Raw genomic sequence first — 72089 nt, forward strand, 5'->3', positions numbered from 1 at the left:
CCTAAGCCTAGAGCGGTGTCGTACCCTCGCCTTCCCTTCATTCTAATTGTTGTGCGCAGCAGAAATCAGGGTGCAAGCTTCTCTACTGCAGAAAGTGCGTAGTCTACAGTAGTGATTTACAGGAAAGACGTGAGTCATGCTGCATTTTGATATGTCACAAGAGACTTGTAAATTTCTTGGTTATCAACAACAGAGCATTAGAATCACAGGCATTTAAGTAGGCTATGCTAACCATGAAGTAAAAAAAGTATTGCGTAAAAAAAATGCAGGGTGGTCTCTTCGAACAGGGGCTGCCTGGCCGAGGCGGTAAAGGCGTGCTCAGTTCGCCAGGTTAATTCCTGGGGGCAAAGGTGGCCGGGCGTAGAGCTAACCACTCTACCCCCATCACGCGCCGCGGCTAACAAAGGTGGAAGCCTTTACCTTCCACTCCTCCAAGGGCCTTCATGGCCTGTACGGAGATGGCTTTGTCTTTGTCTTTGGTTTCTTCGAACGATCAGTGAATAAAATAAAATACGCATTCACCAGTGGTTCGCCTATGCTCAAAGTGGCATGAATTTACCTGTTTTTAAAACCGCAAATTAGTATAGATGTTTACTGCAAATCTTAACAATTCAATCCTGAAAATAAAATATGTGCAGTGCTTTACCTGCATTATAAAACTTGCAACACTGACTTCCAGTGCTTGCAGACCGAGGTGGGTTTCTTAGATTGTTAGCTATCTGACATTACCTTTGGCTTCAACGCCGTATACATGACAATGAGCATGTTGAGAAATGTATACGCCTAAACGAACCTACTAATGTAAAGAAGTGAAGATAACCTTCAGAGGTTATCTCATGCTGCTATACAAATGAGTACTACGCGTCCAAAACCTGAACACTACAGTAGACAATTTAAGAATGTCCTCCATTCACATTAATTAAAATGTACTACTTGATACACTGAAATTAATTTTTAAAGAGCATGTTCCCTACGTAACACTTTTCTCTATGAAAATTGAGTCATAACCTCCAATTTATTTAATATTCCAGTCATTCTAAGGTCTGTATATGGAAACAATGAAGCGTCATATGGATAACAGGGAACTACTCTCTTATCTCAGATTCTGCAAAGATAGATAGGTTTATCATCTGGTTATTATCAGATAGTTCAACTTCAATAGAGCTGTTGACTGGTTAGGCGAGATAAAACTTCCATTATCGTGTCAAAAGAACATGCTTCTATGGATACGATTTCTATTTTGCGGGTACAATTCATTCAGTGATAGCATGAGTCCCGTTGTTTTAGCCCACCTTACACCACTAAAAGTCCCACAACTACTTATCTTTCAGAATTGCATTGCATGATAATATATCAGACTCCCAATATTAGTCGACAGCTATAAGTATGCTTGCTACTTGTTATTTGTCTCTTCAGCTACTACAGCCGGAGTGCCAGACGTTTGCCCTGACAGGACCGAACAAATGTAAATTTGTTTAGGAGACAGGTACGAAAATTCCGTGCACTCTTCCCTACGAGCACTTTATTTAGGGCCCTACCTAAGTGGAAACAGAATACCGATACCTTTAACGATTTAGGAGATATTCAACTTTAACACCTTAGGTGAATCACCCGATATGTACTCTAAGTTTATGCCTATGTATATTGAGTAGTCAGCTCGAAGGCTGTGTGGATCCTCAATATCAGCTGCTATAGATGGCCTACACATCACTGAAGAGGTGTACCAGGGAAATCAGGAGTGAAATCATTTCCCGTTGCTTTTCTCGCCGAACCGGATGTAGCTGTTACATTATATCAGTTTGCCAATCCCGCTGAAATGCATGAACCAATCAATCCCTCCGCTACATTTTCACACCAAGCATCACTGAAATTGAGTGCAAAACAAGTGGTTCTCCTAGCATCGCTCACGGCGAACGAGTTGGCTATTGGCCATGTTACTCACACCTTTCATTTGGAAAGTAATTGGTTCAAACCCCGCTGTCGGTAGTCCTGAAGATGGCTTCCCATGTTCACACCAGTAAAATGCCATTGCAGTACCTTAATTAACGGGATGGCCTCTTTCTTCCCATTCCTAGCCCTTTCCTATACCATTCTCACGATAAGACCTGTTTGTTTCATTGCGACGTAAAGCAAATAAAATCATTGCATGAGTGCGAAACATGGGTCTGAGAAATACAGAATATAAAACGCTTGGAAACAATGGAAAATATAGATATGGAGGAAGATACTGAATATAAGCTGGACAGAGAAAAGGTCAAACGAAAAGTGTCCTTAAGGAAACAGATGAAACAAGGGAGTAGATCGCTACTACAGAAAAGAGGAAAACCAAATTCCTTGACCACATACTAGGTCATAACAAATTCACCAACACGAACGAAGATGTTCTGGGGAAGAAGAAAACGGGAAGAACGAGGAATAAGTATCTGGATTCCGTAATGGACAGAGTGAACTTCAAGAAATATGCTGACTTGAAACGCTCGGCAAAGGAGAGGCAAGTGCGGTATGAATGAACTCATACCTCGGTCACTTTCATATTGTTGAAGCCAAGGATGAGACTGAGTCAGACGGGTCAATGAAAGTAAAATACAGTAAGTTACTTGTTCTAGCTCATATTAGAAGACATGTTGCAATATGCCTCGCTACCAAAATCAGAAGTTACTGCAGGTGATGGATTTTTTTTTTTTTTTTTGTAATAATTCGCTTTACGTCGCACCGACACAAATAGGTCTTGGGATGGGATAGGAAAGGGCTAGTAGTAGCAAGGAAGCGGCCGTTGTCTTAATTAAGGTACAGCCCAAGCATTTGCCTGGTGTGAGAATAGTAAACCACGGAAAACCATCTTCAGGGCTGCCGACTCTGTGGTTCGAATCCACTGTCGCCCGAATGCAAACTCACAGCTGCGCACCCCTAACCGCACGGTCAACTCGCTCAGTGGTGATGGATTTACGACTCACACCGTAGAGTATATCAAATGTTCATTCACTGGTGTCCACTCTGAGAACTATTCCGGACACGTCTATCGTGTTCCAGAAGCCATCATTACGGAACTGCCCCCTATGAATTTTTAAATGCAGTTACTTCACATGATAGCCAAGAGATGGATCACGTGACATTTCGCATTTACTACCGTCAGTTAAAGAAAACTTCCAAACTGGGAAACACCCCTTCGAGTTGAAAAAATCTATTTAGGAAGTGAAATAAGATCATAACCCGTCAGTTTGTAAACAAACGTGACGGATAGTAATTTTAATCGTTAATATGAAATTAATGCATTGTCCGACTCGTTGGCTGAATGGTCAGCGTACAGCCCTTCAGTTCAGAGGGTCCCGAGTTCGATTCCCGACCGGGTCGGGGATTTTACTCGCTTCTGATTCATTCTTCAGGCTCGGGGACTGGGTGTTTGTGTTTATCCCAACACTCTTCTCTTCATATTCACAATACATTGCACTAACAACCATCACAGAAACACGCAATAGAGATTACATCCCTGTATACAGGGTTGGAGTCAGAATGTGTATCTGGCCGTGAAACAGGGCCAAATCCACATGTGCGACGGAGTTCGCACCCGGGACCACACAGGTGTGGGAAAAGCGGTAGGAGGATATAAAATTAATACATTCTAATTAATTACAAAAATATTATAAAAATGATTATTCTCAGAAAGGATAATGATTTTCTGTTTTCAGAAATAGTTAATCGTATTAATCACACTTAATAGTACATCAGATCACTTTTCCTTTTCCATTATGTCTAACGCTAATAGGGGGTATCGGAATGACCAATAGGCACTTCAGAGCTAAGTAAAACAAGACAATTAACAGGTAACAGCCTTGACCAATTTGTCGCTATCGTTGAGCTCGCCCGGGGATCACCCGGTTGTCCTGGTAACGGGAGTGTGGCCACAGAATACTTGATCCACCGTCCCATTTGTTCAGCTTCGTTGGCTTCCTCCGAGCGTGAGCCTTGCTCGAAGTCTTCAATGACGTTCAATTAGTACAAGAACACTGAGACTTGTGTAAGAATTCGCCGACGGTTTAGTTGACATAGAAGAGAAGAAAAAAGAGAGAAGGGAAAAGAGTAGTGAAGAAAGGATCCAATAGATTGAAAGGAGAGATACCATTTGATTCTAACACGTATCGTAAGGAAACTGAGACAACTACTGTCGTAGAAATCATAGTATCTTCATGCCCTATAGTTACACTATGTAAATAACAGGTTTTGTAACTGGTGTGAGTAAAAGAGGAAGATCATTCCTTCCGGTTCGCCACGAACCTACTACGCTGGCGTAGCAGGGGGAAAGGTGATACTCCCACGTGGCGCGTTCCAGGTGGCGGATAGTGGGGTCCTAACCGGCTTGCCGGCGGACTTGAGGGAAATAAAATACCTCCCGCGGACTAAACACACTACCCCCTGTGGGTGGGGGACGCAGATGAAGAATACACCCACGGTATCCCCTGCCTGACGTAAGAGGCGACTAAAAGGGGCCTAAAGGACTCTCAACTTGGGAGTGTGGATTGGCGACCACGGGGCCTTTAACTGAGTCTTGGCATTGCTTCCACTAACTTGTGCTAGGCTCCTCACTTTCGTCTATCCTGTCCGACCTCCCTTGGTCAACTCTTGTTCTTTTCCGACCCCGACGGTATTAGAGCATTCGAGGCCTAGGGAGTCTTTCATTTTCACGCCCTTCGCGGCCCTTGCCTTTCTTCGTACGTTACTCCATCTTTCGAAGTGAGGGATCCCTTCTTTCTTCTTCTTTTCTCTCTCTCTTTACCCTCTGTGGGTGGGGGACTCAAACGAATAATACACCCACGGTATCCCCGGCCTGTCGTGAGAGGCGACTGAAAGGGGCGACCAAGGGATGATTGAATTAGAACCATGAAACTACTTTTGATTCGCACCATCACGCGGGGAACACCATGGGTTGCCTGTACTTGCGAGTAGTACCACTATATTAGGTACGAAATAGGTTTGTGATTAGTAGCAGCAAGAGGAGGTTCTCCTGTGGGTTTCCAGTACCCGTGCGTCGTACCCATGTGAGCAACACCGCAGGTCTGGGCGTTGCCTGTGAGTTGTACCACTATATGAGCGACACCGTGGGTCTGCGTTGCCTGTGATTAGTACCCACTATGTGAGGAACACCACGGGAATACCGGCACCCGTGACTAGTACACCTAAGTGAGAAACCTCATCGTTTTGCGTTGACTATGAGTGGCACCATTGTGTGAGAAACACCATAGGTTTGCGTTACTTGTGAGTAGTACCATCTTGTATGGAACACCGTGAGTCTTCGCTACTTTTGATTAGTACCCCAACATGACAAATACCATGGTTCTACTTTACTCGCGACATGTACCATTCGGAGGGGCCTTAGACATCGATTTTTTACCCCTTTGGACATCAAGCATACTCAATTCAGAATTGTTCTTTATATGTGGTCCCTTGGTCAGTCATACTATTAATTATGATATTTTTTCAGTCGAATCCACTGTTTTTCACAGCTGCGCGCTATTAACCGAACGGTCAACTCGCCCGGCATTTGCATTTGCATTAGCATTTGTATAACATTTGCGCGCAGCGCGATCACGAAGACGTTTTACTAACAATAGTTCTCCCGGTGTGGTTTCAGTCTAGAATTCTAAATTGGCCATCAGTTTGTCTAGCTGCATTGTTGCCTCTCCATGTGTCATTGTTTCTTCTGATGGAGCGCCGGTTTAATTTTCGAATTCACCATCAGTGAATTAGTATTGCGTTGCATTCAGAAGAGCGTGGGTTCGAATCCCAACTCGGCCCTCCTGGGAATGGTTTTCCACAGTTTCCCATTCTCAATTCCAGGCGAATGCCGGGGCAGTACCTTTGATAGACCGTGGCCGAGTTGACCCGGGAAAAGAAATACTGTGCAAGTAAAATTACATTCGTATTATTTTCGATTCGGACAAACCGGAGATCCAGATTATTGAGGGCCGGATAAACGAGGTTCTCGTCTACAACATTTCGACTGTAGCCTTGTGTCGCTAGTACGACTTTGTTAAATAGATGTCTTTTATATACTTCAATGCAATGCCGGGTCGATGGATTAATGCAGGGCCTCTCAGGGTGCATACACCAGTGCATTGCACGTTGCACGGTGCAAAAGATGACTTCGCTTGGTTGACCAGAGTGCAGACCCCCGCTCCTCGATTTCGAGCAATAGCGCTGTCTCTCTCTTTCCCCACGCCTGTCTCACTCGCTCCGCCTGTCTCCCTCTTCCTCACTTGATCCGTAACGCTCCAAATCCGAGCCGAGTTGAGCAAAGCTTAGCCGAGTAGCCCAGAGACGAAGGGTTGGTCCGAGCCGAGCCAAGTGAGACCGATGCACTGTGTGCAGGACCTCTGCGCCTCGGTGTGCACGCGTGAGATTTTGGGCGTTTCAGAGGCTCTGCATTCATCCATTGTAACGGACGGAATTTTGAACCTTTAATGTAAGAAAGAGTTGCATGTGGTATGCGAGTACATTCTTTTCTTGTGCTTTTCACATTAGTAGTGAATTATATAGAGTTGTAGAAAATGAATAACGAGGAAATAAAGTGTTTTAGTACCCATGTCAGTATTATATATTTTCTTCTTCGTGTAAGAAATATGTCCCTAAACTTGGTCGTTCCTTATTATTACGTACTGTATATGGATCTCAAATACCGAGAAAATCAGTAATCACTTGGGAAGATAGTCTTACGCTAGTGAAAGTCAATCGTTCTTAGTAGGATTTAAGGAATAATGAAGATGATATCAATAACACTTAGGAGAAAATTGAATTGTTGTTGTTTCTGTTTGAATCATCAGTCCATAGACTGGTTTGATGCAGCGTCCCATGTCACCCTACTCTGTGCTAACCGTTTCATTTCTACATAACTTCTGCATCCTACATCTGCTCTAGTCTGCCTGTCATATTCATACCTTGGTCTACCCGCATCGTTCTTACCACCTACACTTCCTTCAAAAACCCACTGCACCAGTCCTGGGTGTTTTAAAATGTATTCTATCATTCTATCCCTTCTATCCCATGTCGATCTCCTCTCACCAATTCGATTCAGTATCTCTTCATTCGTGATTCGATCTCTCCATCTCACCTTGAGCATTCTTCTGTAACACCACATTTCGAAAGATTCTATTCTCTTTCTTTCTGAGCTAGTTATAGTCCATTTTTCACTTCCATACAATGCCACGCTTCAGAGAAAGTCTTCAAAAACGTCTTTCTAATTCCTATATCAATGTTCGATGTCAGTAAATTTCTTTTCTTAAGAAAGGCCTTCTTTGCTTGTGCTAGTCTGCATTTTATGTCGCCTCCTCCTTACTTCTGCCATCGTTAGGTATTTTACTACCCACGTAACAGTATTCACCTACTTCCTTTAATACTTCATTCCCTAATTTGATATTTCCTTCATCACCTAACTTCGTTCGACTGCACTTATTTATTTTCATCTTGTACTCATTATCCAAGCATACCATCCAGCAGTTTCTACAGATCTTCTGCAGTCTCAGATGAAATAACGAATGTATCAGCAAATCTCAGGGTTTTAATTTCATCTCCTTGGGTTGTAAATCCCTTCCAAAATTCCTCTTTGATTTCCTTTACTGCCTGTTCTACATAAACATTGAGAAGTAGGGGGGACAAAGTGCAACGTTGCCTCACTCCTTTCTGGATTGCTGCTTCTATTTCAAAGCCCTCGATTTCTATCACTGCAGACTGATTTTTATACAGATTGTAGATAATTCTTCGTTCTCGGTATTTGATCCCGATCACCTTCAGAATCTCATTATGTTATCATTATTTTCCTTCAAGCATAATTTTGTCAATTTAATCATACTTCGAAAATACGCTAAATATTAGATTAGGAATGTGTTCACCATTAAGCGTATCTTTGGTGATTGGTAGTGTATTGTGCTCTATGTAAATGGGAGACGTGTATTAAGACAAACAATTAGTTTCTGGCTCCACAGTCTAGGAGTAAGGTGTCTGCCTCTCACACGGAGGTACCGGGTTCGATCCCAGACAGGGCAGAAAATTTTAACTGGATCTGAGTGCACTTCTGAGCTCCATTCAGCCTAAGTGCTTATAATTTAGGAGTTATATGACAGTGAGCTGGCGGCTCCGGTCCAGAAGGCCAAGAATAAGGGCCAAGAGGTTTCGTCATGTTGACCACCGACACCCCGTAATCTGCAGGCTTTCGGGCTTATCAGCGGTCACATAGTAGTTCAAGGTCCATCAGGGCTGCTGTGCCATGGGGTTCGTTTGGTTTGGTTTGTTCAAACACCCTCTCCCTGGGCCATAGGAAGTAAAGCAGGCGTGGCTAAAATAACTGATCCGAACTGGAATCGAACCCAGGATTCTTTGAGCTAAAAGCCGTTACACTGACGATTCATAAAGGAGCCGCATGAATCTTTTTTCTCAATAAATAGGTATATTTACAAATTCTATTTCTTTCCCGATAAGCAGTTCAAAACTTACCTTGTCCTGTTTTGAAGATTTCCTGCCCATAAAATACAAACCTTGGAATGTTTACCGCAGAGGCCTACCGTTGCGATCAATCCCAAGTAAGGATGTTGATTTACATCCTGCGTGTTCCACAGAGTTGTAATAAATAATAGAATTCTATTCTCTGTGAGTTAGGAGGAGTGAATCGCTATTTAATCAATGTTTCATAATTTCCACTGTGATTTACGGATCATTTTACTCCATACACAGTAATTCAATTTACGTGATTGGTTGGACCCGGTAAGTAATTGAACACACGCCCACTTTTCACTCTCCTATTCAATTATGTTATAGCTTCACCAAAGTCACTTAATGACGCCAGAATCAATTGAAGCCAAGGGAATGTTTGACTTGTTTTAGAACTGGTTGGTTCAAAATTAATTATTTGAAAATCGCCAACATATGTGACAGTTGTAAAGGCCGACACCAAGTTACCGTGCCATCGCAACAAAGTGTATGTCTATTTTCTTAAATATCTTTATTTCTAACGGCAACAAATATCCTGGAGAGTTCGCTAGGATACCGACGTTACCCCTACAAACTAACCTGTCTACTTTCTCTTACGGATTGTTGCGAATGACACTGGTTCAATGGACGTGGCGTTTACATCTCAACTGCTATTTGATTCTTAGCAGTAAGAAAGAGTGTTCCAACCCAGACCTACCCAAAACCCTTTACTGTTTCCTAGCCCCAAAATAAGCTTTACTTTATCTTGGCACTCCTTACAGTCGTTGATGCTGTGTTCACTCATTTACAACGAAACAAATAATCGCACGACGTAGCATGTTAAAGGGGTTGGATTTCCATAACAACTGCCGACCAGCGATATAGCCTGCAGAAATTTAATGACGTTTAGTCGGCGTGATGACGCTGTCAACTATTTTCCTTGGCTTCCTTCAGGGGGTTTCACTGTCTCTAATTTTAGACTGTTTCCCCGTTGGACTAACGAGGCTGCGCGATATTCGTTCCAGCCAATATTTGAGGATTAAAATACACGAAGTGGCCGGGATTCGAAAGGTAAAAGGGAAAAACCTTCACAACGGTGGTCGCCACTATCTATGCAACACGTAAATTAAATCAACAATAATTCGAATAATTATTTTTAAAAAACATATAGAAAACCAACCAATATTTTACATATTTAATGGGATATCTAAAGCAAACTTGAAGTAGTTTATTTATTTATTTATTTATTTATTTATTTATTTATTTATTTATTTATTTATTTATTTATTTATTTATTTATTTATTTATTTATTTATTTATTTATTTATTTATTTATTTATTTATTTATTTATTTGTGGCGAAATTAGGGATCATGGCCCTTTCTTGCACGGAAATACTTTAAATAATAACATGTAAAAATATAAATATAAAAATAAAAGTACGACAGAGTAATTCTACAAACACTAAATAGTAACGAAAAATATGGAATGCTGTCGATAGAAGATAAAAACAATTAAAATTTAATGCTTAATAATTAATAATTATAATATACATTTAATGTTATCTAAATACCAAAATACACTTCCACATTGTCAAAGCCAAATACGGAATGAGACATAAACGTGAAAGTAACAAAGTTGTTCTAGACAATAGTCGACACAGTGAATTCTGCACACAGTATCACACAGGGTATGTTATCACGTTTAGGACCAAACCCATTTTATTCAACCAATTGTCTCGAAATATTTACGATCAAGCACTTTAATTTAAGCAAAATATTTACACTATAAAGCTTTTACACATAGTCTACTGTTAAATAATAATAATAATCAGTAATAATAATTTATTAAAATTTCAAAATTTCGAAAAACCATAATTATCTCGAGAATATTTTAGTTCCAATTATTTTTGCACAGAATTGATTCTAATAATCTTGAAAATCGGCAGAAATGAACAAAATATAAGAATTATCTGACGTGATTATTTTTGGATATATTTTCTATGAATATCAACATTTTAGAATTTTTAGAATCGTTATCTCTTATGTACCTTTTTATTTTAGTATTATTTATTCATATGTTTACTTCAGATCATTCTATATTTAATAGGCTTTAATGCGACATACGAATGGATTGTATTGCTTAAAATCTGATTTTGTTTGAGTTTTGTGATTTGCGGAGAAATTCACTGTGTGAAAAATTGAGTTTTGACTACGCCCCGGAACGTAGTGGTCCATTTAAATGCTATTTACGGCCTTTCTACACGTTTCACACAACACATGTTTTTACGTTTCGAACCAAAGTCCATACTATTCAACCAACTGGATTGAAATATTTACAATGTAACACTTGCATTAAGGCAAGATATTTAGACTATGAAATGCTCACACAAGTTCTACTGTCAATAATAATAATAATAATAATTATTATTATTATCATTATTATTATTATTATTATTATTATTATTATTATTATTATTATTATTATTATTATACCAAACTCGATAGCTGCAGTCGCTTAAGTGCGGCCAGTATCCAGTATTCGGGAGATAGTAGGTTCGAACCCCACTGTCGGCAGCCCTGAAATTGGTTTTCCGTGGTTTCCCATTTTCACACCAGGCAAATGCTGGGGCTGTACCTTAATTAAGGCCACGGCCGCTTCCTTCCCACTCCTAGCCCTTCTCTGTCCCATCGTCGCCATAAGACCTATCTGTGTCGGTGCGACGTAAAGCAACTAGCAAAAAAAATATTATTATTATTATTATTATTATTATTATTATTATTATTATTATTATTATTATTATTATTATTATTATTATTATTATTATTATTATTATAGAAACGTCAGGCTTTCATATGATAGCAAAAACCAACTATTGAACATTGAAGTCACTATTTCAAACGTGATTACGTAAGTTACCTCCGATGGATTTCTGAATCCTTCCCCTGGTACTATCTACTCATAAAGGATTCGTAACTATCATGGAGTAACGTTCTTCCAACTTTACATTTTTGGCATCAGAGTTGCCGTATCGCAGATGTCGGAGGTTACGAGCCTAGAATAAACTTCTCCATGTTTCCCTTTTATCTTTCCTTTCGTGATCATTTTGATAATAATAATAATAATAATAATAATAATAATAATAATAATAATAATAATAATAATAATAATAATAATAATAATAATAATAATAATAATAATAATAATGGCTTTACGTGCCGATAGTTCTACCGAGACGAAGCTGAAGTATTTAAGCACCTCCGGACTGAGCCAGGATCGAACCAGCGAATTTGGAATCAGAAGGCCGGCGCCTCAACCGTCTGACACACTTAGCCCGGCTGTGTTCGTTTTATGGGGCTATATTTCTTATTCAGGAAGATAAGACCAAAGAAGGCTGCTTTCAATCACCACCAATAAATTAGGAAGTCAGTCACCACTGATCTGCATTTAGGGCAGTCGCCCAGGTGGGAGATTTCCTAGCTGTTGTTTTCCTAGTCTTTTTTAAGTAATTGCAAAGAATTCGGAAATGTATTGAACGTCTACCTTGGTAAATTATTCCAATCCCTAACTCCCCTTCCTGTAACCGAATGTTTTCCCCAATTTTTCCTCTTGAATTCCAACTTTATCTTCATGTTGTGATCTTTCCTACTTTTAGAAACACCACTCAAACTTCCACGCCATATCTCTGCTCACAGCTAGGAACATACCGCTTAGTCGAGCAGATCGTCTCCTTTCTCCCAATTCTCCCCAGTCCAAAATTTTTAACATTTTTAACGCTACTCTTTTGTCGGAAATCACCAACAACAAATCGAGCCGCTTTTCTTTGGATTTTTTTCCAGTTCTCGAATCAAGTAATACTGATGAGGATCCCATACACTGGAAGCATAGTCTAGTTGCGGTCTTGCGGGAAACTCATGTGCGGTCTTCCTTATATCCTTACTACAACCCCTAAATCACCATGTGCATAAATCTATACCCCTTATTTGCAATACCGTTTATGTGATTACCCCAATTTCTGCGCTTTGGATCTGTTAACACTGATTCCCACTGATTTTTATTCCTTTATCAACTATATCAAGGGCAGAATTTTTTAGTATTTGCTTTACGTCGCACCGACACAGAGAGGTCTTATGGTGACGATGGGATAAGAAAGGGCTAGGAATGAGAAGGAAACGGTCGTGGCCGTAATTAAGGTAGGGTTCGAACCCACTATCTCCCGCATGCAAGCTCACAGCTGCGCACTCTTAATCACACGACCAACTCGCCCGGTGTATCAAGGGCAATTCGAAAAATCGGTAAATGAATAATATTAATTTATCATTATATTTATAATCATTACTGTCATTGCTAACACATTTCTGCATTAAATGCGTAAAAATTGGACCACCACACTACCCTACTTAGCAGATTTTCACCAATTGTCCACCTCACAGCAAATATTTAATATTACTTCTGTGGTATTTTTGACATCATACTTCATTATTGAAGGCCGAGGGAGAAAACTAAGATAAATTGATTGCTTCAACAAGACCGCAAATAAATGTGAGGAGACCCAATGGCTGGCGATGCATTAATCACACAGAAGTCGAGCTGGGTCTCCACCAAGAGGCTCTTGAGAAGAGACAGTGAGGACAGGGAGAGTGACCAAGTCAACAGATGGTGACTTATTTATTACTGATTTCACACTTGGATGCTGAACTTCTAGGCTTTTATACTGGGCATCATGATTGTAAAATTCCACAGGTTTTCTCACTCTTGTTCGTGAACGTTGCTGCAGAAGGACTTTCTTTCAAGGCCTTGATCGAATTTACTTTCAGAAAGCATGCTACCAAAATGAATGATTTGAAATTCAAACTGTGCTGAGTACCATATTGTGGCTGATCATCAGACTTCGTAAAACTAAAACGACTAAATTTACTAAACTGCTATTTGCAGTTATTTAGAAATTCATTTGAGTCTGAGTTTTCTATTCGACACTACAGTTTACTCACGAACGAAATCAAAACCCTCGACACTCCGGCGCGTCCAATTCCTGCTCTCCAACAGACCTCTCGCAGCGCTGCCTCATTCAGAAAGCATTTCACTACAGCTCGCCGAACTTGTTATAAATTCAAGACCATCTTACGCACTACTGACGCACTAGCAAGTGACTTGTAATTGACTCGCGACCGTTCCGTATTTACATGTAGCTGACTCAACGTATACTTTACTCAACACTGACTCTCATTTGCCGGTTCCGTTCTATAAATAGGCTTGAGGGAGATCCTTATAGTTTCCACTTCCTGATCATTCTGGGCGCATTTCTTACCGTTAACCAGTTTTCAGCTTCTTCTAAGAAGTTTCCTTATAGTGATCCTCAACAGTTGATTCAAGGTATTGTTTTACTAATTTCTGGCCTGCACAGATTATCGCTTGTCGCCGGCGTTGTAGACATTCAACGACTCCCGCACTATCGGCCTTCATTGTCATAATATTTTATTAAAATATGTATTTTCACGTCTATAGGAGGTAAGTACCAAAGCTAATGCCTTACAAGAAGAGCCCCATGGAAAGAGGAAGGTCCAAAGAGTCTATCCAAATAGCTTTCAAGGTCACAAGGCGTAATAGTGAGCGGCGAACGTATCCACCATGGTGAAATCGAAGCTGGGAGAGTTCGATAATATTACTATAACTCGGGACAATGACGTGGTAGTACATACCGCGAGGTGCCATTCCTTTTATCTACGTGAAATCCATCGATATCTATCATAATATTTGACTAGGTGAACAAAAAAGGGAAAGTAACAAGAATTTTGTGAATAGTTCCCAAATGTATTAGTGTCATAATTTTAAAAAGGTCTAATCGTATCGCAAATGAAAACAAGTACCAAATCAATCAAAGGGAAGCGAACAAGAACAAGATGTCGAGACTAGTCTTAAGAGAGGCGTTAGGAAACGAAGGAAATCAAACAGGGGCGAGCACCACAAGGCGCGACCGAGTGCTCCCTTCTAGCCTATGGATACAAGATAAGCTCGAAGGCAGTCAGAAAATGTAATAGAGGTGGTGATTATTTTAAGAGGAAGTACAATCAGGCAACCATCTTCTATAAACACTAATCGAAGGGAAAATGGAAGAAGTCCTACACTTCAAAGAATGTGTGTGTGTGTGTGTGTGTGTGTGTGTGTGTGTGTGTGTGTGTGTGTGTGTGTGTGTGTGTGTGTGTGTGTGTGTGTGTGTGTGTGTGTGTGTGTGTGTGTGTGTGTGTGTGTGTGTGTGCTAGGGGCTTTACGTCGCACCGACACAGTTGGGTCTTATGGCGACGATGGGATAGGAAAGGCTTACGAGTTGGAAGGAAGCGGCCGTGGCCTTAATTAAGGTACAGCCACAGCATTTACCTGGTGTGAAAATGGGAAACCACGGAAAACCATCTTCAGGGCTGCCGATAGTGGGATTCGAACCTACTATCTTCCGGATGCAAACTCACAGCCGGGCGCCTCTACGCGCACGGCCAACTCGGCCGGTTTTCAAAGAATGAAGGTATCGTCAAAAGAAAGACAAGGGCCATGAAGGCCATGAAAATGAAATCCTCCCTAGGCTTCGAAAACTTACACCTTAGGTGAGCAATGGGAGATTCTATGCCTTATACCGTCGGGGTCGTAAAAGAACAAGTGTTGACCGGTGGAGAAAGAATAGGTTAGGATGGATGAAAGTAAGGCGCCTGACATAAGTAAGTGGAAGCAATGCGAGAACTCAGCTATAGACCCCGTGGTCAACAACTCATGCTCCCAAGTTAAAAGCCCCTAGGGCGGTGTTATTCCTCCGCTCCTACCCTCAGGGGTATATGGAAGAAGTCTGACACTTCGAAGTGCGAAGGTACCGGCAAAAGGAAGACAAGGGCCATGAAAGGCCTGTAAATGGAAGCTTCCCTAGCCGACGGAACCTAATACCGACGGGGTCGGAAAAGAACTAGAGTTAACCAAGGGAGGTCGAATTGGACAGATGAAAGTCAGGAGCCTGGCGCAAGTGGAAGCAGTGCCACGACTCAGGTAAGGATCCCGTGGTAGCCAACCCGAGATCCCAAGTAAAGAGCCCCTGGGACCACTTTTAGTCACCTCTTACAACAGGTAGGTGATATCGTGGAAACAGTGTGGTTCTGTAACACATACGTGAAGTATTCTAGCTCAAAATGCTTACGACTGTGTTTTCGACATAACTCCCGCAAATTTTTATCCTACGTCTTTGTTCTTCAAGGAGTTGAAATGTTTCACCCCCCTGCGATAAAATTTACAGTGAATTGACAAAACGGTTTTGACCTTAATGTGTCATTCACAGTCATGTTACCACCAGTATTTATCATTTTACTTCTTCTGACATAACTGTTTCAAAACATGCCTTAAGTACAGTACAATGTGGTCCTCAGTACCACGTTCAGTGGCTTAGAAGGTAGAGCGTCCAGCAAACTTCTTAAACGATTTTCGGAGTCTCCGAGGTGTCTGAATTTTGCCTCGTAGGAGATATTTTACGTGTTCATAAATCTATCGACATCACTCTGGTATATTCCGTAACGAAAAAGTGTAAGCACTGTGAATAAGAAGAAGAACAAGAAGAAGAAGAAGAATGAAGCAGTACTGGTCCAGAAGAAAGCTGCTAGAGATAAGAACCACGTTGTTCATAGCAGGCCCAAACGGAACTAAATAATAATAATAATAATAATAATAATAATAATAATAATAATAATAATAATAATAATAATAATAATAATAATAATAATAATAATAATAATAATAATAATAACAATAATAATAATAATAATAATGTTATTGTATTTACGCCCTACTCACTGTTATTTTTCGTTTCCGGAGACGCTGAGGTGCCGGAATTTTGTTGCAGGAGTTCTTTTACGTGCAAGTAAAGCTATCGACACACGAGGCTGACGTATTTGAGCACCTTCAAATACCACCGGACTGAGCCAGGATCGAACCTGTTAAATTGGGGTCAGAAGACCAGCGCCCAAGCCACTCAGCCCGTAAGCACTGTGGCTTACGACTGAAAATTAATTTTGGCGTAAATCTGCTTGTCTGAGGCAGTAAATGCATGCTCGGTTAACACAAAAGTACGCGAGTTCGATTCCCCGTCTGGAAGTCAAAAAATTTAAGGAACGAGATTTCCACTTCCGGAGGTGCACACGATGCTGAGGCTCACTCAGCTTACACCAAAGATGAAACAGGTTAATTCCTGTGGGCAAAAGTGGTAGGGCGTGAGCTAACCTCTGTATTCCACAATGTGCCTCCCAAGGTTGCAGAGAGTGGAAGCCTTTACCTTCGACCCCTCCAAGGGCCTTCATATCCTGTACATAGATGATATTGCTTGTGCTTTTTATGTAAAACTGTAGACCTATCATTGATGACTTGCACGTAAACTGTAAGCCCACATACTTTATTAATATAAAATTGAAGCTCGGTTTCCACCTATGTGTACCGAACTGAACTGAAGTTATTTCATTCCTGTCCTGTTTTAGGACAGGTAGCTCTTAGGCCTTTGAATGGAAGTATTGAGTTTTGTTTGACTAACAGGTAGGTGTTAATTTAATTATGGTATTATTATGGTTCTGGCGCAACCCTCATGGGACACCCCGAGGACAGACCCGCACCGCACTTCCCCATACTCTTCTCCCTATATCCCCCGTTTATTGAATTATTTATGTGTACGTAATTTGCATAGTATTTCAGATACATTTGTACACAATTATAAGTTACTTGATTTGATTTCTTGAGGTGTTTATTTTGTGTATTATTTAAAGATAATTGTGAAAAAGAAAATCCACAGCCTGTTTCCAGTCATTCGACCGGGTCACGGATGGTATGAATGAAGCCCCCATCTAGCGGCGAGGATGGGAATTGTGCCGGCTGCCGAAGCCTGTCGCACTTCTCTGGGGCAATGATTAATGAATGACAGATGAAATGAAATGATATTGGAGAGTGTTTCTGGAATGAAATGACGACAGGGAAAACCGGAGTAGCCGAAGGAAAACCTGTCCCACCTCCGACTTGTCCAGCACAAATCTCACATCGAGTGACCGGGATTTGAACCACGGTGCCCAGCGGTGAGAGGCCGGCGCGCTGCCGCCTGAGCCACGGAGGCTATTTAATGACAATTTATTGTAATTGTAGTAGTTTAACATATGGTTTCTTAGGTATTCCACTAATAAGTCGTACTGGTCACTGTTAGAGAGGGCGTCAGTGTTGTCAACAATGCGGTAATAGTAAACATCTGGTCATTGATTATTTGAAATCTCGTATTGAGAGCGATTTACCAGCAACTGCAGTATTTAGAGATGTAATGACATACCGTATATCAATATCAAATAATGATACTACTACTACTACTACTACTACTACTACTACTAATAATAATAATAATAATAATAATAATAATAATAATAATAATAATAATAATAATAATAATATCCGCATCTGTGGTGTAGTGATTATTGTGATTAGCTGCCACCCCCTGAGGCCCGGGTTCGATTCCCGGCTCTGCCACGAAATTTGAAAAGTGGTGCGAGGGCTGGAACGGGGCCCACTCGGCCTCGGGAGGTCAGCTGAGTAGAGGTGGGTTCGATTCCCACCTTACCCATCCTGGAAGTGTTTTTCCGTGGTTTTCCATTTCTCCTTCAGGCAAATGGCGGTATGGTACCTAACTTAAGGCCACGGCCGCTTCCTTCTCTCTTCCTTGTCCATCCCTTCCAATCTTCCCATCCCCCACCAAGGCCCCTGTTTAGCATAGCAGGTGAGGCAGCCTGGGTAAGGTACTGGTCATCCTACGCAGTTGTATCCCGGACCCAATGTCTCACGCTCCAGGACACTGCCCTTGAGGTGGTAGAGGTGGGATCCCTCGCTGAGTCCGAGGGAAAAACCAACCCTAGGGGGTAAGCTTAAGAAAGAAATAATAATAAAAACATTTTGTGACCGTTCACGGTACTGTAGATAGCATATCGTGACACCCTGTAACAATAATATGCCGTTTTCCGCGTCATTCTGTGAATATTAGTCGCATAACTAGCAGACTCTAGCACTACACGGGACACGAACGACGCGCCACTGCTTCAGGGGACGAAAGTCTCTTTGCGCGTAATGATGAAAGTGAGTCATACGCTAGTCAGCAATTAGAATGTTTCTCTCCCTTGTGGGAGTGAGTTGGAAGAGGCAAAAATCACGTGACAGTCAGTGGGCCGTACTTAATTAAGTCGGGTTAACCTAGGGATATGTAATTACCTAAATATTTGTTGGCGTATTCAGTGATGCCAGCCCAAAACCTTCACTTGTTTCAAAATTTTCGACGTAAGAATAATAATATTAATCACGTGACTCCTGACATACGCATCCAATATTCATAGACAAGAGCTCGTTATAATCAGAGATTTTTTTAGCTAATTATGACAGCAAAACATATTCCAATTACTTAACGTATCATTAATTACGCGATGTCTGTGCGTAAGTAGAATTACGAAAAGTCGTCATGACTCTGTCGAGGTGAGCCTATGTTTAGTTTTGCCAACGCGTAGTGTCAACCATTGCAAAACTGCTAGGTGACGCTTTGATGATTATGATCAAACCTACGATCCTACGAGAATAAGATTCGATCAGTAAGATATAGAAGGTCAGAGCTATCTTTTGATATGCAAATCAATTCCGACAAACGGTTATTACCGGAACGACATCCGACAAGTAGGCGTGGTTACCTCCCACCCTCGATTTTTACCCTCTTCAGCATAAAAGAAGTTGGATCAACGACTATCTAGCTATTATTTACTGTGTTCTCGGACCACTCAGACGTGTCGTTGTTCGCGCGGTCAGCGAAGTGGTACAACATTTTCATTTGTGGTGCAGTGCCACGTTTGTAATATATAAGTGGTAAAAATCCATGTAAATTGTTATTTTGAGTACATTAATTACTCACATGCCACAGATTGTGAAGAATTTGTATGTTGACGATATTCTGTACTATGGTGTAATCATCGAAGTTAGTGAACGAGAATAATCCACCTACAGTGTGCTGCGTGGTATCTCAGCTACTTTTATTATAAATGAATATGTATGTGGCGCAATTGAAGTACGATTAGTCAAATACAGTGAATGCCGTGAGGTCTTCGGTTCGTCCCTAAGATGAGGGCCTCTATGTTGTAGATTTTGACCAGGAGTTGAATGGTCTTGAAGACACCAGATACACTAAGATGTAGAATAGGTAGGCAACCCGTAGATTCCCCCTCAAGGTCGCCAATTGATAGTTTGGAGCAAAAATGGATATGTGTCAGAGATAATTTATGTAAAGTGTGAGGAATCATGCCACACTAATGACGACAAATGAGGTTGAATAAAACCATATGGGAACAAAATATGTTAGATTTGTACTCTAAGGGGCTCCATTGGCCCGAATTTTAATATCGAGGCAGCTGAGGAAAGAGAGATATCCTTCCTTGACTGAGTTGAAAGGGAGACAGTGCAGATTACCGTTACGTTGAGTGAAGTTACCAGCTGAATGAACCTGGAAGATTTACAATAGGGGTCTGAGGAGAACGACCAGACCGCAGGCTTTACAACTTTTAGGAGTGGTGACTGATTGTTCGTTTCTGGTAATATACGACAAACACCCACAACAGAATAGTTAATTGTCATCGTTTAATTAACATATTAGGAAACGGAAGAATTCCTCCCAACTTTTATTTCATTTATTTGATGCGACCTAGGGATTTAAAAACATGCATCCAGCTGCAAGAAGACCACGGGTTCGATCCCATCTGAGGACGACGAATGTCAGCACCGTCATTTTGTTGATGGAAGGACCACTCCTTCCATATACTTCTGTATATATTAAAGGGTGTTGTTATATGTGTTTAATTTTAGATAAGTGTATTATTGCATGTGAGATATTGTATTATCGTTAATGTGTTATCCATAAGCTCAGAGTTGTTTCTGTATTGTATTATTCAATGGTATTATTTATAATCCCGGCGAAATATGCCTATGCGATTATTTACATCATTGTAAATAATAATGAGGTTAGTTAGTAGGAGTTAAAATATGACTTTCAGATATTTTGGGATGTGCTTGTCATAGTTACATTGCCTTAATCACATGATCATGTAATGACATGATCACAGGAGATCATGATACAGCGGACTTCAACTCATAAATATGAAGTCATGATGATTACCTACCACGTAATTATAACTGTGCCTTTTATTGTATATAATTACCGAGCTCGATAGCTGCAGTCGCTTAAGTGCGGCCAGTATCCACTAATCGGGAGATAGTTGGTTCGAGCCCCATTGTCGGCAGCCCTGAAGATGGTTTTCCGTTGTTTCCCATTTTCACACCAGGCAAATGCCGGGGCTGTACCTTAATTAAGGCCACGGCTGCTTCCTTCCAATTCCTAGGCCTTTCCTATCCCATCGTCGCCGTAAGACATATCTGTGTCGGTGCGACGTAAAGCAAATAGTAGTATTGTATATAATAAATTCACCAATCAATTAATGAGTGTTTCTAACAATGTGTGTGAATAGTTGAAATAATAATGGGGGAAATGCTTCTCAAATATTATAGAATTAGTAGGTGCGGAATGCAAATTCTAAAGGGTAAATGAATATTAATTTCACCGATGTAAATCTCTCATATCTCTTATTTTATTTTTATTTTTATTTTTTTTGCTAGTTGCTTTACGTCGCACTGACACAGATATGTCTTATGGCGACGATGGGACAGGAAAGGGCTAGAAGAGGGAAGGAAGAGGCCGTGGCCTTAACTAAGGTACAGCCCCAGCATTCGCCTGGTATGAAAATGGGAAACCACGGAGAACCATATTCAGGGCTGCCGATAGTGTGGTTCGAACCTACTATCTCCCGAATACTGTATACCGGCCACACTTAAGCGACTGCAGCTATCGAGCTCGGTCCTCATATCTTTGATTAATGTTAAATCTTATGGCAGATTTTATATTAGTATTTGTAAATGTTATTTTCTCAGTTTAATACATTTATATTAGTAAAATTTTAAAAATATCATTCTTCTAATTTAGTAGTCACGTTGTATCATTCGTCTTATATTTGAAACTTCTACTTATAAATGCTTCATTTAATGCCCATTAATACGGACGCACCATCGGCCCGTTTTGCTCCAAAGTCTAGTCGCGGTTACTGTGAAGTAGGGCTGATGAGACTTCGATTCTAGGGTTGTTCTTCGAAGATCTCATCATGCAATTTCCATTCAGTTAATGCACTTACGAATTAGTATCATTATTATGCACTGAAGCCCTGGACAGGAGCAATTTGTATATGTTGAAATGGTACTGCAATACTGAGTACTCAAAGGAGAATTCTTGGTAGCCTGTCTGCACCCTTGTGAAGGTGAGGTGTGGATTATTATGCCTTACACAACGAGATTCTGGTGGGTGTAATCGAAACTGCGAGTTTAATCACCGCAGGCGGTCTGAACTAACTCTCTGTGAACACAGTGGTTAGTTCTGTAACTAGAGAATCATAACCATTTACAGTGAATAGAATATTTATTGCAGTTGGCCACTGATGAGTGGCGCTCCCTGGTGGAAATTGCTCCCCAGAGAACTCGAACGTAAATCATGTCACCTCCGAGGTTTGCGAATCGAAACGTTCACACTTGACGGTAATTAGTTGTGGACGAACTGCAGCACATAATAGCATATATTTTAAGCATTATACTGCGAAACCCTTCCCCCTCTCAGCTGTTATTCTCCATCAGCTCGAATTGCTTCAGCTCACTTCACGGCTGAACACTATTAAATATTAATCACGTCAATACAGAGAAATACCGAAACGTTAACACTTCTCGGACGCATTGTAAACGTAATTATGTAGACAACCGAATTATCATCTATATATTATTTCCCTTGAATACAAAATCTATACAATTAATAAATTATCAGTGGTTAGGATTATTTATTTCATTTTTTATTATTTGTTTTACGTCGTACAGACACAGATAGGTCTTATGCGACGATGGGATAGGAAAGGCCTACAAGAGGGAAGGAAGTGTCCGTGGCCTTATTAAAGTGTTTATTGAGGTGTTTATTTTTAGTATAATTTACAGCCAATTGTAATAGTAGTAATTTAACATATGGTTTCTTAGGAATTCCCATTCATAAGTCGCAGTGGTCACTGTTAGAAAGTTGTCAACAATATTCCTGCTGGGGCTGTACCTTAATTAAGGCCACGGCCACTTCCTTCCCACTCCTAGGCCTTTCCTATCCCATCGTCGCATAAGACCTATCTGTGCCTATGCGACGTAAAACAAATAATAAAAAATGAAATAAATAACCCTAACCATTGATAATTAAAGTACAGCCCCAGCAGGATTATTTCATGGACTTCTGAAATAGCATACTCATATTGTGATAAAAACACATTGTTTGTTCAAAATTTAAGTTTCATTTCATTTCATTATCCGTTAGTTCTTCCCTCGGAATCAGCGAGGGTTCCCACCTCTATCGCCTCAATTGCAGGGTCGTGGAGTGTGATACTTCGGGTCGGGGATACAACTGGGGACGAGGACCAACCCTCGCCCAGGCGGCCTCACTTGCTATGCTGAACAGGGTTCTTGTGGAGGGAAAGAAAGATTGAAAGGGATAGACAAGGAAGAGATAAGGAAGCTGATGTGGCTTTAAGTTAGGTAATCACGAAAAACCACTTCATGGATCACTGAGGTGGGAATCGAACCGCCCCCTCTCTACTCGGTTGATCTCCCGAGGTCCAGTGGACCTCTTTCCAGTCCTATTACCACTTTTCAAATTTCGTTGCAAGCCGAGAATCGAACCCGTGCCTCCGGGAGTGGCACCTAATCATACTAACCACTACGTCACACAGGTGGGTTTGTAGAATTACTGTATCTTAATTTTATGATTACATTTTTAAATTTTATTATTGAAAGTGGTTAAGTGTAAGTGAGGCCCGTGAGCCTTAACTTCGCCACAAATGTAAGTCAGGAATGAATAAATAAATAAATAAATAAATAAATAAATTAATAAATAAATAAATAAATAAACATAGTGAGCTAGTATTACTGAAAGAGGGAGTTAAGAAAGATGAAAGTATAAACACATGATTTATCAGTTACTGCGATAGCAGACAAGTCGGCCCGGGTTGCATTTAAATTGCACGCATTTTTAGTAATGGTGCGCGCGCTGTTATATTCTCAAAACTAGGTCAAACGAACTCGTGTGCGTTTTACTTCCGAGCCATTTCCTTTAAGAGGTGGGTGTGTTTCTCTGTCGGGAGCACGATCTTGTAAATAGGCAGCATGTACTAGCTCCTGTTTATCCTTGCATTTCCTAAGAAATGTTGTATCATCGTTTGTCAAAAACTAAGTAGGTCACTGATGAAACTTACATGTGATGATATTGCGTTGGTTTAAAATAATAATAGTAATAATGTCCGCCTCATTGGCCAGTGGTTAGTGTGATTAGCTACCACCCCCGGGGGCTCGGGTTCGATTCACGGCTCTGCCACGAAGTTCGAAAAGTGGTACGAGGGGTGGAACAGGGTCCACTCAGCCTCTGGAGTTCAACTGAGTAGAGGGGCTTCTATTCCTATCTCAGTCATCCTCAAAGTGCTTTTCCGTGGTTTCCCAATTTTCTTCCAGGGGAATGCCGGGATGGTACATCGCTTAAGGCTGCGGCCGCTTCAATGTCTCTTCCTTACCTATCCATTTCAATCTTCCCATCCCCCACACGGCCCCTGTTCACCATAGCATGTGAGGCCACCTGAATGACGTACTGGTCCTCCACTCCAGTTGTATCCCCAACCAAATGTCTCACGCTTCAGGACACTGCCCTTGAGGCGATATAGGTGGGATCCCTCGCTGAGCCCGGAGGGTAAAACCAACCGTGGAGGGTAAACGGATTAAAATAATGAAATATAGTAATAATAATAATAATAATAATAATAATAATAATAATAATAATAATAATAATCGTATGGCCTCAGCTACCGTGTGCTATCATTTAATTTGACGTCATTTAGTAGGATGTCTGTATGTCAATTTCAACGTTCCGTTTCACTCCAGCAGATGACAGAGTAAAGTGTATCTCTCATGGGTGAACTATGGCTGAATGTAATTAATGCGTCACCTGAGATCTTTTACATACTGACATCGTTCGATATGGAGTGCCGAATGGACAGCTTACCCCCTTAAAAAATCTGTCTACCTCTGGCTGGTTAGAAACCCGCGATCTTGGGATCCGCAGGCCGACAGTCTACCACTGATCCACGGGGCAGGTTAATGGGTCGTGAAGTTTGTGGTATGTTGTGAAGGGTATTTAGTGCGTGGTGAGTACGTCGAATGGTGAGAGGGATGGAAGGTAAAGGCTTCCACTGTCCGTTACCTTAGCACGTCATGGGTTAGAGTGGTTAGCTCTACGCACGGTCGCCTTTGCCCCCAGGCATTAACCTGGTACTCATTTTTGGTGTAGGCTGAGTGAAAGGAAAACTACTACCAATAATAATAAAATTAATAGTAAATATAAGAAGAGGAATTGGTCTGTATCTTTACATCCCGCTATCTACTTTGACAGTTCTCAGAGACGGTGAGGTGCTGGAAGCGTGTCCAGCAGGAGTTCTTTTACGTGCCACTAAATCTACTGACACGACGTTCCAGTATTTATTTATTCACTGTTGCGTGTCTCCATGGTGGTTGGTATTGTGATACGGCTAAAATGCCGACCGGGAAGCGAACCTGAGACTCTCTGAACCAACGGCTGCTAAGCTGACCATTCATCCAAGGAGTCGGACTCTTTCCTAGCACAACAGTGAATTAAGCGGGAATAGAATGCGCTATTGTGGCCTCAGAAGGTGAGATGTTCTACCATCTGATCCAGTCAACCAGGCAGGAAAAATACTTTCTAAATATTTCTCATAAATAGAAATAAAAACTGTATTCTAACATGAATTAAGTTCTTAGTTTCGTTCTGTCACAAAATTCGCCACGGAATATCAACGGATATATATAGTATAGCTATTTCTGCCACGACATACTCTGGAAACACTGTGTGTTTCGTTTCATAGTAATTTCACTTCCCATTTTCGCGTGTAATCCCGCAGCAGTATTTATAGGATGTCTCTTCAAACCCACAAATTGGAACAAACTTCTTTGTTGGCGATATTGCAGACTGATGGGAGCAGAGTTACAGGGGAAATTCCTATAATTATCACTCACTTCCAATACAGAAGTGTTCATCGGAGAAAATGAGAGTAGAGTACAAAACATACGAACACAGCTAGTGCATGCATTCCACAAGAAAGCAAATACGTCACATATGCAGAATAAATAGAAACCATACGTAACACACACAGCAGCCGGAAGCAGTGCTCCAGGATCTCAGCTTATTGACGTGAACGTTCGCTCGTTATTTGCTGGTTTGAGGAGTTCTGTTACTGATAGGTAGAAAATGTTCATGAATTATTTACATGCTGAAATTTTCGGCTGGTAATAGACGACGATAACTTTTACAATAATAAGAATCAGAGCATCGTATTGTCTGAGTCTCTAAAATGCAATTCTGTTGAGTTGACACTACCAGATCAGGACTTTGTGATGTTGGAGAATACAACTGCTTGATCACCAGATACTATGGGAAAGATTTCCAGCAATCGATCATTGACATGGTGGTTTTAAACATGATAATAATCTTTTGTACTTTTGCCGTGTCAAGAAAATCTCGTCTGTTTACGAGCAAGACTTCAACAGACGATATTTCCTTCTGAAGACCCGGCGTGAAGTTCTCTGCGAAATGTAAAGAATTTCAACTTGTTTCCTGTACACGGAAAAAGCCTCAAAAGCTTATCATCACATCTACAATTACGAGCCTTGAAAGCATCAATCTGGACATGATGGTTGCTTATCACGTTCTGGACCATTTATCTTCCAGGATGATAGCTTACTTCCTCGATGTTCATTTCCAATGTAAATGACTCTGAATTAATCCATAATGTGAGCACATTATCTCTTAATCGGGGAGCGTGGGTTAGCGATCACGGGTCCCTTAGCTGATCTTGGCGATGTTTCCACTTCCTTGTGCCAGACTCCTTGCTTTCATCTATCCTATCCAACTTCCTTGGTCAACTCTTGTTCGTTTTCGACACCGCTGGCATTAGAGCATTCGAGACCTAGCGAGCCTTTCATTTTCACACCCTTCCTCGCCCTTCGATTTCAACTTCTTTTACTTTCCACTGATCAAGGAGTGTGGACATTCTCTTATAGATGTCTCTACAAGAAAACTATGATCATGCACCCTGGTGTGAAGTGAAGGAACTTTTTTGAAGAAATTTTGGATTCATAAGTTTTCTCTTTACTAAATTTCGTTCATTCATTTGTGGGTTGGCAATATTAATCTTTCCTTTCCGCCATTTCTGAATTCAGCCAATCCAGTATTTCTGTAATTAATTTTTGACCAAGCGTGTCTTTCGTCTTCGATTTTGATGTGTAACTGTACGCTACCCAATAAACGCCTGTGGGTGTGTCTTAATTACTCATGAAAGGTCTCGAATCTTCCCCGAGGGTATAAAAACTGCTGATTTTCCTGTCTCTCGGCCACATCATCAACATTTAACTTAGTGTATGGACATGTAGCAGGAGGCGGGAAGCGCCTCTTTCTTCAGGCAGCAGTTCTTCAGTAAGGTAATGGCCGCTTAACATCTTTATTTCTTGCTAGCTCAGCAGTTTAACCCTCGGGGAAGGTCCGAAACCTTTACTATATAACCTATCTGTTTATGTAAAAACTTCATTTATCTTTAACTGTAAATCGGGGATAGAGAGTGCTTTACCCTCTCGAGCTCCCCTTCATTTTGATTTGAGGTGAATACGTTTTCGTAACCGATTTTCTACTCTTCCTTAATGTGTTAAATTTATTCTGTATACGAGTCACCTCCATAGTTTGGGAATAGCCCCTGTTTCATCGGCCTAGTGCCTCTTAGGTTTTAAGAAGTTTCATGTAGGAGTACAAGTTCATGCCTCCATTCATTTTGCATTTTGGGCCATTTACTTAACCTATTATTTTTCTGCTAAGGCCCAGTAGGTTGGGTACAAGATACCCCTGTTTCCTTGTAAGTTGTGCCTTGAGGGCAGTTAATGGTAAAGTCTGTTATGGCCTTTAATAGGCTCAGAAAATTGAGAGCGGGTCAGCTCTTTTATTTGTGCTAAACGTGCCTCAGAGAGGCTTGATATTAAAAGTTGGGAGTAAGTGCTGCTTGTATGGAGGGGATTTCTGCCCTTTGGTAAATATGTGGTTGTGAGCTGAGAGCTCAGAAATTGGAAAACTTGGGGCTTGAAGACCAAATTGTTAAATTATCTCTAAATCTTGGCTTTTCCTAGTCTTGTACCTCATTGTCGGTTATTTGTTGACTTTGTTGTTATTTGTTAAACTTTGAAATTCTATGTGAAAATTGTTAAGTTTTGCTATTTTCGAAAATATAACTTTTAATGCAATTTTAATTCATATCTCGGCCTTGTAGTTAGACCCATTCACCCCGGCACCTTCTTTCACCTCTGCAAATCCACCAAACCATGGTAACAATAACCATCATTTTTGTTATTATATGTATTTTAATGCTATAATTATTCCTGCAACATTGTCTTTGTCTGGTATACATATGTTTTAAGCATCACATAATCTGTATATTTTTTATTTGGTAGAAAATGGCCACGAAGTGGCTAAAACTAGTCCCAAGACTGATATAATATCATTTAATTGATATATTGTATTGAAAAGTTGGACCATCTTTTCAATTTATTTCCTATCTACGAGTAAACTAAACTTTTCAATTTAGTGGCTGTTGCGAACAATATTTTATTTTATACAATAGTAAATGTATTTATTTCATATTAAATGTTTAATTACAAGTAATTTTAACACATCGCCATGCAAATCATCTACGTTTGACACATACAGTGATATTTTTGTATTTTTTTGTATGTGTTGCTGTGAAATACAGAGTGAGGAAAATAAAACTGGTCCGGAAGATATTTATAAGACTGCCGCGGAATTTACCTTCGTTAATGGACAAGAGAACTGCCCATCACAGGAAATGTTGGAAACCGTGATTTCGATGCACCAGTTGGTTGCTGTTACATGTCTGTGCGTGCACATCTCCCACATCTCCCGCATGTTCTGTCCCGAGAACGTTACCATGTCATTGCGTGTGAGTAAGTGAGTGAGAGGAACAGACGTGTTTAGTGACCAATTGAATGCAACACAAAACTGTGCTCACGATAAAACAGCGCGTGTTCATTGTCAAGTGTTATGCGAAGCACGATTTATGGAAGACCTGTGCGGAACTGCTTGCGCAAGAGTTTAAGACTGAAAGTTGTTTGGCAAAACATCTAGCAAAGTCTGCAATGAAAAGCATAGTGGCAAAATGGCGTGAAACGGGCTCTGTAGCGAATTAAATCCTTAACTCTCCGAAAAGAGTTCGAAAACCAGAAAACAATGTTCGAGTGAAGCAAAGCCTGGAATGAAGTCCGACGAAATCTCAACGCCGTTTACCTGTGAAAGTAGGAAGTAAGAGATCTTCGTGTCAAAACATTACCAAAAACGATCAGCATCTGTATCCTTACAAATTAACTGTTGTGCATACGTTAAAGCGTCCAGAAGAACCTTCACGTGTTGACTTCTGCCGGTGGTTTCTGAATAAAGTGGAGTCTGGACTTCTGGATCCTCAGTTTTTCATTTCCTCGGATGAGGCCATATCCAGCATCACGCGTTAGTCGTCAGCCAGTTTTATTTCGTCCAAAGGGTATACGGAGTTACGTGGCAATAAATCATCAAAATTAATGTTATTTGAAACAGTGAATACTCAACTAAGCTACCAGAGTCATAAACGAAATCCTCCGGTCCTGGATTAATGAAAGTAATACAAACTTTACGATATAATTTTATATATATGCGATATTTATCTGTCAGAAACGGATTAACCTGAATAATAGATCGGAATGCAGAGGTGACATTTTCTGTAGATGGGTACGAAAGCACAGCGCTACAATTACGTGGAGATTTTTTTTATTTATAAAAATTTGGCTTTCGGACTGAAACACAATTTAGTCAGCTACATTTTTGTATATTTTTCTGATTATTAATTATGAACTGACAATTTTGTATGTTTCTGATTATTAATTATAAATTGAACTTACACATTTAAGACGAATACAAACACCCAGCCCCCGGTCCGGAGAAATTAACCAGACGTTAAAATCCCCGAACCGGTCGGTAATCGAACTCGAAACCCCAGTGGCCAAATTCCAGCACGCTAACCATTTAGCCATGGAGCCGGGCTTACGTAGAGAATCGGTGCAACAAGGTTAAGTTTGGTGTTTGCTGATTCGTAATCTCTCTTATTAGCTGTGTTTACATTAATGTGAAACGGCGTTCAACCAATCAGAGACTATTTCTACTAAAATTTTCCGAAAAGTATATATTGTACCGAAAAGTGTTGTCCTCCGGAGGGGAGTCAATTTCATCATAGTAAGAAATAAACGTATTTTATCGCATTAAAATGAGCTCTCAGAAAGACAATACATAGTTCCCCTCAAATATTACTAATTACTATTGTTAATCACTTTTTAAAGTCTTCCTTATCGAGCAAGTGGCTGTGTGGTTTGGGTTGTGGTTTCGAACCCCACCGTCGGCAGTCCTGAAGAAGGTTTTCCTTGGCTTCACACCAGCCGAATTCTGAGGCTGTACCTTAATTAAGGTCACGATGGTTTCCTTCCTATTCATAAATCACTGCATTTTTTTAACTTTATCCCTTTAAGATTCTTGAGAGAAATAATTATCACGAATTATTAGTAGAGATTTTGCCATAGAACACCATACATTAACACACAAGAATTGCATAAGTACAAACTAGCTGATTAGTGTTCTAGTGAAGATCAATATCGATTTGCTGTAGTGCTCAGGAAGATACTGAACATCGCCCGTGTTCAATCCAGTTAATGGATCCCGTGTTTAGCGCTAGTCAATAGGTCGTAATTAGTGTGCACGCATTTAATTACCACACACACATGCACACTAAAACCACAAATCTGAATATGAAGTGAATAGGTATAGTACCGCGAGATACCACAAATTTTGAGTAATAAAAGGTACTATTCATGCTATCCACTTTCATCCCACCACAAATGTTCACAAAGCTGATGGAAATTTTGTGAGAGAACTTCGTAAGAGGCTTTTTGTGCTATTCCAAAAGGATATTTACCCCACACAAAGGATCTTTGAATGGAATCAATATCCAAAGAAGCAAACCTAACGTGAAATTAAACCTGCGCTGCTTTAGAAAAGAGATCAAATCACGTTTCCAGTTCTGTTGTTCATATTCGTACACATACCATCCCAATAAATAAAATGTACGTTTTATCTCTACATTATAACTAGGGCTCAGATGTTTAGGAATAGTCATATTTTTTCTTTGTCTCTATTTTCTTGCTTGATTGGATTTTGGTACAAATCAGGTGATTATAGTCACAATTAAGTGATTTTTATTTTTCATATAAATTCATATTTTCGCTATCTTTGGTCATAAGATCATATTTTGTGTTATTTTCATAGAGACGTCATATATCTGTCATATTTCGACGGTTTGACGACAACTAAAGCTGTGCAAAATAATCTTCAACTTACCGAATCCAAACTACTGTTCACATTATATTTGCAGTCAATACAAGTGGAATACCCTTTGTTTAAAATTAAGGTCATAGACCTCACTGCATCTTTTACTCCACCCGCTATACTGGGCAACGCGATCTCCTAAATATAGACAGAAATAATCCTGAGAAACCCATCCCAGCAGTGAGCTAATTATTTCTGGCAATCGTTCACTTGTCTTTGTTCAGATATTAGAAACTCAACCTCCTTTCACTTAAGTATATAAAATGGATTGATTTCTAGTTTTCTCGTATTTCAAACCACCAATGCAGAGTGCAAACATGTTTTAACTTTTCAAATGTTGTGTGATCTGATAATCTAAGTGAACATAGTACTTTACAGGTATGTATTTCCACATGTTTGATAAGTGATTCAAGGACAATAGACTGTGAATAACTGCTAAACATGTATATTCAGAAAATTAATATGAAAGGTTTTTTTTTTTTTTGCTATTGGCTTTACGTCGCACAGACACAGATAGGTCTTATGGCGACGATGGGACAGGGAAGGGCTAGGAGTGGGAAGGAAGCGGCCGTGGCCTTAATTAAGGTACAGCCCCAGCATTTGCCTGGCGTGAAAATGGGAAACCACGGAAAACCATTTTCAGGGCTGCCGACAGTGGGGTTCGAACCTACTGTCTCCCGAATACTGGATACTGGCCGCACTTAAGCGACTGCAGCTATCGAGCTCGGTAACGAAAGTAAGAATAAAGAATTTAATTAACAAATATGTATCAAAGGAATTTCCATTTAGATATATAATTTATTTTAAAATGCCATAATTAGATTAATCATTTTCTGGGCCTATTTTGTAAATTTTACGTCATACCTCGTCACCTCTGAGGTCGTATTTCGTCACTTTTGAGGTCATATTTGCTTGCTTATTTGGGCTACTTTTTGATCTTAAACATCCGAGCCCTAAATATGACCATCGGTTAAATATTTCTGTATGTATGTATCCGAGCGAGTTGGTCACAAGGCTTAGGCTGTGCAGCAGTGAGCTTGCATTCAGAAGATGGTGGGTTCGAAGTCTACTGTCAGAAGCCCTGAATATAGTTTTCCGTGGTTTCCCGTTTTCAAACCAGATAAATGCACGGACTGCACCTTAATTAAGGCCACTGTCACTTCCATCACAGTCTTATCCTTCTCCTGTCTCATTTTTGTCATAAGGTCTGTCTGTGCCTGTGCGGCATAAAATCAACAGCAAGGAAAGGTGAATGTATGTAGAGAAAGATTACCTAAACTTTACCATTTTTCAAATTTGATCTTATTACATTTTAATAATAAGTTACGGAGATATTTTCAAAGCAAAACATTAATTTTCGAGAAATATTAAATAAAGAAAAATGACAAGGTAGCTACCAGAAGACCTGCAAGACCTGTCTTCTGGAAGCCTACCATCGGAACAAATTAGGTAGTTGGTTTGCAAACATTGCTGGTGAGTTCCTAAATTGGACCACAAATACTCTCTTAGACATTACACCTAACAAGCAAAACTGCGGAACAAGTGACTGTACGGTTTGGGTCACGTAGCTATCAGCCCACATTCGGGTGGTAGTGGATTCAAACCCCACTGTCAGCAGCCCTGAAGATGGTTTTTAATGGTTTCCCATTTTCATACCAGCCAAATTCTGGGGCTGTATTTCAGTTAAGGCCACGGTCACTCCCTTCACACTCCTAGCTCTTTCCTATCCCGTCGTCGCCATTAGACCTATCTGTACCGAGCTCTATAGCTGCAGTCGCTTAAGTGCGGCCAGTATCCAGTATTCGGGAGATAGTGGGTTCGAACCCCACTGTCGGCCGTCTTGAAGATTGTTTTCCGTTGTAAGTGCGGCCAGTATTCAGTATTCGGGAGATAGTAGGTTCGAACCCCACTGTCAGCAGCACTGAAAATGTTTTTCCGTGGTTTCCCATTTTCACACCAGGCAAATGCTGGGGCTGTACCTTAATGAATGTCACGGCCACTTCCTTCCCAGTCCTAGCCCTTTCCTGTTCTATCGTCGCCATAAGACCTATCTCTGTCAGTGCGACATAAAGCAACTAGCAAAAATAAGCAAAAAGTTTTTCCGTTGTTTCCCATTTTCACGCCAGGCAAATGCTGCGGCTGTACCCCAATGCGGTTGCTCCTTTCACACTCCTAGCTCCTTCCTATCCCATAGTCGCCATAAGACGTAAAGCAGCTTGTAATTTATTGAAAAGTAAAAATTAACACTAATACCCGTATTTTTTGTTATTAGGAATATCCAATACAAATGAACCCTATTTTACAAAATATTTTAGGGTTATAGTTGAAACATACAATTATAAATTAAACATAATGATAGTGATTTACAGAACCAGTTTACGAAAGATGCGATGAATAAAAATTAGGAAATTAGCATTTCTGTATGAAAATGTGGTATAGTGGTTGTGAAAGCTGTATATTACAGCAGTTCAAATTAGATTCCAAATCAAATCTTTCTCTTGTAAACACAGCACAATCAAATATTAAATGATCAACTGTTTGAATAGACCCACAAAAGCAAGAATAGTCACCTGTCGAAATAATTTTAAAACTTTCGACATGTGATTTGAAATATCCATGGCCTGACATAAATTGTGTTAACTCAAAATTTGGCACCAACATTTTGCATTGAAGTCGGTTGTAAAGTGTGAGAAAATATATTCTTCTAGTAACGGATCCATTTGGAGCAGAGGTCCAAAGAGGGTTTCATTGATTCAAGATATTTTGGGCGAATATTGAAAATTAAACGTTCTTGCCATTTCAGAAAATATTCTAAAATTTATATTTCCTAGTTCGGATTTTGTCACCATGCTGCTCTTTGGAACACCAATAGAGAGGTCATTAGCATCCTCAGCCTCTGGAAAATGATCATTGGTGAAATTTGCTGAACAGAGGCAATGCCACAGCATACCCTTGATGCGTCACCTCCACACTTTCCGTTACAAATGATACAAACTTGTCTTTTACCCTTTGAAGCAACAACGTTATTTTTCGGTTCTTTGTTCCATAGAGAACCCATTTCCATCGAAGCATTTGATAGGGTGGATCATGGGAGACTACTGGCAAAAATGAGTGCAATTGGACTAGACAAAAGAGTGACTGAATGGGTTGCTATATTTCTAGAAAATAGATCTCAGAGAGTTAGAGTAGGTGAAGTTTTGTCTGACCCTGTAATAGTTGAGAGGGGAGTTCCTCAGGGCAGTGTTATCGGACCTTTATGTTTTGTTATATATATAAATGATACAGTCTTGCCTAAGCCACCGACAAAGGAGGTCGCATTGAGCGCTGAGTCCCGAGAGGGGGAGTGGAGTTCGAGAGTGTGGAGTGCTGGAAGGTCGCCGAGAAGTGGGCCGACAATGATTGGTATAGAGCAGTACAGAGCGACGATAGGAAGATGGCAGAGGAAAATGAAGAAAGAAGAAAAGAAGTCAGGTGGGTGTAAAATGGATATGGAGAGGAAAGGAGAACTATTGTTATCGGCAGCAGTGATTATAATTTTACTATGTATTGGGGCAGTCGAGTTGAACCCAGGCCCGTCATCTAGTAAGAATGAGGAAAGAGAAAATATGGGCGCAATCAAAAGAGCTGTACGAGAGGTGTTGACAGAAGTTTGCCCTTTCGGGCAAATAAAAGAGATGATTGAAGAACAGATCGGTAAGATTGAAAAAATGGAAGTATGGATAAGAGGAAAAACGGACGACATAGCAGCACAGGTGAGAAATAACGCCAAGGAAGTGGTAGCACTAAGAGATAAAGTAGGACGACTGGAATAGGAGAATTTAAAGCTGAAAGTAGAAGTGGAAGCGAATATTTTATATAGAAGGAAGAAGTGCTTGTTTATTTATGGAGTGCCTGAGGAGACGAGTGAAGTCAAAGTAATTACAACTTATAAAGTAGTGGACCTAATACAGGGAAAAATGAAAATAAATTTTAGTGAAGTGGATATTGACGATGTGCAGAGAGTGGGGAGAACTAGAGGCAATAGGCCTATAAAGGTTCAATTGTTTTCAACGTTGATGGCGGATATTGTGTTAGCAAATGCGGGAAATGTCCAGAGGGATAAAATATGGATAAGGAGAGACGTGGGAAGTGACGCGATGAGAGGCTACTCAGAAAACACAAGATACTGGCTGTAAAACAGGGGCTGAGGGCAACTATCAGAGGTCAAAATCTAGTGGTGTCAGACAGAAACTGGAAGAGAATCTGGTCTGTGGATAGATTGATGGATTTAGAATCGAAGTTAAAACAAGAGGGAGAAAAGGAGAGTAGTGCAATAAACTATAGGCAAGTGAGGCGAAGTACAAATAACAGTGTGCTGAGGATGGACTTAGAGATGAAGTCAAAGCGGGCTGAAGAAAAAGGGAGTAGTGCAGCGATTAGTGGAGAGAATAGGCAAAATACAAGAAGTAACAGTGTCCCGTGTGAAGAGAGGCAGGGAGAGGTGTCAAGTGATAATAGCAGTGTTCGGAGTGAAGAAGTGCGGGTAGAAAGGACAAGTGAGAATGTGACTATTTGCAGGGAAGAGAGAAGTAAGGGAAGTGTCAAAAGAAGTGAAGAGGGCAGGCAAGGAAGGGAAAGCAGTGAAGTAAGGGAAACGCAAAGCCTGGGAAGTGAAAACAGTAGAGTAAGGCAAGATCAGGGTAAACAAGTAAGGACAGAGGTAACCCGGGAGAGGCTCCGGCACGAGCTGAGCCGGGGCGGTCAGAGAGATAGTGAAATTATGGCCATGTTGGCAGCTATTTATAGAAAGAACAAATAACAATAGTAAAGCGAGTAGTGAGTAATTAAGGGCATGATGGTCGAAGAATTAAGAGATGTAGGTGGTGTTGTGGAATTGGAAGTTATGATGGTATTTATTTGTGAAGGCTGAAATGTGGTGATGGAGAAGTGGTATGTAAGTTATGACGTGTTATTGGGCTGAAATGAGGTATTGGAGAAGTGGCGGTAGAAAATGGTGGAGGGCAGAAGGAGAGTGTAATGGTCGAAGAAGTGGAGCTGGTATTTGAGGTGGAGTTGGTGTTATATTGCTGAAATGTGGTGTTGGAAGTTTTTTTTGAGGTCTTGGTATGTATTATGATTAAATTAGGAGGTGCTATATTGTTGAAATGAGGTGTTGGAGAAGCGGTGATATAAGATGGTGGATGACATAAGGCGAGTGTTATTGTCGAAGCATTGTTGAATATGTAGGTAATGAAGTGTGTTTATTTATTTTTGATATTTGGAGATGGAGGAGTGGTGGTAAATGTGGTGTTGGAAAATATTGAGGGCTTGGTATTTATGATTATGTGTTATTTATCTGTGGAGGCTGAAATGTTGTGATGGAGAAGTGATGTATAAGTTATGATATGTTATAGGGTTGAAATGTGGTGTTGGAGAAGTGGTGGTATAAGATGGCGGATGGCAGAAGGTGAGTGTAATGGTAGAAGAAGTAGAGGTGGTATAAGAGGTGGAGTTGGTGTTGTATTGCTGAAATGGGGTGTCGGAAAATATTAAGGGCTTGGTATTTATGATTATGTGTTATGATTAATTTATGAAGTGTTATATCGTTGGAATGTGGTGTGGGAGAAGTGGTGATATAAGTAGAGGTGGTATATGATGTGGAGTTGGTGTTGTATTGCTGAAATGTGGTGTTGGAAGTATTGAAGGCTTAGTATTTATGATTAGGTGATGTATGGTTTGGTATTGAGATGCTTTATTTACGGCTGAATTCGTGGGAGTTGGGAGGTGGTATTATTGTATTGGTGTCTGGTATGAATATTGAATTTTTGGAGCTGGAGAGAGGTGATTTTATTATCATTTTGTCAATTTTGGTTTGTTTGTATGGAGAGGATGAGGAAATATGATGTTGGAGAGGTGTTGGTATATGCGTGATTGGTATTTGTTATTCATTGCCGAAATTTTTGGAGATGGGGAGGTAATTTTATTATGGAGTGTTATGGCGGAATGAAATGAAATGAAGCAATGTTAACGCGGATTGGTAAAAGCTGTGGTATGATGGATTGGAATGCAATGACGGAATATTGTTGTTATTATTTAGCCTTTTACTGTAGGAGGTGGAATCTGAAAGATTGAATGATGTTAGTGTTATGGCTGGTTTGGTATGCAATCGTGTAATGTTGCTGTTGTAGCTTATTTTGGAGTAGGTCAGGGAACAATAGAGGTGATGAAAATGCTGAAGCAAGAAGGTTGCGTGATGAGTGGGTACGTGTGAGTGATAACAAGCAGAAAGTTGCAACACCAGCAGTAGAATGTAAACATAGAACAGGCTGAGGAGGTAAGATAGTTTGGGACCAGCAATAGGAAATGGGATAGTTGTTATCCTTAGCCTTATCTTTTCTTTTATTTTTATTCGTGAGTTGTCGTAAACTGGTGTTAATGGAGCTGGTTCTGGTATAGAATCGTGGCGTTAGGTCTTTTTGTTTTATTGTTCATTTCATTTTATTTTGTATGTGGTGGAGAGTGGTGGCTTAGGTTGGACTACGTTTATTAATTTTATTAGTTATTTATTTATTATTATTGTGAACATGTATTCGGGGCTGAACGCCTGTTATGTTCATCAATAAATACAAATACAAATATATAAATGATATGAGTAAAGGAGTGGAATCCGGGGTAAGGCTTTTTGCGGGTGATGTTATTCTCTATAGAGTGATAAATAAGTTACAAGATTGTGAGCAACTGCAACGTGATCTCGAAAATGTTGTGAGATGGATAGCAGGAAATGGTATGTTGATAAACGGGGTTAATAGTCAGGTTGTGAGTTTCACAAATAGGAAAAGTCCTCTCAGTTTTAATTACTGCGTTGATGGGGTGAAAGTTCCTTTTGGGGATCATTGTAAGTATCTAGGTGTTAATATAAGGAAAGATCTTCATTGGGGTAATCACATAAATGAGATTGTAAATAAAGGGTACCGATCTCTGCACATGGTTTTGAGGGTGTTTAGGGGTTGTGGTAAGGATGTAAAGGAGAGGGCATATAAGTCTCTGGTAAGACCCCAACTAGAGTATGGTTCCAGTGTATGGGACCCTCACCAGGATTACCTGATTCAAGAACTGGAAAAAATCCTAAGAAAAGCAGCTCGATTTTTTCTGAGTGATTTCCGACAAATGAGTAGCGTTACAAAAATGTTGCAATGTTTGGGTTGGGAAGAATTGAGAGAAAGAAGAAGAGCTGCTCGACTAAGTGGTATGTTCCGAGCTGTCAGCGGAGAGATGGCGTGGAATGACATTAGTAGACGAATAAGTTTGAAAGGCGTTTATAAAAGTAGGAAAGATCACAATATGAAGATAAAGTTGGAATTCAAGAGGACAAACTGGGGCAAATATTCATTTATAGGAAGCGGAGTTAGGGATTGGAATAACGTACCAAGGGAAATGTTCAATAAATTTCCAATTTCTTTGAAATAATTTCGGAAAAGGCTAGGAAAGCAACAGATAGGGAATCTGCCACCTGGGCGACTGCCCTAAATGCAGATCAGTATAGATTGAAGTTGAATATTGAACAAACTTGTCTCTATTACATAGGCTTTCCGGGTAATCAAGGAACTCAGACACTCCACCCCACTCATTCCTCTCACCCGAACAATGGAAATCACTTCAGACCGCCTATTTGGCAAATTAATGTATAGTAGTATTTTTATCAGCCAAATATTGGCCGTGATTGAAATTATGTGGCAAGTAATTTTTCTCAATTAAACATCTTCCTTGTTTAACATTTCCCCAAACTGTACTTGGATACCAAATTTGCAATGTCTTAAATAATGTCGTATAATAATACGTTGAGGCTGGCTTTTGAGTTACGGAGAGAGTATTTCTTCATAGAAAATTTAAGATACGTTGTGAGGTTACCATCTAATTCACAAAGCGAAACATTATTGCGAGAGAGAAATGAAATGAAATGAAATGAAATGAAATGAAATGAAATGAAATGAAATGAAATGGAGTATGGATTTTAGTGCCGGGAGTGTTGGAGGATAGGTTCGGTTCGCCAGATGCGGGTCTTTTGATTTTATAACCGTAGGCGACCTGCACGCCTTAATGAGGTTAACATGATGATGAAGATGATGTGCCAACGGAATTAACAAATTATGGTTGCTATTCCCGACCCTGCCGGGAATCGAACCCGGGACCCTTGTAACCAAAGGTCAGCATGCTAACCATACAGCCATGGAGCCGGACATTGCGAGAGATGAAACTAATTTGGTTGGAGTTCTAGCCTACGGTGGCTATGACTTATGTCGCCTGGACACAGCCTAGATTTGAACTGAGACACACTATAGCACATTTTGCAGTGGATGGATTTCACGACAGAACTTGTAATTCCAAGAAGTTTCATAAACCGTCCCCAGAATGTATTTGTAAATGGTGTGAACTATTTTAGAACAGATATCGCGCATTACAGAGGACGTTATCAATTACGCAAGTATGTAGTGAGTGATTCACGAACCTTATAGATATTTCGTTCTTTCCGTTTGATTGTTATTTTAATATTGTCATTATTTCTCACATATACTGTATATGGCCGTTGGCTGCAGTAAATATTGCCGTAGCATTCAAGTTATTTTCATTTTATTGTTTGTTTTTACCAGAATTCCCACGGTTTGTGGAGTCTGCGTTTCACTCTCTAATATTCCATTCTTTGTCCGGCTCCTTGGCTAAATGGTTAATTTGCTAGCCTTGGGCTACAGGAGTCCCGAGTTCGATTCCCGGCGGGGTCAGGAATTTTAATAATAATTGGTTAATTTCTCTGACACAGGCGCTGGGTGTATGTGTCGTCTACATCATCATTTCATCCTCATCACAACGCGGAGGTTGCTTACGGGAGTCAAATCAAAAGACCTGCATCTGGCGACCTGAACTTGTCCTCGAACACTCCCGGCACTAAAAGCCATACGCCATTTCATTTCATCTCATTCCTTCATGGTTTTCTATCATTTGTCGATCCTTTCTTTCTCGCATCGTCAGCTTGCGTTTTTCTCTACTCTTCGTTCCAACTATAGTTACCTCTCTCACATTCTTTCCCACCTATTCTTCATCCCTTCTCTCTATATGACCAAATCATCTCACTCTATGTTGCTTAATCTTCTTGTTCTACTGTAACTCTGATGTAGTCATTTCTGATCATGTATTTGTTTGTCAAACCATACATCCATCTTCCTTTTCGGTAATTCCCCATGTTTCATCTCCATATAACATAGCAGACTTTGTTCAATCCACCATTCATCTGGCAGTTCACAACACCCCATTCAGTTTTCTCCAGTTCAGCCAGGCACAGTGGACTTCTGTGTCAGTACTCTCTCTCTCGCAACACTCAAATCCCGGTGCTTGAATTTGGTAATCTCATCCTGAAATTTTTGTTTGTTTTGTTTCTTTTCAAGTTTGCAAGTTGCTTTACGTCACACCGACACAGTTAGGTCCTATGGCGACGATGGGACAGGAGAGGGCTAGGAGTGGGAAGGAAGCAGCCGTGGACTTAATTAAGGTACAGCCCCAGCATTTGCCTGGTGTGAAAATGGGAAACTACGGAAAACCATCTTCAGGGCTGCCGACAGTGGGGTTCGAACCTACTATATCCCGAATACTGGATACTGGCTGCACTTACGCGACTGCAGCTATCGAGCTCTGTTCCTGAAGTTTTATGAAGATAATATTTTTTTAATTCGGTCTTCGCTCATTTACTTAATTCTTCTTATACTTCTTCTTCTTTTGTCACGGCCTCTGTAGGGTCACAGCCAACTTTGCCATAGTTTGGATTTTCTTCTTCTTCTTCTCCTCCTCCCAGAACCTCTTCACCCTCTCTCTCCTTCTCTCCCGTTTTCGAGCTAATATTGTCACTATCCTCTTCTCTTGTCTCCCCCATTGATGCTTCTCTATCCTGTACTCTTCTCTGTCATTGATGTCTGGCATATTCGTTGGTGTATATTTATTTCTTCAGTTCTCTGCCAATTCCATCTTGATCCCCATCTCAGCCCAGTCCTTCCGGAGTTCGTTCGACAACCCACTTAGTTTCCGCCCAGAGGGCGGGGCTACGAAGCGCTCCCCAACCCCCTGCAACAATTGAAAATGAGCCTCTCGTTTCCTGATCAGAAAAGTTACAAATTTATTTCCCAGTACAAGGTTGTATATTATTACAATGAGCAGCAACGGCGACGATAATAATAATGATAAGAAGAAGAAGAAGAAGAAGAAACAATCTCATTCCTAGGACCAAATAATTTACAACTCAACCGTCCATCGTAGGCCTACTTAGCTACACTGACTGCCGAGAGTTCTAAACCGGCTTGAAACTTCAGTATTTAGAGTTTAGATAAGGAGGATGTCTTTGTCATTGCATCTTCGCAGAATACTGCGTTCTCAGAACTGGCTGTTTTTTTTTTTTCGAAAAGCCTTGTTGATTGTTGTAAGTGGCAGCAAGGGATGGTTATTATTGGAACAGGTTTGGAAACCCACATTCTTTCAGAAATAACTACCGTACTCCTATTGACGAAAGAAGCTCTACACTACGACGGCCTAACTTTGGAATAACCATCTGTAATACAAATAATAATGTGTGTTCTGCAGCTGTATCAATATGTAAAATCACGCTTCAGCTATTGAAGTAAGAAACAGTCATGGGCCCCTCACAAGCCATGGGGTCTATGGGGTCCTTATCGCCGCCTCTGTTCCCGCCCCACCCGTTATCTCCCATATTCGTCTAGTCATTATTATACCTCGGATTTTTAGGTGGTAATAGGTTAGAATGCAAAGTAATTTGGTTTGTAGGAAGTGTGATGCAACCCGTTGTACCACAATGTAGGAAGAATAGCATACATTCAACGAGTTTTATAGGCTCTACCCCTAATGTCTATGCAAATCTCATAGCATAACCGTTGTACAGTGTAGGGTATACTTGTTACTGGCTTAAGTAAGTTTGCATTCTAACCTATCAGTACCTAATAATCCGGACTCTAGTCATTATCTACATGTCCATCCTGATCACATGTCCAGCAAATCTTGCTCTATTGAGTCTTACTTCTCCTCTTCGGAGATTGTCCTCGTGTTTCGGAACAGTTCGTCCGTTGATCTTTGTTCCTATCTTCCAGCTCCTCTTTTTGATCCCAGTATCTCTCTAGGAATTTTTCTTGCTTCTTTCTCCAGTTGCTCTGCCCCATGCCTGCCTTGAGAGTGACGTCGTCTCGGTTGCGTGGAGTTCCGCGTTCCTCATTGTTGCCTTGTAATGCCTGAGCTTTGCGTCCGTTGATATATTTTTTATTGTACACGTCTCTGGTTGCAAAGTAGCTTGCTGCTGGTGTTTCTTGAATCATCAGTCCATATCCTGTGCTAACATTCTCATTTCTACGTAACTGCTGCATCGTACATCTGCTCTAATCCGCTTGTCATATTCATACCTTGGTCTTCCCCTACCATTCTTATTTATTTATTTATTTATTTATTTATTTATTTATTTATTTATTTATTTATTTATTTATTTATTTATTTATTTATTTATTTATTTATTTATTTATTTATTTATTTATTTATTTATTTATTTACATGGCGGGGCTCAGGCTATGAAGCCTGCTATTATGCCAAACCATATAATTATGCACCTGCATAAATATAATATACTGAGCATTATAACTACTTAAAATTAAAAAAAATATGTTTATTATAATTTAAAGTTAATGTGAAATGTAATTTGAATGAAATGTAAAGCATCATAAAAATCATTTTAACATTTTAAAATTAATTTATAATATTTACTATTATTAAAACTATATCTCGAAAAAATGGAAACTATAATGTTTCTAACCTTACATTGACATATTATTCATTTAACTTAGGTTGCTTATGTCTCTAATTTCAGCCGGGAGAGAATTCTAGGAACGTATGGTCCCCGGTACAAATGACTTGTTATACGTACTACTGTGATGAGTGGGGATGTTCAGCAGGGATCGTACTGATGACCTTAAGGGTGTTCTACCTGAAGGAGAGAGGTAGTTGAAATCTATTCTCAGGTAATCTGGTTTACCTGTTCGCAGTATTTTGTGCAAAAGAGAAACAGCATGGTACTTACGTCTATCACATAATTTTAACCACGACAGCTGATGGAGGAATGGGCTGATGTGGGAATGGAGCGGAACATTTAGAATGAATCTAATGCAGGCATTATGCGCCCGTTGAAGTTTAGAGCCAAGTGAACAACTTATGTTATTATAGACTACATCACCATAATCAAATATTGGTGGTATTAGTCCTTGAACGAGCAGTTTCCTGGTTTTGACAGGTAGAAAATCCCTCAGTTTGTATAGTGAGTGTAATTAACCGAATACACGTTGACAAATTTTTGTTACGTGCTCTGACCAACTTAAATACTTATCAAAAATTACTCCAAGGTTCTTAACGGAGTCTTTCAGTGCTATAGGTGTTTCATTCATCTTGACAACCGGTATGTTTATACTTTCTAACTTGGCATGCGCTTTTTTAGATCCTATTATGATGGCTTGTACACTGACTGACAGAGCAAATGCAACACCAAGAAGGAGTGGTCAGAACTTTATGCCAATTGCAAGGTAGACTGACGTCACTGAGGTATGCTCATGATGTGAAATGCGCCGCTGTGCTGCGCACGTAGCGAACGATAAATGGGACACGGCGTTGGCGAATGGCCCACTTCGTACCGTGATTTCTCAGCCGACAGTCATTGTAGAACGTGTTGTCGTGTGCCACAGGACACGTGTATAGCTAAGAATGCCAGGCCGCCGTCAACGGAGGCATTTCCAGCAGACAGACGACTTTACGAGGGGTATGGTAATCGGGCTGAGAAGGGCAGGTTGGTCGCTTCGTCAAATCGCAGCCGATACCCATAGGGATGTGTCCACGGTGCAGCGCCTGTGGCGAAGATGGTTGGCGCAGGGACATGTGGCACGTGCGAGGGGTCCAGGCGCAGCCCGAGTGACGTCAGCACGCGAGGATCGGCGCATCCGCCGCCAAGCGGTGGCAGCCCCGCACGCCACGCCACGCCATGTCAACCGCCATTCTTCAGCATGTGCAAGACACCCTGGCTGTTCCAATATCGACCAGAACAATTTCCCGTCGATTGGTTGAAGGAGGCCTGCACTCCCGGCGTCCGCTCAGAAGACTACCATTGACTCCACAGCATAGACGTGCACGCCTGGCATGGTGCCGGGCTAGAGCGACTTGGATGAGGGAATGGCGGAACGTCGTGTTCACCGATGAGTCACGCTTCTGTTCTGTCAGTGATAGTCACCGCAGACGAGTGTGGCGTCGGCGTGGAGAAAGGTCAAATCCGGCAGTAACTGTGGAGCGCCCTACCGCTAGACAACGCGGCATCATGGTTTGGGGCGCTATTGCGTATGATTCCACGTCACCTCTAGTGCGTATTCAAGGCACGTTAAATGCCCACCGCTACGTGCAGCATGTGCTGCGGCCGGTGGCACTCCCGTACCTTCAGGGGCTGCCCAATGCTCTGTTTCAGCAGGATGATGCCCGCCCACACACTGCTCGCATCTCCCAACAGGCTCTACGAGGTGTACATATGCTTCCGTGGCCAGCGTACTCTCCGGATCTCTCACCAATCGAACACGTGTGGGATCTCATTGGACGCCGTTTGCAAACTCTGCCCCAGCCTCGTACGGACGACCAACTGTGGCAAATGGTTGACAGAGAATGGAAAACCATCCCTCAGGACACCATCCGCACTCTTATTGACTCTGTACCTCGACGTGTTTCTGCGTGCATCGCCGCTCGCGGTGATCCTACATCCTACTGAGTCGATGCCGTGCGCATTGTGTAACCTGCATATCGGTTTGAAATAAACATCAATTATTCGTCCGTGCCGTCTCTGTTTTTTCCCCAACTTTCATCCCTTTCGAACCACTCCTCCTTGGTGTTGCATTTGCTCTGTCAGTCAGTGTAATTTTAATGGGTTTACCTTCAGGCATTGGCTACTAGTCCATTCATTAATGTTAAATAAGTCTTCGTTTAATTGCATGGTTGCTTCTTGTATGTCATTCGGCCTGGTTTGAATATACAATTGGATATCGTCCGCGTATAAGTGATATTTACAGTTCGTCAGTTGTTTTGATAGGTCATTCATGTATAGGGAGAACAGAAGTGGTGCTAACATCCAACACTTCCCCCAAAATCCAACTGAACAAGTCCTGGATGTCTTAAGATTTATCCGATCTTTCTGTCTCTTCTTCTCGTAAAATACAGCCAAATCGATCTCCTCTCACCAATTCGATTCAGTATCTCTTCAGTTGTGATGCCATCTATCCACCTCACCTTCAACATTCTTATGTAAGGTAGGTGGTAATCCTCATGTTTTACACCATCTATTTTATCCCATCGCTGCCTCTGTTCCTTCTTGTTTCATATTCTCCAAGGTACGTAATCTTTTCTACCTTCTTTACGGTGTTACGAAATACCTTGTGGTTTGTTCCACTTTCTCGTCTTGCCGTTGTTTGTTTCACAGAGTACAAACATCATGCTTCATAGGGCTATCACATCCATCACCAAATCAAACAATTCAGACAAATATTTTTATTTAAAAATGTCTATGAAACCGACCATATTGCTGACAGGAAAGAGACATTTTTTCCCTCTCAGACCAGTGCATTAATTACCCATGCGCGATCATTTAACATACATAAACAGGGGGCAGCACAAACAAAACTCAGCTGCATGAAACAAAAAATGTGTCGGCAGCTTGATTACACATGTAATTAATTTCTCTCGTATATCTCCCATCGGATGTTGGAATAGCGAGAAATGTGCAACATGGAAGTTGATTGAATCAACACAGTGATATCAAAGTGAATTATTATGAGTTTTCATTGCATCATGTAGGTGCTTCGAACATCTTACTCATCAGCCCATGACTTTACTTTGTGTAAGATGTACTAATAGTATGAGTTTAGTGATTTTTAACTGCTAGCTATAGACTTATGGTATTACAATTTAATCCCGCTGTTTTGACCTGAATATGTCGTACAAATACGGATGCCAGTTTGAAAAGTTGAAAATACGGAAGGTTTTTTTTGCTAGTTGCTTTAAGTCGCACCGACACAGATAGGTCTTATGGCGACGATGGGAAGATTTTTAAACAGTATACAGAGTGTGTCATAATTAATAGTGCAAATATTGAAACAGCCGTAAGTACATGATACTAGAAGAAAAAATAAGTCGTAGAAAACACAGTGTAGGTACGAAAATGATCTGTTTGCGAGATAATTCATAATTTGTCTTTACCAGGCGCCACTGACTTGATCGTATATAAACGTCATCGTAGTTAGGGAAAGGTACAAATACAACATTATAAAAAGTTATTAGATGCGTTGATAGAAGTGAAGTTATTTTTTTATGAAAAAGAAAACAGTCTTACTTAGTATTGTGCTGTTACATGTTACAATGACAGGACAGTTTACTTACTTAAGGAGGTGTTCAAAGTGTAACTGCCCTGGACAACGTAATGTTTACAATCCTGAGGTGACACAACGTCACAACTTACTCATTCGCTAGCGCTGTGAAAGTTGTTCAGTCTTCGTGTACAGCTGAGTCGTCATGCTCGGTCATCGTCTTTATAAGGTATGTTTTTAATTTATTTATTTATTTATTTCGTGCCTTCATTTGTGGCGAAGTTAAGGCTCACGGCCCTCTCTTACACTTAACCACATATCTAATAAACTTTATAAAACAGAATAATGAAATAACCACATATCTAATAAACTTTATAAAACAGAATAATGAAATAATTTAACAAAATATAAATCCTAACCTCATTCATTCTTCCATTCATACTGCCATTCATACAAGCTGGTTATACATTTAATAGGTAATCTCGGCAAGACCGCTTGAAAGAAGCTAAGGAAGTGCAATTCCTAACACTAACTGGAAGGGAATTCCATAGCCTTGCACCAGACACTTGAAAGGAGCGGTTAAATGAAGATGAGCGATGCACAGGAATTGAGAGTGTCGTAGTCGATCGTGTGTTGTGTTCATGAGAGGTGGAGAGTAAATTAAACTTTGAGGATAAATACTGGGGTTTAGATTCATTCAGCAGACGAAATACGAGAGTAGCAACGTGAAGATGTCGTAGTTTATCGATTTTTAACCAGGAGAGAAGTTCATAATAGGGGGAGATATGAGTTGAAAATTTAATTGAAAATATAAACCTAATGCATGAGTTCATTGCCCTCTGTAATTTTAGTGTCTATTCCATGGTGGCATCTATCATTACAATATCACAATAATTATTTTTATTATTATTTTTATTTTTAAGTGTATTCCGTAGGTTTAAAAGTTCTGTTACGTCAGCTTTCTTATTCGTTTTTCTATTTTTATTACCGGTACAGCATAACTATGCTCTACATTTTAAAATCAAGATGACACAACTATGTGAATTTTAATATTTTAACTCTAATGATTCACTGGAACGTCTTCTTTGGATAATTCAGTCTGATGATTGGTTTGCCTCTGCGATGAGTCTTCTCCAACTGGGTCGATTTCTGTGCAGTACGTTTTGCGTCCGCATAGCTCCTGGATCCTGAGTTTACAAGAAATGTCATCATGAATGTCTTTCTTTGTCTTCCACGAGGACGTTTCCCTGGTATTTTACCTTCCAAAGTTTTCATCAACACATTCCTACGTCCCATCCAAGAAAGTTGTCTCTTCCTAATTTAACTCAACAGCTGTTTCTTTTGTTGGACAATGTTCAATACCTCAGTGCTGGTCTTCTTCTCTACCCAACTTATCCATTGCAGCCGACGCCAACACCACATCTCAAAGGCTTCTAGCCTCTTAATATCACACTTGGTTAACGTCCACGTCTCAACACAATACAGCGCAACAGACCAAACATAAGATCTCATTATTCTTGTACGTAAGGTGAGGGGCGTTGTTTTCTGACATAGAAGGGACTATTTATCTCTAAAGGCTCGCTTTGCTATTCCTGTTTTTATTTGAGTGTGACACTGAAGGTTTTATGTCATGATCTGGCCAAGGTATTTGAACTGTGCTACCTGTTGTACGGGCTCACCACTGATCATCACTTTCAATGGATTTGAGTTCCTACTAAACATCATGACTTTAGTTTTATTTATATTCATTTTCATACCAAATTCCTTAGATTTTTCATTCAGCTTTAGCAAAATTTTGGATGAAGTTGTTGGACTGCCCGCAACTAAAGCTTGATCATCGGCAAACTTTATGGTCTGCATTAGTCTCCTTCCTATTTTCACCCCAAGCTTGGTTTTTGTTAGAGGTGCATTCATGATTTTCACAGCAAAGACATTAACAGGAATGGTGAGAACAGAGAGCTTAGTCTCGCTGCGTTCGGTATCTGCACGGGGGCTGTTCGTTCGTTTCCAAAGCTGATAACTGCATTTTGATGTTTGTATGAATTGTATAACAGCTGTATCATACCATGTGGGCGACCTATTTTAACGAGAAGAGGAAACTTTTGTAACTAAAATTTCGAAAACCGATTCTGAGTTTAAATATTTTAATGGGTACTGATGGTAGACTGTTTTGATGTCTGTCTGTTAGGTCATCAGCCCAGAGGCTGGTTGGATCCTCAAATAGCACCCCCAAAGGTTATGCGGTTATAAGGAAACCGCAAAAACCAATGGCAGCACCAAAATGAGGCGTACTAGGCAAGACGTTGAGTGAGGTAGTTTGCCATTGCTTTCCTCACTGGGTCAGAAAGTGCTATTGCAGCACGACTGACCCTATGAGCAACACCTTTCATAACACTCAGATGCACTAGTCGTGTTTTGAATGCCATTACTCAGCACCACCCATACCTCAGCAGCTTCCATATTGTCACAGCCATGGATGAGACTGAGACTTCGGTGGAAGCTACACTTTTGATAAATGTAAAGAATGTTACCATGTAACACTTCTACACATGTTGGGTTCATATTTATGTTGCTGGTATAAAAAACAGTACGTGTTTACAAGTATCTAGTGTTATTATTTGCTATACGACAAATGTTATATAAGTCACGAAGACTGCTACTGATTAGTGGTGTTAAGTCCGTCTGCTAAGCTGCTTTTCATGAAGTATTAACACGGTTTACTCATAAATCTGCATGTGCTCATAATCTAATAAGGAAGAAATCATAGACCCTCCTATTTTCTGCAGCGATTTTTCGACGTGGTGTTTCAACTTCTAAGATTGCAGACCTTCCTTCACTACCATACAACAAAGTAGAGAGTATCATAGAGTAGGGAACAGTAACACTGTGTACATTATTAACATCGTAGTGAATGTAACATTCTTACAGATAATCAGTGTCTTAATGGTAATCAGCTGAACACGAGTTCCCTTCTTTCTGCGGTAGTTTTTTGGGTTTTAATTTTAATTTCGTGTGGCTATTTCTTGCCGAGTGCAGCCCTTGTAAGGCAGACCCTCCGATGAGGCTGGGCGGGATCTGCCACGTGTAGGTAACTGCGTGTTATTGTGGTTAAGTGTGGTATCTGAATTCCAGGGATGTTGGGGACAGCACAAACACCTATATCCCGGGCCACTGGAATTAACCAATGAAGGTTAAAATCCCCGACTCGGCCGGGAATCCAACCCGGGACCTACTGAACCGAAGGCTAGTAAGCTGACCATTCGGCCAACGAGTCAGACAGTTTTGTGGTGATGTCTCCATAATCTCAAATAAAGACATAAACGTTCCAAAGCAAGGTTTTGCAATAATATACATTTATTTCTTACACTTAAGCTATTATTCAGAATTAATTCCCAATATGATTTTCTTCACGTCTTGTATCTTATTTCAGCGGGAAGAACAGCAAAAACATATGACAAGTGCTTGTCATATGCAAAAGTATGGAGGGTTACAACTCCTTCCAACTAGGAAACCTCATGTTTCCAGTATAAAAAACGCAAGTGGATACAGAGTTCTTCATGTACCGTTTTTCTAGATTTATAGCACCTTTCTACGAAAAGCAGTATTTTGCTTGATTTTGGCACTTTGCATCTTTCTGCTTTGAAGTATCCGTGAAGTTTTTAGTTCCTGCCCCAGCGCTCTTAGGGATCCGAGGATTAATTATTTTACAGAACGGAAATATAAAATTCAAGGGCTTAGTGTGAATAAGGTAATTACAAAAATGTAATTTTTTAGATATTTGCGCTAATCGATAAAAAAAATTCGTTCTTCTTCTTGGTGAAAAGAACTGTTATGTATAAAATAAAGTTCGCGATAACTTTGTTTTGAACAAAATTTTGACATTTTAATGTGGAAGAAAGGTATCTACCATTACTTTCGTTATACCATAATTTTTGCTTGTCATTTAGAAGACAAGAACAAACATAGGAGAAAAATATAATATAGGAGTGAAATAATAAAGAAAATGTTGTATTTATTTCAAAAGACAAACATAACTCTATATAAATCCCTATTATATTCTTCAGTTTATTTTTTGACAGAAATGCTTATCACAAGGGTCCCGCGCTGTTCGTTGCAAATACATCAGAGAACTCACCTTGATATTCCTGTCGTAGTCTTATTGTTTTTAATGCCCTTTTATGGTTCAATGAGCGTTTAATAAGAAGCGCGCTATGGTATGGCGCAGTTCGTAGTCAGAATTAATTGTTTCTGACGCCATCCTGCCGTCTATTTGGTAAAATATATATACAGGGTGTTAGGTGTATACGTGCAGATATTAAGCTAGTCGGCAAAGAAAAAGACATCTCACAATATATGCTATGTACTTTTTATCTTGTCCTATTAGTTTGCCCATAACTGAGCCAAATATTTCAGGACCTAATGTGTTTTGAACGGCCGTAGCAGGATATGCCGGTTACGTCATTCTGTCCACGCGTAGTGGAAGTACAGTAGCAGAGTCTAGGGCTTGTTGAACCTGTTTCTTATCGCAGGCCAACACATGTTGTTGTGCACTTCCCCTAAAGGCTTGGCAAGTAGCAGAGGATGACTCACGTGCCAGGCCACTTGCTGTACTCGAAAACCGGTCTAGGGTACTCTGTGTGAAATGTACACAGGATCCTTACAGTGACCTCGAAGATACGCACCAGCACATACGTGCGAATAAAGTATTGTGTAGTTGTGTGTGATTTATAAGACGTCAATGGCATTACTCAGTGATCAAAGCTGACAAAATGAAAGGAAATAGTTAATAAGTAAATGAAAAATGAGCGCAACATTTCTGTGCTGTTATTGCGACAGTCTACGATGAATTTCTGACAATAGACAATGCGAGTTGTCTATGCTTATTCATAAACATTTCAGGTCAATGAAAGGACGGTGGACACTGAAAGAAAAGGCTGTAAGTATTCAGTCATATTGTTATTAATGAGACAGATTTCAAAAACCGTAGTTGCAACCATGCGTGAACATTGCTCGAAGGAAAAAATAGCTACTGTGGATTTTGCTAGATGCTTTACGTCGCACCGACACAAATAGGTCTTATGGCGACGATGGGACAGGAAAGGGCTAGGAGTGGGAAGGAAGCGGCCGTGGCCTTAATTAAGGTACAGCCCCAGCATTTGCCTGGTGTGAAAATGGAAAACCACGGAAAATCATCCTCAGGGCCGCCGACAGTGGGGTTCGAACCTGCTATCTCCCGAATACTGGATACTGGCTGCAGTTAAGCGACTGCAGCTATCGAGCTCGGTCTACTGTGGAATTGCCGCCGGGCATTTCTAATAGAAGGCTTATTCTTCTTTTCCTAATCTGTTTACCTTCCAGGGTTGATTTTCCCTCGGACTCAGCGAGGGAACCCACCTCTACCGCCTGAAGGGCAGTGTCCTGGAGCGTGAGACATTGGGTCGGGGGATACAACTGGGGAGAATGACCAGTACCTCGCCCAGGCGGCCTCAGCTTCTATGCTGAACAGGGGTCTTGTGTAGGCCTTGCGGGGGAATGGGGAGATTGGAAGGGATAGACAAGGAAGAGGGAAGGAAGCGGCCGTGGCCTTAAGTTAGGTACCATCCCGGCATTTGCCTGGAGAAGTGCGAAACTACGGGAAACCACTTTCAGGATGGCTGAGGTGGGAATCGAACCACCTCTACCCATTTGACCTCCCGAGGCTTAGTGGACCCGTTCCAGCCCTCGTACCACTTTTCAAATTTCGTGGCGGAGCTGGGAATGGAACACGGGCCTCCGGGGGTTGGCAGCTAATCACACTAACCACTGTACCACAGAGGTGGACAGAAGACTAATTACTGGACAGTAAGTGCCGATAGGTAATGTAACGGACCCGTTTAATTAAAACTTCCGTAATAATAATGTTACTACTACTACTACTAATATCTTTACGTTCCACTAACTAATTTTCACGGTTTTCGAAGACGCTGAATTGCCAGAATTTTGTAAAGCAGTACTTTTATAAATGCAAGTAAATCCACAGACACGAGACTGGCGTATTTCAGCACCTTCAAATACCACCCAACTGAGCCGCCATCGAACTTGCCAAGGTGGGATCAGAAGACCAGCGCTCTATCGTCCGAGCTACGCAGACCGGCATTGGAGCTTAGAGTAAGTTGATCGTAGGTTAGGGGCGCGCAGCTGTGAGCTTGTATTCTGGTGATAGTGGGTTCGAACTCCACTGTCGGTAGCCGGGAAGATGGTTTTCCGTAGTTTCCCATTTTCACATCAGGGAAATGCTGGAACTGTACCTTTATTAGACTTCGAACGCTTCCTTCCCACTTGTATCCCTTTTCTCTCCCATCGTCGCCGTAAGACCTATTTGTGTCGGTGCGACGTAAAACAATTTGTAAGTACATGCTTCGGAAATTTCGGAGACATGTCTGCAATTATAATATTAATAATAATTCGGACCTGTTAAAAGTTCACTCTTTTCTTTAGTGTTTTCTGACAGATTACGAGCTACGAAGTTTGAGTGGGGCGATTAACTTTTATTTTCATAATAGTCAGTAATAATAGACTAACACAGTTTTTATAATAATATTGTTAGTGGCTTTTCGACAGATGCAAGCTAATCGCACGGCCAGCTCGCCCAATAATAATAATAATAATAATAATAATAATAATAATAATAATAAATCTTCACGTGCCAATGGAGACGCGCGGTGTCGGAATTTTGCCCACAGGTATTCTTTAACGTGCCCGTAAATCTACCGATCAGAAGCGGTCGTATTTGAGCACCTTCAAATACCAGCGGACTGAGCCAGGATCCAGCCTGCTAAGTTCATGAAACCAGTGCTAGAACCGTCTGAGCCACTCAGCCTGGCAACGTTTATTTTGATACGTTGAATAGGCACTGCAAAATCAGCAGTAAGCTAGAAGGTTCTCATTTACATTTAAACATGTTCTCTTCAGTTGTAAGCACGAAAGGAAGGTACGTTTAATTAATTTATGTTTATAACATGTCCCGTACTGATATGAAGTAAAACGTTCGATGTGTTTTGACATTTCAATTCCGATACTACTCACTTTGAAATTCTATCCCATGCATTCTTTCGTTGACGTAATAAACTTTATTTACGTACACGTCAACACGGGTTGTTTCTGCATACGGCGAGTTGGACTCCCAAAAGACCATGATATTGAAATCGCACTGTGGGAGAATATTCCACGTAAGCAGTTCGACAAAAGCACTAGACCTGTCACATGCCGGTTGTCTGTTGTTCCTAGCGATGGAAATGTGGCTGGACGGGTTCCCCACCCCTACATGAAACCGGTCTGTCTGACCTTGACCTGAATAACAGCTGTCAGAGATGCGAATCATCGTCCGTACTACTCCGCAGTAGTAGTAGTAGCATCAGTAGTAGTATTTGAATAATGCCAGTGTATGAATACCACGAATACCATTATATGCTGCTAGTGTATCGTGTGGCAGAACAGAACACGGGTCGCCCTTCATGAATCTATCGGGAAAGGCTTCCAGCAATTTATATGTTGTTTCTTATTCCCTACGAGTTAAAACAGAGGACACTTTGCGTTTTTAAAGGCCGATGACATTAAGACAGCAATCATCATCATCATCATCGTCGTCGTCGTCGTCGTCGTCGTCGTCACGTATAAATATTTAATAAAATAATCGTTTTATATTCATCATTACTGAAATAGGAACTATAAGTTAACATTTAACTTAAGAAGATTGCCTAGAGTAGTTTGTTAATTTACAAAAGAAAGTTTAACAGTTCTTTTAATGCAATCTGTATGTTTTTGTTTTCTAAACTGTTGTACTGTAATGTTTAACATAGGTACATTATGTTGTTCACAGGCGTTTCGTGTACGTTCGTAAATCCGTACTTTTCTATTCGAGATAGTCTTGTTACCGTCCACCTGGAATTACGGAACTAACTGTATGTTAGTTCATTATTTTTCTACAACAGTGTGTTACGAATGCGACTGTAGTTCCCGCGACCACGCCACTCTTATGTCTGTGTCACTAATGTGCACTTTGTTCAGCTGTGTGCTGCTTGACTATGTGGCTCTCGTTACCTTCTTCTTCCTCTTCTTCTACTGCAGCCTTATGTCTTAACAGGTATACTGTATTCTACCGACATCATCTCAACACGCAGTAGCGTAATCTGCTGCGATTTACCGAGCTCGAAAGCTGCAGTCGCTTAAGTCCGACTCCATGGCTAAATGGTTAGCGTGCTGGCCTTTGGTCACAGGGGTACCGTGTTCGATTCCCGGGAGGGTCGGAAATTTAACCTTAATTGGTTAAATTTGCTGACACGGGAACTGGGTGTATGTGCCATCTTCATCATCATTTCATCCTCATCACGACGCGCAGGTCGCCTACGGGAGTCAAATCAAAAGACCTGCATCTGGCGAGCCGAACTTGTCCTCGGACACCCCCGGCACTAAAAGCCACACGACATTTCATTTCAGTGTGGCCAGTATCCATTATTCGGGAGATAGTGGGTTCGAACCCCACTCTCGGCAGCCCAGAAGATGGTTTTCCGTGGTTTCCCATTCTCACATCAGGCAAATGGTGGTGCTATACCTTAATTAAGGCCACGGCCGATTCCTTCCCTGTCCTAGCCCGTTCCAGTCCCATCGTCGCCATGAGGCCTATCTGTGTAGGTGCGACGTAAAGCCAATAGCTGCTGCGATTTGTTATTAGCACCATCATAATAAAATGTAATATAGTTGTGGCGGAATCTTCTTAGATATGTTCGACATCTGTGGATTGTGTATAATTTGATAACTCATCTGTACTCATGAAAGCGACCGTCGGCCTGGCGTTCAGGTTAATAGCTACATGTCTCTGACGTGTAACCTTGTTTATGTTTCTTATATTTGTTGATGTGTATGTTTGATGTTTAAACACAATACGAGATTACAGCTGACTCATCCTCACGAGCTTGACCTGGTTCTCGTTTTACGCATAGTAATCTGTAGGTAACTACTGCGACCGATGCTAACTCACGTGACATACACTTCATCTTGTTTCCTCTTAAACCACACATATTTTACTATTTTCTTCCACGTATTTCAGCTTTTAATGACCTAATAATAATAATAATAATAATAATAATAATAATAATAATAATAATAATAACGTTAAGTGCTTTACGTCCCACTAACTACTTCTACGGTTTTCTGAGACGCTGAGGTGCCCGAATTTAGTCCCGCACGAGTTCTTTTTATGTACCAGAAAATCTGCCGACACGAGGCTGACCTACAGTATTTGAGCACCTTCAAATACCACCGGACTGGGCCAGGTTCGAACCTGTAAAGTTGGAGTCAAAAGGCCTGCACCTCAACCGTCTGAGCAACTCAGCCCGGAAGGAGGCACGAAATGTAAGTACGTTTAATTTATTTAGTTGTATAACATGTCCAATATTCCTTTAAAACTAAACGTTCGATGTGTTTCGATAATTCAATTCCGATGCTACTCATTTGGGCATCCGATGACTGCTTTCGTTGGCGTAAGGACCTGCCATCTTTCTTCTACCTTTACGCAATGCACAACGGGGATCTACTGTATTTCACGTCCCGGCGCGCCTATCCCAACCAAAAATTATATCACACGCTCGTACAGGTCCTGCACCGATTCAGGTTTTCAGGTCATTTTCATACTCACAAGACCACGGGGCTGATGACGACACATATCCCAATCCCTTAAAGGACATAACAGCAAATGAACCAGTATTAACGCTGAGAATTCGGTACATCTCCAGGGTCCGAAACCGATGACCAGGGTCGTCTGAAGCACCTAAGACAGAAACTGAATACTGATAACTACGAAACCAGTCTGGCGAGAATGTAACGTAACAAGGCATACGTTACTGTAGTAGCCACCTTCAGCTGTTATCGTAGCTCAGTTGCTCTTAAACATAAAACCAGTTTGACAAGTATGTTACGTAACATCTCGTGCATTGCATAGGTGGTGTTCAGCTATTGCACGTAAACATAAACAGAAACCAGTTTGGCACGCATGGCGCGTGACTCGCCTGTTCTCAAAGGGAAGCTATTCATTCACAAGAACAAGGCATACTACCTATTCTAAAAACATCGTATCTCTTTGCTCTCGAAAATAACTTCCGCGAATTACTAAAAGTTTGATATATAGTGGTTCGTCACATCGTTCTCTATTGCTAGCAGAAATATCTGCAGGTATACACCTAACACCCTGTATATACATATTCGCTTTTACATCCTGCAGTTCTTGGTGTAAAGCTTGGTTATGAGCTTGCATCTGGGACATAGAGGGGGTTCGAACCCCACTGTCGGCAGACCCTAAGATGGTTTTCCGTGGTTTCCCATTTTAATACCAGGCAAATCCTGGTGATGTACCTAAATTAAAGCAACGGTCGCTTCCTTCCCACTCCTAGGCCTTTCCTATCCCATCCTCGCCATATGACCTATCTCTGTCGGTACGACGTAAAAAAACAATGAAAACATCTTCTTAGCGCCCCAAAAACTATGGATTCCACGCGAATATCGGCCGTTTTCGATTACTGTTACATTTCACCTCCTCCCCTATAGGTGCTAAGGGTGTCTTGCCCCCCCCCCCCCCCACAGTGTCTTTTTCCAGATGGTAAGTCAAATTTCTACCAAGTTTGGTTTAGGGTTATGCTGGAACATATACACATACATCCATAATCTCTGTCATTTTTGGTCATTTTCTTCTCCTCCCTTATGCCGATAGGGGCTGAACTTTGGCTTAAACGGCGTCCAGATTGTCACTGTTTAGCCCAGCAACCCCGAAAACTATGGATTCGACACTGTTTACTATTATTTTTTCATGCCACCCCCTTCCCACTCTCTCTGCTAGATCCCCCTGTGGATTCGGGCGGTAGAATAACACCCACGGTATTACCTGTCCGTCGTATGAGGTGACTAAAAGGGCCCCAGGGGCTATTAACTTGGGAGCGTGGGTTGGTGACCATGGACCACTCCGCTGAGTCGTGGCATTGCGTCCACTTACTTGTTCCAGGCTCCTCACTTTCATCTATCCTATGCGACCTCACTTGGTCAACTCCACCCCGACGATATTAGAGTACTTGAGGCCTGGGGAATCATTCATTTTCACGCCCTTCGTGAACCTTGTCTTTCTTTGGCCGATACCTTCAGTTTCAGAAGTGTCGGATCCCTTCCATTTTTTCCTCTGATTATATATAGACGACGAGATTCTAAATACCAATTTTCATGTCTAACATCTTCAGTTTTTGAAATATAAGTATCGTCATAAAAGGTGTTCAATCCCATTTTCACTCCGCCCCCCTCAAGGGGACTTTCTGGAAACAAAAACATACGTTTCTTTCTTTTTAAAAGAGATTCCAAATACTAATTTTTACGTCTGTAAACTGTTAAATTTTCGATATATATATACTCTTTTAAATTCACCCCCTTTTCACCCCTTAGCGAAGGAATATCCAAAAATCCTTCCTTAATGAGCACCTACATTGTAATATAAATGTATCCCCAAAATTTAATTTCTTTATGTCCAGTAGTTTTGGCTTGGCGATGATGAATCAGTCAGTCAGTCAGGACAAGTTATTTTATATAGTCTATATATAGATGGTTGCCTAGTTGTACTTCCTCTTAAAACAATAATCACCACCACTACCATCCCGCCCATAGGGGTGGCTTACCCCCACATTGTTTGTCTCCAGATAGTAAGTAAGTTTGGTTGAAATTGTTCCAGTGGTTTAGGAGGAGATGTGGAAAGGTATTTCATAAAATATGGCGGCGTGTTTCCATCCTCCTATATAAAGCCACGGTCATGAACCTCCTAGCAGGAAAGATACTTCATAAAACATGGTAGCGTCTTACAGGACTACCACGATACAGAGTAAGTCACTGTCGGCTAGCGACAATCTTTCCATCCAAATCTGTGGATCTAAATCTTGGTGCAGATTTGTAATTAATTACATAAAAAATATCATAATAAACTACCCATCGGCTTTCGTTCAAACCACTTCCTAAACGCTCTCAGAAGTAATATGAATAAACTGTGAAATTTTCTGTAAAATCTATCCATTCGAGTCCATTCTAGGCGAACAAACAAATATTCATTCTTCTATATTAGATTAATGACTTTGCTTATATTTAAAGAACATTATAAAATGTACTATAAGAATATTTTTTCTATGTGTGATGTTTTAGTTTCTAAAGGAATACTAAGTTTGCTTCTATTCATATGAGCAATATTAACGATTTTGTATTAAAAATGTTAGTTTTTCTATCCTGAAAAGCTTAAAATTCGAAGTTGCGTTAGTTTCACACAAAGCCCTGGTAATGTCAATATTTTTAATTTTCAGCACTCCAACTTCCCTTAAATATTACTGTATATACCTCGCAGCAGAACACACGAAGTCTCATGAATTGAAGATCTCTCCTCAAACAGTTACGAGGAGCGCCTTCTCGCGATTATTCTGGCAGAGAAATGTAATTCATAAAGCTAAGCGAGAAGGATCCTTGGGCAAACAGACTTGCTCTTACTCAATTTTCGTAGCGAGTTCCTCTCATAATTGGTAAAACCACCACCACTCAAAGAACGCTCATGTGAAAGTGAATTTAATTTGTGTTTCCAAATGCGACCCTGGGAACCTTGCTATTGATCACGTGATGTAACGTTAGACTAACTCCTGTAATCTTCCCCAGAGTTAATTATGCGCGCTGGAAGTAGAAATGTGGCGGTGAGGCCAATCCAGGACGTAATTCAATATGCGTATGACTTATCTCTACGAATGTGATACTGCACTAGATTACAGGATAGAGTCAAAGTTCTGTAGCAAGAACCATCGTTACTGGAGCTAAAATAAACTGCAAATTAACTACCTCGCTCCATCATTATTTACGAGGCATGGAAGAAAAATACTCTTCTACCTCAGCGTTCTGAATATGAAACTACCAGAATTGAAGGAAGAGAAAACTCTTTTTTTCTCTATATCATGAATGAACAGAAACTCTGATCGGTTCGAACCCCACTGTCGGCAGCCCTGAAAATGGTTTTCCGTGGTTTCCCATTTTCACACCAGGCAAATGCTGGGGCTGTACCTTAATTAAGGCCACGGCCGCTTCCTTCCCACTCCTAGCCCTTCCCTGCCCATCGTCGCCATAAGACCTATCTGTGTCAGTACGACGTAAAGCAACTAGCAAAAAAAAAAAAAAAAAAAAAAATCTCTGATCAGAATATACAGTTCTTGCTTTCTTTACTTGCATCTTCTTATTCTTCTCCCGATGTGTCGCACATGTGGATTTGTCCATGTTTTACGGCTGGGTGTCCTTCCTGACGCCAACTCTGTATGGAGAGATGTAATTACTATTGCGCGTTTCTGTGGTGGTTGGTAGTGTGGTGTGTTGTCTCAATATAAAGAGGAATGTTTGGGACAAACACAAACACCCAGTCCCCTGGCCAGAAGAATTAATCAGATGCGCTTAAAATCCCCGACCCAGCCAGGAATCGAATCCGAGACCCTCTGCAACGAAGGCCTCAACGCTGACCATTCAGCCAATGGTAGTGTGGCTTCTTTTATGGATACGAAGAGGATTGTGGAGCCAACCTCTGCGATGGGTTCGAACCCCACCGTCGGCTGTCCTAAGAATTGTTTTCTGTGATTTCCGAATTTCACTCATAGGCCACAGCTGATTCCTTCCTCCTCCTTACCCAATCGCATTCCGGGTTGCTATCGGGAAGGGAATCCAGTCGAAAAAAATCATGTCATATAATTTCATCTTGTCTCATCCCCTACCCCATATCAGGAAAAGGCAAAAGACAGCGTTACTGTAGGTATATAAGCAGATAGATAGATAATTATGGTTTATTTTAACTAGCAAAGTTAGGGACACGTGCCCCTGTCTTATACTTAACCAGTGAATACATAAATAACATTAAAAAGGAATGAAACAAATTACGATGCTACTATGCTGTCTTACTGAACATGCAACATCTTTTGTAATACACAGTATAAATGAACATTTTGCTTCCTAAGTACAGTAATATAATACATATGAAGAAATCAAAATGCAATTAATAATAATATACATAACCCTAGTACTTTTACTATTATTTACAATTTAATGTCAAATTCCAGAAATTTCTCACACTGACGAAAGTTACAGTTTTCATGTTATGTATGGGGGGGGGGGGCATCACAAAATTATGATCGGTTTGAGGGTAACTATGCACGGGACCACAGCTGAGTTCTACTACTTCTCTAACAGTATCGATTAATGATATAATAATAATAATAAGCAGAAGAAGGAGAAGAAAGACCAGGAGGAGAAGGAGAACTGTCGCACTATGAGTTCGTCTCGTGGAGATATCTTGAGCACCCTCTTTTACATCTTCCGTGGTTTGATATCCCTCTGACCTCCTGCGGAAGGAAGTTCCATTTACGTCTGCCACAACAGTGAAGGTTGAGGATTTATGTTTAGGAATTAGCGAGCAATGTCGTGTTCAGCACTCTGGTGTTTTTATCTTAATGTTCAGAAAGACTATGAAATCGTTCATACAGGTAAGTTGGGGATTGTAAGGTAAGCATTCGGTGCAATAATGTCAGGGTATGCAGCGTGCATCTGTCTTCGAGGCGGAGCCATCTGAGTTCAGCGTAAGAATGGGTAACATTATCTGAGAATTTTAAGTTACGTATAAATCTTACAGACGCATTCTGTGCACGTTTTAGTTTGTCTCGAAGTTCGGTTTTCGCGGCTTTTTAAACTACGTCACAATACTAGAATATTGGAATAAGAAGGGTTTCGACTAGTTTCTTCTTTAAACTGAACGGGACACTAAATTTGAAATTGTCTAAAAGTGTGCAACATGGCAAAAACTCGTCTACTCACACATATTGTCTGCCAACGGCCGTAGCCGTCTTGAAACACTGTATCCCGTAAAATCTCCGGTTAAGCAAAATTGGACGTGGTCAATATTTGAATGGGTTGCCACGCGCTATTGGTGGGGGATAAGGGAATGGAGGAGCGGAAATGAACTGGCCACATTACCGTACGTAAACTCCGGCTCAGGCACACCTCTGCGGAGGTTCGGACCTGCCTTCGGGCAGAATACACCCCCTGACTCGACCACGAGAGATGCTGATCAATGATTATTTCCAGGTTTTTACGCTCTTGCAAAAGGGAAAAGCTTGGTGTTGAAGTCGTACGTCAGGGATGGACATGCGGTAGTTACTAGAAATAAGTCTTGAGTGGGCAATTGCTATGTTGTGGGATTTTTTCATGCTGGCAAGACCATTTCCTTACGGTCTCTAGATCCATGTTAATTTGCTCGATTGCTTCAAAAAGTCTGTTGATTTTGCAAGGATGTACAATGGTACGGCGTCAGCATGCATGTGACGTTTACAATGTGTCACCTGTTTAGCTAAGTCGTTGATATAGACTGAAAATAGCAACGGAGCTCGGGTTGATCCTTGTGGAACACCTAATTTTACATATTGCCACGAAGAAAGGGTGCCTTGATTGACGACACGTTGTTGACGTTCGTGTAAATAGGCTCCCGTCCATCTCAGAGTACTGTAGGAGAAACCTAGACGATGAAGTTTGGATAAGAGCAGCTCATGGTCTACAGAGTCAAATGCTTGGCTGAAGTCCAATAATACTAGTATTGTCACATTTTCTTTTTATCAATAGCATGTCTTAAATAGTCAGTCACACTTAGTAAGGCAGTACATGAACTGTGATTGCGTCGGAAACTTGGCTCATGTGGGTCCTGTATGTCTTGGTCATTGAGGTTGCATGTGATTTGATTATGCACAATGTGTTTGAGCTCCTTGGCTACTACTAACTGCATATTAATAAGACTGTAGTCACTGTTTAGTCTAGGAGATTTTGTCTTCGGTAAAGGAAGTACCAAGTCCATTTTCCAGGCAGTTGGAAATACACTGTTTTGAAGGGAGAAGTTGTGTATACTGGAATAATAGCGTCGATAATTGTCTTAAGCATTATAATGCATATATCGTCCACCTTTGTGGATTTAGTTTCAATTCGCAAGATAGCCGCTTTCACTTGCAGGGATGAGAAATAACTAAAATAAAATTTGTCTCTACCTGCGAGTGGTGTGTTGTAATTTGCACTCTAAAGATTTCCTTTTGCTTCTTCGTTTAATTGTACATAGGAGGATACGAAGTGATCATTCAATTCATCAAGAGAAATCTCCAAATCGTAAACCTTGTCCGGTTAATTAAGTCCAAACTGGCAGATTGTCTTCCATAAAGTAGCAGGTCTTATGTCAGGTTTTATAAGGTCATGGGCGTAGCGTAGTCGAACTTTTCTTACTGTCTGAGTCGTTCTACTGCGTAGTCGTTTGTAATAGATACAGTTTTCCTCTGTCGGGTAAATGTGTATGTTTCCTATGAGCTGCATTCCGCTTAGCCACCATTGCTTTAATACTATAGTTTAACCTAGGGGAGAGTCTTTTACAGACACGAATTGTCCGTAGAAGGGCATGTTTGTCAAAAATATGTAGTATCAAGTGGTGACCATGTCATCACTGTTAGTTTTATGAGTTAACTCATGCCACGGCTTCGAAAAATCGTCTTCCAATAATTTTTCATTGTTAATACGGCTATAGTCTCTGTAAGTCACGTACTTAGATTTATGTTTGGGGCATTGCAGTACGTATGTCATAAAGATAATGTCATTGGCTGACAGTCCGGGAGCAGATGTCTGGCCGTGATGTAATACTCTGCCATTAGTCCAGTAATGTGTGTGAAGTTTTAGTGTGGTGGGTGGGATAATGTGGGAGGATCGTCATACTGCAGAGTTCAAACGTATTTAATAGATGGATGGTTTCGAAAGAATCTGAGCCTAGAAGGTTTGAATATCTCGATTACTGCAGCTCCGAAGGTAAAAAAAAATGTGTGTGTGGTCAATCCTTGTCCCGTTTTTCTGCGGGATCGGGTATAAAGTGAGATGAATCTTTGTATAGAAGGTGTGTATAGAAGTCTCCCGTCATCATAAAATATTCGTACATAGGTAACAGTCTAGTCTCTAAGTTGTTTAGACGGCGAGCTTCTGTGGATGCGTGGTAGAGTGTCGGGGTCCGGATCCCAAGATAGCGGGTTCCAACCCGGCAGAGGTAGTCGGAATTTTGAAGGGCGGAAAAAAGTCCATTAGACACTCCATGTCGTACGATGTCGGCATGTAAAAGATCTCTGGTGATACATTCATTAAATTCATTAAATCTCAGCCATAGACGTCCAAGAAAGTTTCGGTTTACTCGGTCTGCCATCTAGTGCGCCTAGAGTAAAACGGAACGTCGAAATTGACGGAGCAGACAGCCAGATGGCGTCAAATTGAAATGTCTGCACACGGTAGCTGAGGCCATACGATTATTATTATTATTATTATTATTATTATTATTATTATTATTATTATTATTATTATTACAGTAGAGATCTGTGGACCGCGGCCACATAACAATTCTCTTTTAATTGTGTTTACACTGTAACATCTTTTTACCAACCTAGTTTCTGATCAATACGGAGCGACACTTTTGTAGGCGTTGCGCAGTCCTGTGCATTCATTCTTTACTGTCTCTTTATTATTGATTTGTTAGCAACGAATACTGGTATATTAAATGCGATCAGTATCCAGTATTCGGGAGATAGCAGGTTCGAACCCCACCTTCGGTAGCCTTGAAGATGGTTTTCCGTGGTTTCCCATTTTCACACCAGGAATGTGCTGAGGCTGTACCTTAATAAAGGCCACGGCCGCTTCCTTCCCACTCCTTGCCCTTTCCTGTCCCATTGTCACCATAAAACCTATCTATGTCAGTGCGACGTAAAAGGTAAGGGTGTATTCTGCCCGAAGGCAGGTCCGAACCTCCGCAGAGGTATTCCTGAGCCGGAGTTTACGTACGGTGGGGTGGCCAGTTCGTTTCCGCTCCCCCATTCCCTTACCTTCCACCAACAGCGCGTGACAACCCATCCAAATCTTAACCACGTCCAATGTTGCTTAACTTCGGAAATAATTTTGAAGCACCCAGAAGAGGAGGAAGGTAAGGGTGTATTCTGCCCGAAGGCAGGTCCGAACCTCCGCAGAGGTGTTCCTGAGCCGGAGTTTACGCACGGTAGGGTGGCCAGTTCCATTCCGCTCCCCCATTCCCTTACCCCCCACCAACAGCGCGTGGCAACCCACCCAAATCTTGACCACGCCCAATGTTGCTTAACTTCGGATATCCCATGGGATCCGGTGTTTCAACACGGCTACGGCCGTTGGCGAGCGACGTGCAGCCCATTGTAAAAGAATACTGGTATTTCAAGCCATGTACATGTTCAAGAACTTATCATCGGACTACAAGGGAGATGTTTACACATCTGCGGATTGTATAAATACGAGGACTCAGCCGACATATGATTAAATACTTTCTACTGTACTGTAGAAACTCATTTTGTAAATATATGCCTGCTGTGGACCCATTGTTAACTGGTGAGATTTCATAATGCCATCTAACGGATATGATTGGCAGTAGAAGAGACAGAGCACAATTCAAATAATAGCGGTCAATCTGATTTATGCTACTGTTCACAGGTTTTAGGAGTTTATGACATTGTAGCCTAACAAGTTTGGTTTTCTTACAGTTTGATGATATTAGGACATTCAAGCCACCACCCTCCCAAAATTGCGATTCCTATTTTTCCCTAATTCAAGCGAAGGTTCCTTTAATATTTTTCTGTTTTCGACATTCTTAACTTCCTGTTTAGTAGGGGTTAACGATCACCTGGTTTTGCAGATAATGAAGACAGTCACGACAGTTAGTTCGTTACCATGACGATTGAGCAATATTTCCACATCACCCTTGTTGGGTTTTGTCAAAAAAATCTAAATTCATGAATATCTCGATTACTGCAGCTCCTAAGGTAAAAATGTGTGTGTTTGTATTCGATCCGTGTCCCGTTTCTCTATGGGATCGGGTATAAAGTGAGATGAATCTTCCTTGTGAGTTTTCAAACCCGGATGCGCTTTCTGAAGTCAACCTCTTTAGAGGAGTGAATGAGCAAAATTATTTAATGTGTGACAGTAAGAAAGAAGAGGGTGAAACCTGGTGTCAGACCACATAGACTCGACGCCCTAGTAAGCATAGCCACCAGCCGGGATTCTTAAGGCAAAATGTACCACACAAATGCTTAAAAATAAGATTTTCCACAATTACTGATATGTACATAAATAGAACTCTTATCTCCGGAGATACTTGAACATTAGTGAAAAATTTACTCTTCAACAATAGAGATCCCAACCTTCAGCTCAGAGTTCGGATGTTGCGATGCTGTGTTTTCCCTGACTTTCTGTATGGTTTCGAAGTATGGATGCTGAGCCCTTTGTTGGAGAGATTGAAGCTTTCTCTATGACCTTGTACAGAAGAATGTTTCGAATATCCTGACGAGAAGAAAAGACCAATGAGGAAGTCCTCAACTATTAAATAAGAAAAACAGAAAAGAGCTACTAACGACAATCAGGGAACGAAACGTACGGCTGTGTCTAGCCGAGTGCAGCCTTTGTAAGGCAGACCATCCGATGAGGGTGGGTGGCATCTGCAATGTGTAGGTAACTGCGTGTTATTGTGGTGCAAGGTGGTGTGTGAGTTGCAGGGATGTTGGGGACAGCACAAACGCCCAGACCCCGGGCCATTCGAATTAACCGCTGAAGGTTAAAACCCCCGACCGGGCCGGGAATCGAACCCGGGACACTCTGAACCGAAGGCCAGTACGATGACCTGTCAGCCAACGAATCGGACATGGGGCACATCATGAGAGCGGAACGATATGAACTTCTCCAATTCATAATCGAGGGGTAGGGATGAACTTCTATTGAAACCTTTCGAGCCGCTGTTACACGAGTTATCATAATCAATTGGATCGCCAACCTCGGAACAGAGACGGTAGAATAAGAAGATCCGTTACTATTCCTTTCACGTTAAAGGAGAAAGAACATAAAAGATAGGAAATTACTTTTTGTCCGCCTCTGTGGTGTAGTGGTTAGTGTAATTAGCTGCCACCCTCGGAGGCCCGGGTTCGATTCGCGGCTCTGCCACGAAATTTGAACATTGGTACGAGGACTGGAACAGGGTCCACTCAGCCTCGGGAGGTCAACTGAGTAGAGGTGGGTTCGATTCCCACCTCAGCCATCCTGGAAGTGGTTTTCCGTGGTTTCCCACTTCCCCTCCAGGCAAATGCCGGGATGGTACCTAACTTAAGGACACGGCCGCTTCCTTCCCTCTTCTTTGTCTATCCCTTCCAGTCTTCCCATCCTCCACCAAGGCCCCTGTACAGCATAGCAGGTGAGGCCGCCTGGGCGAGGTACTGGTCATTCTCCCCAGTTGTATCCCCCGACCAGAGTATGAAGCTCCAGGACACTGCCCTTGAGGCGGTAGAGGTGGGATCCCTCGCTGAGTCCGAGGGAAAAACCAACCCTGGAGGGTAAGCAGATTAAGAAAGAGAAAGAAAGTTAATTTTTAAGAGATTTGAATTATGCAGTGTTTCCATTTAGTTAATACAAATGGGAAATTTAACATGATCACTTTGGTCTCCTTGACATTGCTATGCCATTGTAGGTCTATACCATTGGTCTGACTCGCTGGCCGGGTCGGGGATTTTAACCTTAATTGGTTAATTCTAATGGCACGGGGGATGGGTGTATGTATTGTCTTAATCATCATTTCATCCTCATCTCGACGCGCAGGTCGCCTACGGGAGTCAAATAGAAAGACCTGCACCTGGCGAGCCGAACCCGTCCTGGGATATCCCGGCACTAAAACAGCCATATGACATTTCATTGGAGTAATATGCAGTTTACCACACACGTCGATTATTCCTGAATACCAAGTTTCAGGAGAAGTTCTCTGAGGCCATTTCCCCGTGATGTTGACTCAAATAGGGGAACAAACATAGTGACAGAAAGACAAGTATAAAATTGAACTTATTTTCGATTCTTGTATATCTTATCCGAGATAAATACGAAATATGAGGCAAATATTTGAATTGTACAGACAAAATCAAACTTTTATTTTTATAGATAACATTTGCTTGGTCAATAAACCTGACACTATATAAAGGAATAACATAGAAAACATTCAGTAAATGTTAACATTGGAAAATAAGTTAACCGGGCGAGTTGGCCGTACGGTTTGGGGCTCACACCTGTGAGCTTGCATCCGGGAGATAGTGGGCTCGAATCCCTCTGTCGGCAGCCCTGAAGATGGTTTTCCGTGGTTTTCCATTTCACACCATGCAAATCGCACCGACGCAGATAGGTTTTTAAGGCGAGGATGTTTTAGGGAAGGGCTAGGGGTGAGATGGAAACGACAGTGGTCTTAATTAAGGTACAGTCCCAGCATTTTCCTGGGTAACCACGAAAACCATCTTCAGGGCTGCCAACAGGGGGTTCGAACCCACTATCTCCCGAATGCAAGCTGATAGCTACGTAACTGAAACCACGCGGCCACTTGCTTGGTATGTACAGTTCTCAAAAGAGCGCACTTTATGACACGAGGACAAGACGTGACTGATTGTCACATTTACGAGTAAAATACACCCGAGCTATCAAAAGGACAGGATTTAGGACAGTCATGACCGCCTGCCCGAACTGTCAATCGACCCTCCCCAGTACGAGTATTAGACAATATTGAGAGTCTTTAGCTACAATAGGTTTTAAGGAGAAGTATAACAGATAACAATTCCCACTTATTTCTACTCAGAAGATGAGATGTAAGAGTATCAACGTTCTGAAGTATGTTGTTATCGGCTAAAGAAAAGGAAGAGTGACTGTTACTTTCCAGACTGTCTGACTAACTTTTGAAACATATTAATCTGAATTTATATTGATAATCTGAATTTAAAATGGAAAATCTGATAATTAACATTCATTAAATAAAATACACACTTGTTGAACCTTGTACTCACACTTACTTGTTACCTGCTTACTTACACATACATTATTTGAAGGGCGCCAGCTGTCACTCAGTACAGCAATAATAGAATGAGACTCTTGACTATCTCTAGGGTGTGGGGTAATAAGCTTACTTTTGACAACATACCATATAAGTTCTGGGAAAAGGAGATTTGGCGTTCGGTTTCTCCATTAATTTTGAGGTTAAGATATTTTACTTTCATTGAAATAAAACTATGAATTCGCTTGATAGAACAATATATATTATTTAAATAATATATCAAAAAAATAGTGAGTCTTGTTGCGATAAAACAGATGAGAATGTGAAATTATGACATTGCAACTGAAAGAAACTAGGCATGAATTTGAATTCTTCTTGACCGGACATTTAACAATTTATACGAAATATTTCCCTCACTGATTCACTTGACTGTACCTTCAACACTTTTTGTGTAATTACGACGTATTCCTTTGATCTGGTGTTTACTGTAGATGTGTCACGCCTAACTTGATGATACCTCCTTGTGACTGCTTCTTCTCCATATCATCTGACTTCTTTGTAAGTCAATATGGTATGACCTCTTGGCAGGTCTAGGGTTGCCCTCTCTGACTCCATGGTAAGCCCTTGCGTCCGTGTCTTCCACTAAGTGACGGACCAACCATTTGGTCTCACTCTCTCAATGACCAATAATTAATGGCTCACTGAGTCTTCACCATCTCTCGTTCACACTGGTTGACTGACCAACTAAGGCCTCTTGATCTAGTAGACTTCTTCACTGTACTGCATCCGTATAACTAATGACTGACGCTACAATGTGCATCCACCTTATATAGACGTTGGTTGACACAACTACGTAATCTCCAGAAATAATAATGACATACTCCCACCTACGCGACAAATATTACATACAGTGGTGAAATAGCCCCGCGGCGACTGAGTCCGTGCGCGCATTGCTAAATAAATACGATGACGTAGCCATGGAGTGGCGATGACTTGGCAGAATCGCCAGTGGTCTAGCAATATAACAACGTCACTTCCAATCTCTGATATATACAACAATTCTCACTGTACAGGTGTTTAATGATAATCTACACATACGTATATATGCATACATCTAAGTGCAATCTTGCAAGCAACAGGCAATTGCAAAATTGAATAAAACGGATAATTACAATAATAGTAACAATATCACAGATAAAATAATAATACTGACATAATAATAATAATAATAATAATAATAATAATAATAATAATAATAATAATAATAATAATACAGATAAAATCATACAATAATAAAAATACAGATATCATCTTGTAACGGGATTTGAACCGTTACATGACGAAGGATGCGGGAATACGACTCCTTCGCTTCAGAAGCTTAATACTGTGTTTTCCTTTATATCCCACTAACAAGTATTTCAGTTCAGAGTCGCTGAGCTGCCGCAATTTTGCCCCCAGATATCTTTACTTGCCACTAAACCTACGGATGCAAAAGTTGTAAAGTACAGCACTTTCAAATACCACCGCACTCAGATGGAATCGAACTGGCGAGATAGGGCTCAAAAGGACAACGCTTCTACCGTATGAGTCAGTAAGTCTAGTCAGTCTAGCAGTTTGGCAATCTTACCAAGTGAAATCGAAGAGGAAGAAAGTGAGGAGCTTTGCACAGGTAATTGAAAGCAATGCCAAATTCATCTAAAGGCACCCGAGATTGTCCAGGGTGTCACTTCTTAAAAGTTACTTCTTAGTTCACGGCCAACGGCCGTAGCCGTGTTGAAACACCGGATTCCGTGATATCTCCGAAGTTAAGCAACATTGGGCGTGGTCAGGAGTTGGATGGGTTGCCACGCGCTGTTGGTGGGGGGTAAGGGAATGGAGGAGCGGAAAGGAACTGGCCACCCTACCGTACGTAAACTCCGGCTCAGGAGCACCTCTGCGGAGGTTCGGACCTGCCTTCGGGCAGAATAACCCTTACCTTACCTTAGTTCACGCAGAGGCTATCCTTAAAGTATTATGTCGTCGCTTCAGAATAAGACCTCCTACCAGCAGGTTTCTTGCGAAATATTTATTATTTTGTTGTATCTGTTCGAAACGTTCGGATCGTTCTGTAAAGACCATGTAACAGAGTATCCAATAGAATTTCTTAAAACGAACCAACAACGCCGTCTTCTATCTGACGAAGAGAACTCGTATCTGACCGTTACTCGCAGAGTGCGTGAAACCACATTGTACTTCCCTCATGTAAAATATTTTCGTACGTTAAATTAATAAAGCTTATCTTTCTTTACAATTCACAGAATCACAGTCCTTTATCTCTCCTGTAAAATGAATTATTTTATTACATACCAGGTCTCAGTTCTTCAGTTACGATAGGAACCCACTAGCAGGTGGAATTCAACTCCCAGTCACCATTTGACAGTAGAATTGAGGTAAGATACACTGTGGAAACCGTGAAGGTGACTGTTGCCCAACGAGAAGATCCCCAGATATTGGACCATCACGTGACAATATCCTCATCCTGGTAGCTTGTCTTTCATGACCGGGTTCGCTGACTCTCATACCAGCCTCCTGAGTATGAGTTAACTTCGTTTCAGGCAAAATATATTTGGACGATCAGGGAAAAGGTAGGCATGCTACCTCTGTTCCACAGGCCTGGCACATTATTATTATTATTATTATTATTATTATTATTATTATTATTATTATTATTATTATTATTATTATTATTAGCTGATGTACCCGTTCTTCGCTGCGGAATTCTCAGAAAAACTGCCTTTGTGGTTGTCCCAATTGAAGTCAACAGAGGTCATTACAATGACGTCAGTAGGAATGTAGTGATTAAAAGCAATGTTAGCGTAAAGAAGACTCGACCAAATGAAAAACTCCACATTTTCTCACTTTTTAACGAACATTTCTACGGTGCCAATCTCATCATAATCACCATCATCATCATGAATTCCTTTCAGTGAGCCGGGTAGAATATTTAAGAACGATGTGCCTCCATTGATTCCAGTCCTGTATGCTCCGTTTCTCTCTGGGGCATCCCATGTTTCTCCTCTCTTCTCTAGGTCTTCTCTTATCTGATCTAACCTCCTTTTCCTAATAATTAGGCGTCCAATTGCTCTTCTTCTCGGAACGATCTTTTCAAGATACTTTCTTGGTGTTCGAGTCTCCCGCATCCGCTTAACGTGTCCTAGCCACTTTAGCCTTGCAACATGTTGACCTGCAGATCTCTTCGTATCTGGTCATTCCTAACTCTGTCCTTCCTTGTTTTCTGTACAGCTGATCTAAGGAACTTCGTTTCAACAGCTTGCAGTTGACTTACTTCCCTTTTATTTATGACGCAACTCTCCAGACTATACGTCATGATGGGCAGGAGGTAAGTCTTAAACAGGGTCTGTTTAGCCATTTGAGGAACTCCCTTGTCTCATACTATGTTCCGTACTTGATGGAAGAAGTTGGATCCTTTTTTCACCCTGTTCAGTACTTCGTTCTTGGCACTTCCATCATTTGACATTGTACTCCCCAGATATTTAGATCTTCAATCTTCTCTCCCTCGAGGGTGTGGTTACAAGGTTTATTTGTCCTACTATCTTTGCTCTTTCTCATAGTCAACTTCCTGTTCTTTGAGTCAT

Source organism: Anabrus simplex, chromosome 8 (assembly GCF_040414725.1).
Source record: "Anabrus simplex isolate iqAnaSimp1 chromosome 8, ASM4041472v1, whole genome shotgun sequence".
NCBI classification, from domain to species: Eukaryota; Metazoa; Arthropoda; class Insecta; order Orthoptera; family Tettigoniidae; genus Anabrus; species Anabrus simplex.